Source organism: Eptesicus fuscus, chromosome 13 (genome assembly GCF_027574615.1).
Source record: "Eptesicus fuscus isolate TK198812 chromosome 13, DD_ASM_mEF_20220401, whole genome shotgun sequence".
Classification (NCBI taxonomy): Eukaryota; Metazoa; Chordata; class Mammalia; order Chiroptera; family Vespertilionidae; genus Eptesicus; species Eptesicus fuscus.
The window spans coordinates 82,405,531-82,473,139 of NC_072485.1; the positions used below are offsets into that span (position 1 = coordinate 82,405,531).

A 67,609-nucleotide genomic window follows, 5' to 3' on the forward strand; every position below is an offset into this window, starting at 1 on the left:
GCTCCACCGAGAGGCAGTCCGACGGCACGGCTCCGTCTGTCCTGGCCTGGCGGCCCGTTTCCGGGAACCGCACCGCTCAGCCGGGCCAGCCCCTCTCTTCTCAGGGCGCGTACCCTGATGCCCACACCCCGCGGCACTCCGGCAACAGGCACGTGCTGATCCGACATAAAAGAGAGGTGTGATTGTGACTCCTGCACAGCGACGGCTGTGGTGTTGGCTGTTGTTGTTTTGTAATCTGACCATCAGGAAAAGGGGTCCGTGCTCCCGAAATGATGGCGTTAGTCAGGTTCTGCGCTTTTTGGGGGGTTTGCACATTTGCACGTTCTTGTGGCGCCGGTTGAAAATCGCTGACACAGATAAAGGCTCAAGGAAGCAGTGGTTTAAAAGCATTCCTTGAGACATTCTTCAGGTCAAACAGCCCCACCCCCTCCACCTTTCAAACAAGCAAAGGCCATAAAAAAGGGGGGGGAGGCCGTTACTTATTATAAATCTTAAGAAACAGCAACCATTTCAACACATGTGTCCATTTTCTAGATCCTGATTTGAATGAATAAGCTGTTCAAAGGCATTTTGTGAGAGAGGCAGGAAGATTTCAGCAGGGGCTAGATCTTAGGTGAGATTGGAGTTGTTAATTTTGTTTGAGGTGAAAGAGCACTGTGGGCGTATACACAGGGCCCCCCAAAAATGTATGCACGCGTTACCAGCCGGTAGCTCCGTTGTGAAAATGAAATGCACTTTAATAAACACTGCCTTTATCGTTATTCAAAGCGTGAGCGTACATCTTGGGGGGCACCTGTGTATTCTGTGAAGTGATGCCCTCTGCTTATACTATGACAGCAAACACGAGTACAGGGGGAAGGCCTGTAAGTGAGGGTCTAGAGGAAACAGGTTTGCATCGCTGCTGGGCATCGAACGGTGTCCCCCCTCCGAGTCATAAGTTGGAGCCTCACTCCCCATAGGATGCCACATGGCCATGGGTCCTGGGAGGTGACTCCGTTGGGGTGAGGTCACGAGGGTGCCTGCCCCTGCCCCTGCCCCCCCGACCCCCCACGATGTGAGACACAGCTGACGCCCAGCTTGGCCTACAGCAGCAGGGATCCAGGCCTCCGGCCCCCCCAGCCTGGTGGAGAGAATGATTGTCCGTTTAATGCTAAATGACGAAACAAAGCCTCGTGATTCTGTTTGAAAGCTGTTATGTTTGAAGGGACAAGAGGCTTAAACACTGTCATTTGGAGCTTCTGTCTGTATCGATGCCCCGAGGGGCCCAAGCGGAGTGGCCGAGGCGGCCTCCAGGGCCAGTCCGCGAGCCTCACCTGCCCCTTTCCCGCTCCTCCTGAACCGCACCCGCCACCCCCAGGGCTGCGCCGAGGTCCAGCTGGAGAAGTGGGGAGCCACGTCAGGGCCTGGAGCTGGGAGGAATGAGGAAACGCTGAGGGAAGTCGCTGCCTCTGCTTTGCCGCAGGGGAAGGCACAGGCCTGGTAGCAGCCGCTGCAGTGAGCCGCGGGTACTTGGAAGGGAAGGGGGGTGCAGAGCCGAGTAACAGAGAAGGGGGAAGGCCAGGCCCCAGGCCGGGGTGGGGAAGAGGCCTGGGCAGGATGGGGCTCGGTGCCCCGGGCCACTGCGCCTCTGGCCCCCTGTGCTGGGGCCCCCTGTGCTGGGCATGGAGGGGGTGGGCAGGTCACTGAGCATTTAAAACCGTGCCTCATTGCTCTCGCCTTCCTGCAGGCCCGGGACTGGAGCCCTGGTGTTAGCATCCACGCCGTTAGCAGAGGCGATCCCTCAGCCCAGCTCAAGGTTCATGGTTTTGTTTTGTTTTTAATAAATGTTTTTATTGATTTGAGAGAGGAAGAGAGAGAGAGAGAGAGAGAGAGAGAGAGAGAGAGAGAGACATCAGTGATGAGAGAGTCATCAGCTGGCTGCTTCCTGCACGCCCCGGGCATGTGCCCTGACCAGGAATCGGACCGTGACCTCCTGGTCCGCAGGTCGACGCTGATCCACTGGCCACCACGCCGGGCCCAGCGCGGGTTTCTATTGGAGAGCCCCCTCCAGTTGGTAGCCCCTCCGGATGACGACCCTGTCGAGCCCACCGACTCACGTGGCAGCTGTCCACGGGGCAGGCCCAGGGCTCCCCCTCATGATGGCAGTTCCCCGGCACCTGTCTGCCACCCCATCCCGCTCCTGGGCGGCAGCGCCAGGCGGTCAGGGCCCAGCCACCGGGTGTGTGGCCGTCACTGACACTCAGTGTGGAACAAGTCCAGTCTGCTGACCTGGAGACAGGCTGAGCGCCGACCTATGAACCAGGAGTCACGGGTCAATCCCCGATCAGGGCACATGCAGGAGGCCGCCGATCAATGATTCTCTCTCATCATTGAGGTTTCTGTCTGTTTCTCCCTCTCTGAAATAAATGAATGAATGAATGAATGAATGAATGAATGAATGAATGATTTCATGGACAGAGAGAGCGAGCGGGCCGGGCACCATGGGGAAGGCTGGGCATCACCTGGGTCCCAGCTAACGGCAGGTTGAGGTCCGGCCTCTGGGTCAGGCGCTCCTGCTGATGCCCGTGGCCACCTGTTGGCAAGGAGAGAGGAACCAGGTTCTGCCCGGGAGCGGCCACTCCGGGTCCCAGGACCACACGGCAGAGGGCACAGCACCCTGGTCCTGGGGGGGCCGGGCTTTCGCCAGGAGCGGGGCAGGAGGCGGGTCATTAGTGAGCTGTCCCCTGTGCTCCGGGCGGTGGGGCTGCGCCTCCAGCTTCTCCGGCTCCGGGCCCAGGAGAAACTCCTCCTGTTAATAGCCCTGCTCTCCCCTCAGGCTGCACGCAGCTCGGAGGCTGCTCTTCTGCACTGCCCCTCCTCGGTGAGGTGTGCCCTGGCCACGCTGGTCCCCGGGCACAGACCTTCACTCATTTGAGGAGCCCCAGAGACACCGAATGCGTGTTCCCATGTGCTCTGCCTCGGAGCCCTATGGGGTGAGAATGTCCCCAATTTCCAGATGAGCAAACCGAGGCTGGGGGAGTTAAAGTCCCTTGAGGTCATGTGGCCAGTGAGTGCCTGGGGGGTGAACCCAGGTCTGCCCGACAGATTGCCTGGTCTGTCCACGCTGCTGCTTGGGGTGGAGGGCCCAGAGGTGATGCCCAGGAGAGAGCGGGAGCAGAGATGGGAGATGCCGGGGTCACCGATAAGGGGGTCTCGTCCATGAAAACTGTCCATCCTTTTAGGGACCACTTTTTGTTGTTGTTTAAATTGATTTCAGAGAGGAAGGGAGAGGGAGAGAGAGAAACACCAATGATGAGAGAGAATCACTGATGGGCTGCCTCCTGCACGGCCCCTCACCGGGGATCCAGCTGGCAACCCAGGCATGTGGCCTTGACCGGAATCGAACGTGGGACCCTGCAGTCCACAGGCGGACGCTCTACCCACTGAGCTGAAGCACCAGGGCTCGTGAACACTTGTTGAGGGTGCTCTCAGCCACGTCCCCAGGTGCTTCTCTAAGAGGGGAGCCTGGCGGCCTGAACAGCATGCAGACTGTGCCCGGAACACAGGTGTCAGGGAAGGGGAAGGTGCCCGAGTCTAGTCGGTGCCCATTGCTGAGCTCTGCCCCTAGCCTGCAGCCACCTGGAGGCGCAGATTTTCTGCCGGAAGGGGCGGAACTTCCGCCTGTAGGTAAGTGGGTGCCATGACTTGACTACTGAGCTCGCGGCTGTGAGCAGAGCGGGTGAGACCCCCTAGGACTGGCCCTGGCTCTGGCCTGGCCTTGGGAGGGGCACCCTTGCCACCTGCGGGGGACAGAGGACACTGGCATGTCCCCTGTGGTCAGGGGGCTGTGGCTATGAAGGGGACCCCATGGTTTCTGATCCCCAGGCCCCACTTTCTTTTGTCTGGAACTAAATAGCCCGAAGTCTCGGGGCGGGACGCACGCACTCTCTGGCCTACAGGAGGAGGCTTAGTGGAGACTGAACTTGAGTTAAAGAAATACAGGACCGTGACCTTGAGGGCGTACAGCACAGCACTTAGGAACCCGGAGCCTGGCCACTTACTAGCTGTGTGACCCTGGGCAGTGGCTTTCTCTCTCTGTGCCTCAGGTCCCGTCGTCAGATGGAGAGTGACAGGACCGGATGCGTTAGTGTGTGGAGGGTCCTTAGACGCGTGCGAAGTGCTGTGTGTGTCTTGCATAAAATCAGCCATGGCCCGGCCGGCATTGCTCAGTGGTTGAGTGTCAACCCGTGAACCAGGAGGTCATGGTTTGATTCCCGATCAGGGCACATGCCCAGGTTCTCGGCTCCATCCCCAGTGTGGGGCGTGCAGGAGGCAACCGGTCAATGATTCTCTCTCATCATTGATGTTTCTATCTCTCTCTCCCTTCCTCTCTGAAATCAATAAAAATATATTAAAAAATCAATCATGTATTTGGACTCGATTTTATACCTGTTATACCTGGGGAGCCTGTCTGGGATGTGGGGGTTACGAGGGAGCTGCCTCTTAATGTAATGACATATTTCGAGGGACCATCTGCTTGAGTCTCTGGCCTTGCAGATGGAAATCGAGACCCAGAGAGAAAGGACTTGGGGAAGGTCGCCCCAGACCAAGGTCATTTAGAGACAGAGCGGACCTGGGGCTCAGGGAGCTGTGTGAGCTTTGCCACGCGGCTGTCTGGCTGTGGGGTGAGCAGGCTGCTGGGGGGCTCCAGGCCTGCGCAGGAGAAGCAGCGGCTGCCTTCCCGCTGGCCTGGGCCACCTGGGGAGGGGGGGCTGTCCTCTTCTCCTGACATCCAGGGGCGCCAGCGGGGCGGAGATGGGTGTGACTTCCTGGGACCCTGTGGTCATCGAGGCTGGGCGCGTGAGGAAGGCTCCCAGTTCCTGGGAGGAGGGATGGGAGATGCCGGGGTAACCGATAAGGGGGTCTGAGCACCCCATCAGCAGTCACAGCGCTCCCCGCGTCTTGCTCTTAAAACACTTGCGTCTGTATGAGGAGGGGGTCAGGGGAGGTGGGGGGGGGGGATTTGGGTGCTGTGGGCGCCGCTGGGGCAGAATGCACTCCTGCTTCCCCTACATTTAGGGCGCCTGGGCCTCTCAGGCTCGAAGCAGCTTTCCCCGAAGCCTTTGTGGGGGGGGGGGGTTCCCTGACAGATGCCGGAGACAGCAGAGGGCTGCGGAGCACTGCGTGTTCTGTGGCCACCTTCTCCCGCTTCCGTGGGCTCTCGCTTCTCATGGCGCCTGGAGGACCTTTGCCGGATCTAATGCAATCGCACGGGGGACCCCAGCCAATGGCGGGGAGCGTGAGAGCCCAGCGCCCTGGCCTGGGGTCCGGCACTTCTGAGGTTCATTTCTAGCGCCCCAGAGTTCTTTGTGGGAGCAGGGGGGCTGCCCTCCACAGGGCTTGGATGAAACCACGCCCTGCTGGGCCTCCTCCCTCCTCCCTCCCGCTTCCCCTGCTCCCTCCCTCTTGTTTCTGGAGCCACTTGGAAATAAGTCACTGGCACGCGAGAATGCAGCTCTGGGGCGACTCCCGGGAAGCCTGGCCTAAGACGCCCCCGCTTCAGGCACCCGACCAGGTCAGGCTCCCCTCCCGGGGGCTCCCGGAGTGTCCCTGCCACGCGCTTTGTCCGGGCCTCATTGCCAAAGCCCCGTGGACACAGGCTCCGGAGGGCGGGCCTCCCCGGTCATAAGCCCGTGGAAGCAGAGAGCTCTCTGCCCACCCGTGAAGACAAGGGAGACACAGGGCGGGCGTTAGGTGACAGGCTCAGCGGCTAGAGCCAAAGCCTGAATGACGGAGGTGAAAGAAAACACAATTTCATTTCTCTCTCGTTCAAGCTCTGACGGCCGACCTCCAGATTTGTTTTAAGTGGGAGAAAAAAAGTCACGTTTTATCTTGTTTAAGTTATGATTCTTGAGGCTTTTTGTAACGTGCACCCAAACTTAAACCTCATATACCATGTACTTAATATAGTCCAGCTTTATTGTTATTTTGTTGAGTTTCGAACATACATTTCGAATTTCTTTCCTTTATCATTTAATTAAATGTATGCATAAACCACACGCACATGTACTCTTGTATAAATACAAAATTGTGATTATAAACATGCTTTCTTATAGTTTTTGTGGGGTGTTTTTTGCTTGATTTCCTCACTTATTAACAGCCTAGTGTACGTCTTTTCATATAATCTTACCCAGGGCTGTATCTAGGGGCCAAGAAAGGCTGACCGGCAGGGCGGGGAATAAATCCCAGGCATGAGAATAAATGGTGGCATTGTCAACACGTCCCCTCCCGCACCCTCCCCCACCAGGTTTGCCACGACTGTGGAGTTTGCTTTGGCACATGGCCTGTGGCAGAGGGGATGTGTGTCACTTCCAGGTGGGGGTCTTTTTTTTTAAATCTTCACCCAAGGATTTTTTCCCCTTGATTTTTTTAGGGCGAGTGGAAGGGAGGGATGGGGGGCGGGAGGAGAGAAACATAGATGTGAGGGAAAGGCATCCATCAGTTGCCCCTTCTGAACCTGAAACCTAGGTATGTGCCCTGACCGGATGGAGCCGCAACCCTTTGGTGTACAGGGCGACGCTCAACCACCGGAGCCGCCGGGCCGGCCGGTGGAAGGAAGCCTGAAGGACCAGAGTCCATCCCGCCCGCCCCTGCATCAGCTCCTCCCTCAGTGACAGGAGCAGGGCTGCTGCCAGCCTGGGCGGAGGTGAACGGGAAAGGAACCTTCGCGGTGGGAACACGGGCGTTCGGGGCTGTGCGTCTTCCTGCTGTGCGCAGCTCGGCGTGTGTTCACTGACCGGAGGGCCCGGCGGCGTGTGCCATGGCCTCCTCCTGCCCTCAGCGATCAAGCCGTCAGACCCACCCGCCCCCGGTGCGCGTCCCCGCCTCCCTGCCATCTCCGGGCCCTGTGGCCTCTTAAAGCCAGTGGGTACGGTGGGAGGATGACCGACGTCTCTCGCTGCCTTCCCGCTTCCCTTCTCCAGCTCGGCCAGCTGGGACGCAGGCGTGATGACCGGGGCGGCGCAGCCACAGTCGCCCGAGATGAAGGCGGAGCAACCACAAAGCGCTCGGCTCCCCCTCCCTGCGGAGCCTCCCGGACTGACAGGCACTGATGTTCCGCGGGGGACACTTAGTTCTGCCGTCGCTCCAGTCTAGAGGCCAAACGGTGTCACGGAAGCGGGCATTCGGTTAGCGGGGGAGCTCAGCCCACCTAGGGCGTCCCCCACATCCTGGGGGTCCATTCGCTTCCTCTCGGCCCCTCCAGGGCAGCTTTGGGGAGCCGCCCGCAGGCTGAGCGCAGTGAGGCGCCTGCCCCCTGGCCCGCCCGCCCTGCGCAGGCGCACTCGCCCCCGGCGGCCTGGTTCCCGCCTCCTGGGCGGTGTCCCTCCCGGGGCGGGGCCAGGAGCCCGTGGGGGCGGGGCCAGGAGCCCGCGGGGGCGGGGCCAGGAGCCCGTGGGGGCGGCCCCGCGTGGCCGTGAGTGTGTCTGGTGCGGGGGGTGGGCCGGTGCCGTGACTCAGAGGCACGCGGGACACCCTATGTGGTAGCGGGATGAGCGGCGTGGCTCCCGCTCCCAGACCCGGAAGTTGTGTGCTGTCACATCCGGCAGGAGGGGGCGGGCCTCCGGACCCGGAAGTGTGGGCGTGGGCTGTGGTTTCACCCGCGGCTGTGGCGGCGCGGCTGCGGCCCCGGCAGGTGAGCGGGGCCCGGGGAGGGGCGAGGACGGGGCTGGGGGTGGTGCTGCGGCGGCCGCCGGCGCGCCCCCTCTTTCCGCCTCACTCGGGTGGAGGCCGGTGATTGGGCGCGAGGGGCGCGTGACCGCCGCCGAGGTCGGCTCCCCGGCCCCTCGCCGCGGGAGGGAGGGCGGGCGGGCGTGCGGGGAGGGCGCGGGCGCCGGCGGCTACCTCCGCAGGTCCGGCCTCCAGCCCCGCCTCCCACCGCGTCCCACCACCCTCCACCCTCCACCCCACGTTTGAGAGTTTTGCTGGTCTCAGTTCTGGAGACGGTCGAGGCAGCTCGCCCATTGCACCGGCGGGGAAACAGGCCCAGGCGGAGTCCGACCTGCGGAGGGCAGCGGGGGGAGTGGCAGAGTGGGGTCGAGGGTCCCTGATCGCGTGCCCTTTCTCCAGGGCAGTGACTGGGTGGGCTTTATGCCTTGACTCTGTTCTTATCTTGTTTTTTCCTGGACCCAGACTAGGACCACCCGAATCACTGACCAATCCTTATTCCTGGACCTGCCGGGCAAATAGGGCGTTGGGGGGCGTGTGTGTGTGTGTGTGTGTGTGTGTGTGTGTGTGTGTATGGGTGGGTATCTACAGATAGAGTTACACGATAGCGATAGATAGATGCTCCCTGACCTACAACAGGCTTGCATCCTGATAAATCCATCGTAAACTGAAAATAACACAAAATGCCTTTACTACCCCTAACCTACAGCGTAGCCTCCCGCCTTCAGTGAGCTCAGAGCACTGACAGCGCCTGTGGTTGGGCACAGTCACCTAACACAAAGCCTATTCTGTAACGAACTGTAGACCAGCTCCTGGAGTTGATCTCGCCTGTCACTTCCGCGCCATCATAAGGTGGAACGCGGTCCGTCGGGCGCTCTGTACCTGCAGCGGGCGCCTGGTCCTCCTCCTGGCCCACCCCTGCCAGTGTGGCCTCATGCCCCACTCCGGGTGGGAAAGGCGTGGCCGGGGCTCTGCTGGGAGTTCCTGGCAGAGCTCACTCTGCACTCCAGGGCCTCGGCCCCTACGACAAGCCAGTGCCCTCTCAGCCTCGCAGCGTCGGGCTCCCCGCCCCCCCCCCCCCGGGTGACGCCCACCTTCGCTCTGGGAACGGGAGAGTCACTTCCCTTTGCCTCGGCAGCATCCCAGCGATCCCGGTGCTGCTCAGGCCTTCTCCACTCCCCACACTGCCCTTGGACCGGGAGAAGCAGGCACACAGACAGACACCCCCCACACCAATGCCCTTTTCACCCAGCAGGTCCAGGGAACCCCAGCCTCCTATCCCGGAGTCCATACCCCACTGGTTCACCCACGATGCTGCCGCCCGACTCCCAGGTCCGTGACTGTCAGCCCTAGCGCTGGAGGAGACGGTGATAGAGGGATTTGGGAAGGAAAGCCTTTTTGTGTGTGTGTGTGTGGCTGTTTTCCAGAGCTGCAGCCACGTACAGGCCTGCGCTCTGGTTCTGGATGGGAGCGAGGAACGTGGGGCGGAATACCGGACACTGAAGTGAGAGTCTTTGTTCTCGGGGTCACAGGGCCCAGAGAAGCTTTCCCCCACATTATCTTGGGAATCTGGTTGGGTGCCTCGGCGATTGCCATCCGGCGGGACATTTCCATTGCAGGGTTCTTCACCGGGCAGCTGCTGGTGGCGTCTTCAGGTAGCGGCCACTGACTCCGTGCGTGGCTGCACGTGCCCTTGGCACTGCTTGAAGGGCTGCGTGGTCCTAGTGAGCTCTGAGAACACTTCGGGGTACGTGCTGATCCCATTTTACAGGTGAAAGGAGAGTCAGAGGTGGCAGGTAATTGGCCAGGGTCCCATAGAGCCAGCCAGTGGCCAGTTGGGGTTTTTGACCTGCTGGTCTCATTTCAAAGCGAAGGTGCACTGCTGGACCTTAGGAATCACCTGTGATGCTTATTAAGAACCAGTCACCCTCTGGAGCAGGGGTCCTCAAACTTTTTAAACAGAGGGCCAGTTCACTGTCCCTCAGACCGTTGGAGGGCCGGACTATAGTTTAAAAAAAAGTATGAACAAATTCCTATGCACACTGCACATACCTTATTTTGAAGTAAAAAAACAAAATGGCAAAAACACCCGCATGTGGCCCGCGGGCCGTGGTTTGAGGACGCCTGGTCTGGAGAGTCTCGCTTAGGCTGTCAGTCAGCCTCAGGAACCTGTGTCGCTAACATGTGACAGAGTGGTTCTTACACGGCAAGTGTGGGAAGCACTACCTCCAGGACTTTGTAGGTTTGCTGAGCTAGGACGTGCGATTCCCCCCCAGGGCATCCTGTTTTCCTGTCTTATTGCTGTGAAATTGGCTGATCAGACCTAAGTCCGCCTTTGAAAAGGCATTGGGGCCCTAGCTCGTTAGATTTGATTCCGGTCAAGGGCACACACCTGGGTTGTGGGCTTGGTCCCCAGTAGGGGGCATACGGTAGGCAGCCAATCAATGTTTCTCTTTCATCATTGATGTTTCTCTCTCCCTTCCTCTCTGAAATCAATAAAAATATATTTTTTTAAAAGGGGGGGGTTGGGGTAACTAGCCGTATGAATCATCTTTGGACACTGCTGGCCAGGACCAGTAGGGTTTTTCCAGAATCACATCATCAGGTCATTGAAGACTTTGTTGTTTGGGAATTCTCTTAGTTTCTGCTTAGGGTCTGGAGTTTTCCGAAGGTTCCGGTTTGTTCCTGGGGCGTTGCCTCATCAGAGAGACCTCTGTAGCAGCTGTACGGTGAAGGCATGCTTGCTTAGCAGGCGCTCCTCCGCGGCATCTCTCCCCACTCCCCACTCCCCCTCCCACACGTTTATGTGAGAACATGAGCAAGTACCAAACAGGTTTGCTGGGGCTGATGGAGTGGCCCCGGGGCTTAGGATGGGCAGGAGAGGAGAGACACACCCCTGTGTGACTAAGGCGGCAGGTGCAGTGAAGCCGGAACGCCCTGGGGGGACCGCCCGGGGTGAAGTCCAGGCTCCGAGGCCTCCCTCTGACTGTGGCTCTTGTCTGTCAGAGGAGGACAACCAGGGACTCCCAGTGGCCAAGGCCCATTGTGAGGGCCGCGCCAGCTGAGGGAGCGAGTGCCCAGGACGGTGCTCGGTGCACAGTGGCTCTGGGCACTGCCACCTTTCTGTTTTAGAGGTGGGACCCCGAGGCTGGGAGAGGGGGGTTCCACCGCTGCCCTCACAGCGCCCTGCTCCGCCCTCCTCTGCTCCGCCTTCCCTTCCCGCTGCCTGGAACCCGCTTTCCTGCACCCCCATCCAGAAAGTGCCGGCTCCCTCGCTGTCATCTCCTCTGTGACGCTTTCCTTGCTCCTTCTCCCAAGACTTCATCCTGTGCCCCCCCCCCCCCCCCCCCGTGCTCTGTAGGCACCGGGGTGCTCGGCATCCCTGTGCAGAGCCCTCCCTCCGCCTTGGCCTTCGGAGAGACGCCTTGGCCTTCGGAGAGACGCGGCCTCTGAAAGGGCGCAGGGGGGGCTTGGGCGGGGCCAGGCAGGGAGGGCTGGGATGAGCAGAGGTGAGGGCTGGGAAACCACTTTCTGGGAAAGTGCCTGGGGGCCCCCTTGAGACTTGGGGCACCAGGGCTCTCCCTCTGCCTCTTTGCCCAGAGAGTGGCCGCTGGTGTGTTCTCTGCACCGAGCGCTTTGGGATAATGTTTGAAAAGAAGAAAGTTCTCCTTTGGAAAAGCAATTGCAAAGGTTTGGGGAAACAACAGGAGGGGTTCGCCGCCGGACAGGATGGGGAGGCGCGCCTGCCGCCTGTCCTGACGCTCCGCTGGCGGGGTGCTGGGAGACGGGAGGGCGCCGAGGTGACCAGCTTTCGGGAAGGTGCGAGGGGCTGTTAAAAAGAATGAGGCCCGATGGTTGGAAGGGAGAGACCCTGGAGGTGGGACGACCCATGTGGAGTTTGCAGAAGGACAGGGATGGAGGCACTCGATGACTAGATAAAACCCGGTGATTGGACGTCAGAGGTTCGGGGCCTGTGCTCCCAGATGGCCTGGAGGGTTGGAAGTGGGGGTGCTGATGGAGCAGAGGTGGAGGGCGGTTGGGAGGGGTTTGTAGTTTGGGGAGAACAGATAGGTGATGAGAGTGCCCCTCCGCCTTCGCATGGTAGCTGGGCTCATCAGTCCTGGGTCTTCCCCCTTGCGGGCCTGCCTCTGGGAAGAGGGGGGTCGGACGGAGTTACTCGGCGGGCCCAGGAGTGCTCTGTCGGCGCCCGTCTCCTTCGGAAGCCTGTCCTGAGAGGCTCGCCCCCCATGCACGCATGGGCACGCGTGTAGTCCAGGACCGTGGCTCCGATTCCGGGGAGCCTGCTTCAGAAAGTCACACCCTTTGCCCCCCGGTGGGGCCTGGCAGGGTTGTCAGGCGACGTTCACACGACGAGGCGTGAGTGTGTGAATCCGTGCACAGGTTCTCTGTTTAATTCCCATGGACCCTTACAGCAGCCCGATGGCGATGTCGGGGTGAGCCCCCCTTTCCCAGTGAGAAACAGTCATCTGCCCGAGGTCAAGTAGCTAGTAAAAGGTCACCCTGGGGTTTAAGCCCTGACCTCTTTCTACCACCTCCCACGCTGTCTTAACCCTTTAGCGTCGGGCGTCGGAGGGGCCTCCCTAGACGGAGCCTCCTTCTGGGGCTGCCAGGCCAACTGTCAGCGTCGCGGGCGAGTGCGTGGGGTGGCGTTGGGCCCGGGGAGGCTGGCGCCACGGTTGGATGTGTCGTTGCCTCCTGAGTGCAGCCAGGGACTCGGCAGCGTGAATCCTGGCTGCTCGGCTGGCGTCGATCTGGAAAAGGAAAAGCAGATGAGTCAGCCCGTATTTCCTCCTGAGGAGCAGGGCTGGGGCCTTTTCTCCAGGGGCCACAGGTGTTCTTGACCTGAGGGGTGGGATGGGCCAGACTCTATCACACCCTTGGATTGAACCCTGCAGGTTGCTATGGTAACGACTTCCCCTGCTCCTGGTGGATGTGGGTCATTTACAAGCAACCCAGGGCCTTTACAGCCCTCCTGGCCCTGTGAGCTCAGGCTCGGAAGTAGCGGGCAAAGAAGTGTTGACTGGAACGCCGAGGAGGGGCCCGGCGCTGGGGACAGCAGTCGCGGCCCAGTCACAGTGCGAGCGGTCCTTGTGCTTGACTCAGTATTGAGCTCAGCGGTGTCAGGAGCCGCCCCTAATGATCAGCTGACCCCCCAGAGGCAGAAAGATGAGTATCTGTTCGGTGCTCAGGAGCCTGCAGAGGCTGCTCACCTGGCACAGCCCCCGCGTGGCGCGGTCGGCAGCGGGCCCGCTGTCCCGAGGAGGAAGCTGCGGCTGGGGGCCTGGACCCAGGTCACACCGCTAAACAGCTGGGGGGCCACAGTGCGAAGCCAGGGCCTCTGTTTCCAAATCCTGTGCTTTCCTCGCTTTCTGGGGGAGAGCGGATCTGACTGTTCGGGGCGAGGGGTGCCCCTCACCATCTCTAGGGCTGCAGGCCTCACTCTGACCGAGCAGCTCGCGCATAGCAAGTGCTGCGTTTTGTTTTCTGTCCTCTCCCCCCCCCCCCCCCCCGCCCCGAGTTTATTCTCTAAAGGATCTGATATCAGTTGAAACTGTTTTTTGAGCTGAGCAGTCCTAGCAATGACCCTCATTGCGCAACATCCAGCAATACGTTGCTTTTTCTCTTTCCCCCATGAGGACAGGTGTGGCAGGCTGCCCCGAGTTTGGGCCCTTCCCAGCATCACCTCTGCACCTGGACATTCTGCAGCCCCGCCCCGCCCCTGGGCAAGAAAGGATACTGCCTCCGGCCTCGGGGCACAGGTGTATGCAGTCTCCTCGGGCCCCGTGTCTTCCGCTCAGTCATGTTCCCCGTGGTCCAGGCATGTGAGGTTGAGTCAGGCAAGACACACAGACACGGAAAGAAGCTGTGACCCAGAGAGGCAAGCGGCAAGGGCCGGGGGCCGAAACCTTGTCCTCCCTCGTCCCAGCATGCATTGCAAAGGCCCGGCAGCCCCTGTGCAGTGCAGGCCCCTGGCCCTCTGCCCTCCCCCTGGCCGGTGGAATCTGCCCTCCTGGCCCTGTCTCTCTCGGGGGGCATGTGGATTTCAGTTAACACCTCACCCTCTAATGTCTTTGACAACTTTGAATGGGCTGCTGACCTTTAAAGATGGGGCCAGCACGCGGGTTCAGATTCCTGGCTTCCCGGGACACCTGGCAGGTCTGGCAGAGGGGCCGCCCTCTGCCTGCAGGAGGGGCCCGGCTGGGCTGGAGGCCGAGCCCTCCAGGGGGACGCACTCCGGCCACAGGCTCAGCGGTGCACCTGCCTCGCCCTTGCAGGCGCAGGCTTGTGGCTAAGGAGATCCGGTGGAGGTGAGCTGCGGAGGAGGCCAAACAAACAAAGGAAAAGGCCCGGCCGGCGTGGCTCAAGGCCAGCGTGGCTCAGTGGTTGAGCCTCAACCCATGAACCAGGAGGCCACAGTTCAATTCCCCATCAAGGCACATGCTCTGGTTTGGGGCTCAATCCCCAGTGTGGGGTGTGCAGGAGGCAGCTGATAGATGATTCTCTCTTCTTATTGATTTCCCGCTCTCTCCCTTTCCCTTCCTCTCTGACATCAATAAAAATACATTTTAAAAAAGGAAAAAAGAAAGAGACAGAGAAGAAAGCCTTTTTCCTCCTGGGATCCTGTCGCGGGATCAGTGATGTTTTCTGGCCGCGCGGAGGGAACGCAGCTTAGCGCTCGCCTTCCTTGCCTTTCCGCCTCGTTCCCCGTTGGACATCCTTTGAGTTGGTGGTGTCGTCCCCCAAAGAGGTGTCCTCTCGCTGTGCCTGCCCCCGCCCCCGCCTTCCCCACCAGCCTTCTCCCTCTCCCGGCCATGCGGCCCTGTGTGGCCCCACAGCCTCTGCCCTGGGCCCTGGGCCTCCTCCCAGCACAAGCAGCCCCTTCAGGGGGCCTGGGGCTCCTCGGTGCTGTCCACGTCCCCTCCTCACGCCGCTGTCCCCGCCTCTGTCACGGCCCCTCTCACCAGGTCGTTGTGAACTGTTTTGCCTTTTAAAACCAAACTGAGTTCCGGAGAATTGCATCAGTTTTGATATTTTAAGGCCGAGTCTGGCGCAGAGTAAACATTATTTACAGCCCTCTGCCCCCTTCTCCTCCTCCTCTCTCTGGTTCTGTGCGGTATGGCAGGACGTGATGTCTGCAGTCAGAGCCTGAGGAAGGAGTGAGGAGGGGAAAGCGGGAGAGGTCGGGCTCACATCCCCTTGTCTCGGCGAGTCCCCACCGGAGGCGCTGGTTCCCTCTCTCCCCGCCTGTCTGTCTCCTGCAGATGCTGTTAGGGGTCCCCCTGGGCGCCGCCAGGAATAGCGGGGTGAACAGGCCAGCTTCCTGCCTGTGGTCTCTTCTCGCCTCCCTCTCCTTCCTGTTCCCCCCTTCCAGGCAGCAGACTCAGACACCGCACACTCCCCCCACCCAGCACCCGCCTGGGCACCTTGGTAGGTGGAGGGGGGTCCTGCTGGGGCCTGGGTGCCAAGGGGCGAGGTCATTGGGCTTGTCGGGCCCTCCAGACACAAAAGCCCTCCACCCCGCCCTCTGCACTGGGACGTCCCTGGTGGCTGCGGCCGCTGAGTCACGCTGGTTGGGACTTTGCTGCCAGGTGGGTGCCTGGGAGGCAGAGCTCCGCCAGCAGCAGGTGCCGGGCCTCAGGGCCCCTGCATGTAGGCCTCGGGGCAGGGTGTCCCCCGGCTCCTTTTCCCAGTTAATGACCAGAGAGGTGCTCACCGCCCTGGGCTCACTGGCGGCTCTGGCTCGGGAAGGGAGGGGCCGTGTTGCTCACAGACAGGCATTTGCCTTCGGGGTTTGAGATGTCAGAGGGCCGGGGCGGGGCCGGGCCGGGCTGTCAGACCTGCCGTCTCAGCATCTCAGGCTCCTCTCCTGACTCCGGGTGAGGCCATGGAGCAGGGAGCAAAGGCAGTACTTTCCCTTGTTCTTCCTGGTCTCGCTTTCACCCCTCAGTTAGGGCTCCTTAAGCCTCGTGTTCCCCTTACTCACTAGCTGATGATGTAACCAGTGACTTCTCAGCTGGCGTGCCGCAAGAACTTCTAAAACACACCGCCTGACTCTTGCGTCAGGGCCTGACTTCTCCCTGCGTTGGGACATAAAGGCAACAGCCAGCACAGTAGCCAGCCGGAGTGAGTGGATCAGAGTTACACCCGTTTTCTGTCAGGTCCGCCAAGTGTATGGATGCTTGGTGTGCCCCGCGGAAGGCCAGTGGTTAGTGTGTGCGCCGTGAGGGGAGAAGGGCTGACGTCGCTGATTGAAGTTAATGGGAGAGTTTGCAAAGGGCTTTGAGCTCAGAGGAAAGTGACCGTCGGGGCTGCTTACGCATTTTACAGGGGAGGAAATCGAGCCCCCAGGAAAGAGTGTGGGCGTCTGGGTGAGGGGTCCTGAGCACCCCCGTGCCAGGAGGGCCTTGAGGCAGTGAGAGGAGGCGGTGGGGCGGCGCCTGCGGCAGGAGCAGCGGGCCACGGGCAGGGTGCCAGGCCAGTGTCCCCTCCTTGGTCACACAGGCAGGTGACATGGCACTCTGCCGAATGTCACACGGACGTGGCAGGCTTGAGAGGGATGTCGGTGGAGAAAGCCGAGGTGGGATCAGAGGAAGTGCTACATCCAGTCCCACTGGGGCCGGCGACATCGCAACTGAGAACGCACAGTCCAGACACGGGCGCATGGACAGCTAAAACCAGATCATGACACCTCCGGGGGGTGGGGGGCGGGGGGGGGCGGTCCTAGGGAATTGGGGCTCTGCCCGGGCTCTCCGGGTGGGTGCATGGAGACCTCCCCAATGTGAGAGTGCACCTGGACCCCCGGGCCTGTGCCGGTAGCACCGCCCACCGTGCTGCTCGCGTGGGGTTGGCCAGCTGCCCCCGCCGAGCTTCCTCTCAGCCGCGTGTCCCGTGCTCAGCCTGACTGCGGAGCGAGCAGGCACCTGTTCCAGCAGGTCACCCCCCACCCCCACCCCCGGTGGAGCAGGGCCAGGCGCTGTGCCCGGAGACCCGGCAAGTGCTCACGGGCCGTCCTGGAGCCTGAGGGACGCCGAGGTCTGTGGTGGTGGAGTCTTCCGCCCATTTGTTCAGGGCAGGCCTCACCCTAAGCCAGCGCGCCGCCTACCTCATCTCACTGAGCCTGCACTGACCCATTTCCCAGATGAAGAACCCGAGGCCCTGCCGCTGGTGAGGGACAGGGCCCGGACTCGGCCTGCGTCTGTCTCCCCGAGCCCTTTCCCGACGTGTTTCGGGTCTTCGGAACGTTGCTCTGCGTGTCCCCCTCCGGGGGGGTCACTCGTGCAGCGGCATCTCACTCGCCCTCCGAGCTCAGCTCCTTGGGGGCCTTGCAGCCCGCTGTGCCCTGCCTGCCAGCTGTGAGGCCACGGGCTGGGGGGCAGCAGGGGGAGGGTGGCCGGGTGCGGGTGTGAATTTTCTCTGCCCCCTGCAGATGGGAAGGTGGCCACTGGCAGGGGTGGGGGGGACAGCGCATGTCAGACTCGGGCTGCAGCAGCGCCTCTCGGAGAGACCCGACGCCGGCCCGCCTGGCGCCCTGACAGGCACCCGCACTTCGGCGAGTGTCTCCGGGGCTCGGGTGCGCACCGAGGACGCACGTCCTCCCCGCAGGGCTGGGGCTCCGCCCGCCTCCGCAGGTAGCGGCCGCCATGTGACCCTGCCTGGGTGGCTCTATAAAACGGGGGGGGGGGGGGGGGGGGGGCCGGGGGGCGCTGTGCTCGGGCACCCTGCTCCGGTGCGTTTCAGAGGTGTGTGTTTTCCAGACGGAGGCAAGGCCCTCCCCGGCGGGCGGGAGGAGGAGTCCCACTCTTGCGACACTTGCTTTGTGCGGGGACCTGGCACCCGACCGCGTATCTCCGAGGTCCGCCTGGGACGTGTCCAAACGGGGCCTCGCTCACGGCTACGCGGGGACACGACGGGAAAGCAGGCCTTTCCTGGCCGTGGGGGTGTGGTCAGGCCTCGCCGCTTCTCTCTTCACCTGTTGTGACCCTAGGAGATGCCTCTCCCTTTCTGTGACAGATGGGGAAACTGAGGCGGCCCCTGTCCCGGCAGTGCGTTCTCAGTTGCGATGTCACCGGCCACAGAGGGACTGGATGTAGCACTTCCTCTGATCCCACCTCCTCGGCTTTCTCGTCGGCTTCCCTCTCAAGCCTGCCATGTCCACGTCGCAGGTGTGACATTAAGGCAGGGAGGCAGGGGACCTGCCTGCGTGACAGCGGAGGGGACGCCGGCCCAGGCGCCCTGCCCGAGCCCGCCGCTCCTGCCGCCAGGCGCCACCCACAGAAGGCTGCTGTGGCTGTCACCGTGGGCCTGGACTCCAGAGCGCCCGCTTGGCCGAGTGGGTGCGGACTCACCGGAGGCCGGCACTGGGGCGGGGGGTGGGGACTTCAGGTTCCCCCAGCGACAGAGCCTTCAGGACATGAGCCCTCCAGAGAGACAGACAGACAAGCACAGGGCCCCGAGAGCCTGCGGTGTGTTTCTCTGTGCTTCCTCCTCCCGCTCCCGGGGTCTGGCTGTGCGCCCTGTCATACAGACCCCTGTCATACAGACCCCCTGTCATACAGACCCCCTATCATACAGACCCCCTGTCATACAGACCCCCTGTCATACAGACCCCCTGTCATACAGACAATCTGTCATACAGACCCCCTGTCATACAGACCCCTGTCATACAGACAATCTGTCATACAGACCCCCTGTCATACAGACAATCTGTCATACAGACCCCCTGTCATACAGACCCCTGTCATACAGACCCCCTGTCATACAGCCACCCTGTCATACAGACCCCTGTCATACAGACCCCTGTCATACAGACCCCTGTCATACAGACCCCCTGTCATACAGACCCCCTGTCATACAGACCCCTGTCATACAGGCCCCCTGTCATACAGACCCCCTGTCATACAGACCCCTGTCATACAGACCCCCTGTCATACAGACCCCCTGTCATACAGACCCCTGTCATACAGCCACCCTGTCATACAGACCCCTGTCATACAGCCACCCTGTCATACAGACACCCTGTCATACAGACACCCGTCATACAGCCACCCTGTCATACAGACCCCCCGTCATACAGGCCCCCTGTCATACAGACCCCCTGTCATACAGACACCCCGTCATACAGACCCCCCGACATACAGACCCCTGTCATACAGACCCCCTGTCATACAGACAATCTGTCATACAGACCCCCTGTCATACAGACCCCTGTCATACAGACCCCCTGTCATACAGACCCCCCGACATACAGACCCCTGTCATACAGACCCCCTGTCATACAGACACCCCGTCATACAGACCCCCCGACATACAGACCCCTGTCATACAGACCCCCTGTCATACAGACCCCCCGTCATACAGACCCCCCGTCATACAGACACCCCGTCATACAGACACCCTGTCATACAGACCCCCTGTCATACAGACCCCTGTCATACAGACCCCCTGTCATACAGACCCCTGTCATACAGACCCCCCGTCATACAGACCCCCGTCATACAGACACCCCGTCATACAGACACCCTGTCATACAGACCCCCTGTCATACAGACAATCCGCGAGTGACCCCGGCAGAGGACAGCTCTGCGCCAGAGCATCCGTTCTGTGCAGGTCGCTCGGCTTCTCTTCCAGTTGCTGGGGAAGCCAGTCGGGGGAGGGAGGGGGTTCCCTGTCGTGATGAAGACGAGGTCGTGAACGTGACCGTCTGTCCGTTGTGGCATGTGGGAGGACGGCAGTTTCAGAGACCCCGAGGGGGCCCGAGGCTGCGGTGCCCTAAATATAACCAGCAGCGGCGTTGGAGGCGGTGCTGGTGCCGCCCGCCAGGCCCGGTGAGGGGGCGCGTATTCCTGGTTCCGATGGAGATAGGCACCTGCCAGAGTGGGTGCTGGCGTCGCCTGGGCCAGTTTCTCCTCCGTCCCTGGCCGCGGGCGCTCCCCGCCTGCCTCTCCCACCTGCTCCTCGGGGAGCTCCATCTGTGCTGCCTTCCGGCTGCCGAGGGCGTTGGCTCGTCCGCTGTCCATGGTTGGGGCGGAAGGAGCGGCTCCTTGGTGTCCTTGGGGAGAGGGCTGGGCAGGGCGGCAGGAACACAGGAAGGGGGACCCCTGCCCCCCCTGGAGCCGCCCTGGCGGGGAGCATCCTCGGGAAGCTCGTTCGTCTGCACGGGTAACACACGGCTCTCCCCCCAGCTTCTTCCCTCAGTCACACCGCGCTGTGTCCACAGGGAGCGATGGAGACGCTGAAAGACAAGACGCTGCAGGAGCTGGAGGAGATGCAGAACGACCCGGAGGCCATCGGCCGGCTGGCCCAGGAGGCCCCTGAGGTAGAGCAGGCTGGCGTGGGCCCGGGGAAGGCCCGCAGAGGGGTCCCGGGCGCTCGAGAGCGCTGGCTGGCTGGGAGTTGGGGTCAAGTTCATCTCCCTTTCTGTGGTCTTCCCCCTGGTGGGACCCAGCCAGAGACTCCCCTGAAATGTCAGCCCAGTTCCCGGGGCTCCTGGGAGTGCGGAGTCCAGGGCCCACGTGAACCCACACAGCCCAGAGTGCCACGCCGTGGGGCAGCCTGAACCGGGAGGCGGTTTCTGGAAGCTCCGATCGCAGCTGCCTGTCCCTAGGGGCCCCTGGCCTGCGTCTCCATGAGGAGCCCATCCCGGGCTGGATGTGGCTCATCTGACACCCATTTCCTGTCGTAACTGGCACCTAATCCAGCCCCTAATCTGTCCTCCTGGGGATAAAGAGCGCCCTCCGTCTGCTGCCCAGCTGGGACGTCACCCGTTACAAAGGGCTTCCCCCGTCATGAAGGGCCTGCCCGCCCTCCCTGGCTCTGACCCTGTGGCTCCCCTGCCAGGCAGGAGAGGGCCGTGGCCACGGAGCTCACAGGTGCAGTTGCCCTGGGTGTTGGTGCCACCGGGGGCCGGAGGGGTGTTGTCCCCCGTCTCAGGGTGGGGGGTCTGACTCTTCGCCTTCTTGGTGAAGACGGTTCCCCGGCAGACGGGCAGGGCTTCCGGTCACAGCAGGTCCGCATGGGTTCCTGTGGCTGCCACCTCGGGCTGGTGGCGAGGACTGGGCTGAGGGCGAAGCGCTGCTCGGCTTGGGGCAGTGCCTTCCCGGGGCACGTCCGGGGGCAGAGGTTGGCATTCGGTCGCCTGTTGGTGGGGGGGTCCTCTGGCTGTGGGGGCTCCCCTGTCGTTCTTGGGGGCCCCTCTGTCAGCTCATGTGCACAGTTCTCTGCAGGACACGTGGCCCAGGAGGCACGGGCGTCTCCTGAGTCAGTGCCGCGCTCTGTCCCTGGCTCGCTCACCCTTTGGGGCCTGTGGTCTGGCCTGGGCCACCTTGGTCCACCTCAGAATCCTGTGGAAAAGTGGTTGGGGCTCTTGGTCCCTTCCCTCCTGCAAAGCTTGTGGCTTTTCCTATAAATTGGTCCTCCCCCCACCCCCTGCTCTGCTCAGTCCATGGTGCGCCATCCTGGCCTTGGGCCAGCTGTGGCCTGCGCCAGTGTCCCCGTGTCCCCACCACCCGGCCGATGGACTAGGATTCGGGAGGTGGGAGGCTGACTCAGGCGTGAGCCCAGGTCCTTCGGCTCTCGCCCCGGGCTGAGGACTGCGGTTCCCCCGAGCCCTGGGCCAGCCTGCCGCCTGCTGAGTGGGGTGGTTCTCAGCCAGGTGTCCCCTCCCTCAGGTCCAGGACCTGCAGCTGGAGCGGGAGATGGCGCTGGCCACCAACCGCAGCCTGGCCGAGCGGAACCTGGAGTTCCAAGGGCCCCTGGAGATCAGCCGCTCGAACCTCTCGGACAAGTACCAGGAGCTGCGGAAGCTCGTGGAGCGGTGCCAGGAGCAGAAGGCCAAGCTGGGTAGGCTGGCTGACGGAGCGGTCCCGGTCAGGGTGGGCCTGGCGAGCTGCTGGGAAGCCTGGGAGAGTGGAGCCCGCTCGCCCCCAGGGCGGGGGCCCAGTGACTGCGGCCCCAGTCCCAGCCGTGCACTCCTCTCCGTCGCCCTGGAGGGTGGTCCCGCTGTCACTCGTTTCGTAGGTGGGACCGGGAGGCTATTGGATGTCGGCGGGGCCAGCTCCGCTTCTGCGCTCCCCAGAGCCCGTGCGGCTCTCTTGTCCGGGGACCCCCGTCCGGGAGGGTGGGAGGCGTGTCCTGGCCTTGACAGTGAGGCTCGGTGCTCGGACGGTACAGTGACTCCCCCGAGAGGCAGGGTGGGGGCTGGGCCCGCTGATCTCCTCAGCTGCCCCGGGGCCTGGCCGGGCACACACAGGGCGCGTGGCCGAAACCTGCCTCCAGGGCTGAAGCGGAGGCACTGTGGAGATGCCGACCCCCGCGCCCTCTGTTGCAGAAAAATTCTCAGGGGCGCTGCAGCCGGGCGCCTTGTTAGACCTGCTGCAGATCGAAGGCATGAAGATAGAAGAGGAGTCTGAGGTGAGGTGGTCCGACCCCCCCCACCTTGAGCCCTTGTCATGAGTGCCGGTGTCGCAGGGGGCCAGGGCGTATGAGTAGGTGGCAAAGATGAGTCACACCCTTTGTCCCAGCGGAGGCCCTTTGGGACGCAGAGAGCAGGACCCCAGGCTCCCTGGCTGAAGCAGAAATGGGTGAGCGACGGCAAGGTCACGGGCAGCTGGCCGACCAGGGCGGACGGAGGGCAGAGCAGCAGGAGCCCCCGAGGACTGGGGCGCCCCCCCCCCCCCCACCTGGGCCTGGCCAGCCTCTCTCCTGCTCCCCTCTGAGCATTCTCAGTCTCCGTGCGCTGGGAGGAAGCTGCCAGGCCCTGCCAGTAGCCGGTGTCCACCCCTCACTCAGCACGTCCGTGCAGCAGCCACTGGGCCCCGCACAGAGCCAGGGCCGGGCCGCGGGGCCTTGACCGGCAGCCCCTGCCCGGAGCTGACGTTCAGTGGGAGACAAGAGCACATGAGGCCGTGTCAGCAGGGATGCGCCGGGGGAGGTGGGGAACGCGGGCGGCGGGGGGGGGGGGGGGGGGGGGGGAGGGGAGGGGGCGGCGAGGGGGGAGGGCCGAAGCTCATCTTTGCCGGGGGGTGGGGGGGACAGGGGCGCCTTTGGTCCCAGCAGCCCCGGTTGTCACCCACCCTGTGCCCCAGGCCATGGCGGAGAAGTTCCTGGAGGGCGAGGTGCCCTTGGAGACGTTCCTGGAGGACTTCTCGGCCATGAGGAGGCTGTCGCACCTGCGCCGGGTTCGCGTGGAGAAGCTCCAGGACGTGATGAGGAAGCCCAGGGCTTCCCAGGAGCCCGCGGGCGCCGGCACCCCTCCTCTCCGCCCGCCTCCCCCATCCCGCCCGGCCCCCCAGGCGACCCCCCCTGCGGCCGAGGAGCAGCCACCCCCGGCCCCGCAGGCGGCAGGGGTGCCTCCCTACCCTCTGCCCTACAGCCCGTCTCCCGGCTTGGCCATGGGCCCCACCGCCCAGGGCGCGCTGCCGCCGGCGCCCTTCCCCGTGATGTCCCAGCCCTCCTTCTCCTACAGCGGGCCTCTGGGCCCCCCTTTCCCGTCAGCCCAGCCGGGGCCCCGGGCTGCTGGGGGCTACTCTTGGTCCCCACAGCGGAGCACACCGCCCCGGCCTGGCTATCCTGCTGGCGCCTCTGGCCCCGGCTACCCCATGGCGGGGGGCCGGGCGCGCAGTCCTGGCTATCCTCAACAGCCCTCCTACCCCGTGGCCGGAGGAAAGCCTCCTTACCCGACGCAGCCCCAGTTCCCCAGCTTCCCGGGCCAGCCCCAGCCCACAGGCCCCCCTCAGCCTCCCTACCCCCAAGGGCCGGCCCCTCCCTACGGGTTCCCGCCACCTCAGGGTCCTGCCTGGCCTGGGTATTAGGACCCTGGCCTCGCCCTCCCCTCCTTCCGCCTGAACCACACTTTGGCCCCCGCTCTGCTGAGATTCGAGGTTAGACTGAAGTGGGGTTGGCTCTCCCCCTGGACTTGGGGGCCTGCAGACCCCGGAAAGGCAGAGCGGTCACAGCGCTGCCTGGCTTCTGTCCGGTGCTGCCAGGAGGGGGGTCCAGCGCCTCCCCGTGGCGTCTGCAGGAGCCGCTGTGCCCCCGTGACTGCTGTGCCTGCCTCCGCTCTCCCAACAGTGCGGACGGCTCCGGGGCGGCTGGTCTCGGCCCCTGCTCACCCCGCCCCGGGTTTGGCATCTTCCGTGTGGTGCCCACCCCAAGGGGTGTAGCTCTTTGTCTCTGGTCCATTCGAGGATGGCCCCCCCACACACCATGGTCAGGGTTGGTCCCGGGGAGAACGTTAGGAAAAACCCTTCCGATTTTTAAGTCAAAAAGCCATAACTGATGGGCTGGTGTCGGAGAAACTCGTGCTGTGTGCTGAGTGACAGCAGCCGAGCCAGGCGGACCGTGAAGGCGGCCCAGACCTTGCCTGCACTGGCCGGGAAGTCCGGGGGGTGGGGGGGGGGGCCTTGGGCCCTCTGGCTGGACGGGAGGGAGGAGCTCCTGGCCCCCTGGGGGCTCATTTAGGAGTGGGGCCAGGTCGCCTCCCCAGCCACCCTCTCCCGGTTGACCTTCCCCAAGGCCCACCCAGCTGTCCGCCCGTCAGTGCCTTGAGTCCGAGTCTCGGTTGGAAGCAGCCCCGCCCTCATCCCCGCCCTCGCTCCCTGGATGGAATCCCCGCCACACCCCCCTCCCGAGACCGACGCCCTGACAGTGCCTCCCAGTGGTGCGAGGACACCGGTGCCATGTCGGAGTCGGGTCTGCATGTCTCTCGTCCTCAGAACATAGAGCCACACGCAGCCCCCAGCACAGCACATGGGGCAGCACGCTCGGTCATGAAACGACCACAGACGGCGGGGTGAGCACAGCGCAGGCGTGGTGGGCCGGAGTGAGCCAGGCCTGCGGCAGACCCGGAGCTGCTGGGGGGGGGGGGGTCCTATGTGCCTTGAAATGTCCACTGCCCGCACCCGGCGGCGGGGGCCTCGGGGAAACGACCTCCTGGCGCCGGCGCTCGCAGCCCGCGGGCAGCGGTGGGGGCGGCAGGAGCCGCTGCTCCACGTGGCCCTCGCCAGGCGCGCCCGCGTCTCTAAGTTATTTGTGAAGAGGAATCGCTAATGGACTCTGCCGGTCCGGCGCGTGGACCTGGACGACGGCCGCGTGTGTGTTGTCTGAATGATTGCCAATAAACTGAGGAGCTCGTGCAGCCTGTGGCTCTGGGGGTGACGTGCAGAGGGCTGGGGGGCGGGGGCACGATTTCTCCGCCGCCTGAGGGCCTCGCGACTCCGGTCCACAGCCCACTGTTCTGGCTTAGCTCCGCGCTGCCCTCCGCTCCGGGCCTGGCTCTGAGCTTTGCTCTCCCTCATGTGACTTCCCTCCGGCATGGCCACGCCCGAGCCTGCAGCCGCCTCGTCCTCGTCCTGGAGGACCGCTGGGCTGTGCGAGGCGAGGCCTGCGCCTGCGGGGTGGCCACACCTGCCGTCGGCCTGTCCGGGAACAGCCTGGGGGGACGGAGGGGCAGCGGGCCGCTAAGCTGGCTGAGGAGGCGGGTGGTCCCTGCCATGGGCCCCCTGTCCCCCCCCCCCCCCCCCCCCCCGCCCAGCACCCCTGCGCTCAGCGGGTTATTGCGAGGCCTTCCGGGGGAAGGGCGGCTTCCGGGAGCCCGGAGACCAGTTTCTGCTGGGCCTCCCGCTCTGCCCTGCAAGGTGACGAGGGCGGGCGGGGCCGGATGCGCGGTCACCCCTGTTGAAAGCCGGGCGTGTGGGTGTGTGAAGTCTCAGGGTGCCTGTCTGGTTGGGTCCTCTCAGCAGCCCTATGCCCGCCCCCCGCCCCCCATTTTAAACGGGGCGGAGGTTCAGTGATGGGGGCGCACAGCCTAAGGGTGGGGGCGGGACTGGCACCCAGCTCTGGCCTTGGGGGCCCCTCCATGCCTTGTGGTACCACAGCCCCGGGGGTCAGAGCCCACGCTGGAGACCCCGGGCCCCGCAGACGTCCCGCCTTTGCCTCCTGGACTCGGCCTGGCCTTGCAAATGCCCGGGGCTGGGCACCAGGACCCCGGGAGCCAGGACAGCCCGCCTAGTGGGAGAGCTGGACACCTCGTCTCGGGGCACCCTCAGGGCACTCGCTCTGGGGGGGCAGGGGGTGCGGAGGGGAAGTGCCGCTTTCTGAGAAAGGACTTGGCTGGGAGCTGCTTCCCCGGGTCACTCAGCGCCTGGCGCCCCTCCGGCCCTCGCTCTCCCTCTGCAGGCCTCGGAAACCACGGAGTCCTCCGCCAGACCGCAGCGGGCCTCCTGCCGCAGAGCCGGCTGCCGGGAGGGACCCCGAGGTCAAGTTTAGAGCCTCGGAGGGGCTCCCAGCTGAGTGAGCAAGGACGCGGCAGAGCGAGCTGGCGCGAGGCCACCCGGTGCCCTTGGCTGCGGGGTCCCTCCCAGCCGCACGCCCAGGTCCCGGGCCTGACCGCGTGAAGCCAGACGTGCTGGGCAGTCAGGGCTTTCCTTCCGGTGCTTAGTTTCCCTGACTTCACAGGAGGAGAAGGTGCTGGAATCAGGTGGAAGCGCGGTTTAGGGGAGCCGGACACGGAGCTGCCTCTGGCTGAGGGCGCCCTGCTCTGCGCGGGCAGTGGCTGTGAGGCAGGAGTGGGCGGGGGGCGCCGGGTCACTGTGGAGGCCGCCAGCTTCCTTTAGGGCCGAGGAGCCGCCTGGGAGCGCCCCCTGGCGATTGGCATCATCCTGACCGGGGCTGGGGGCTGGGGGCTGGGGGCTGGGCCACCCGCCAAGGCTGGAACCGAGGGGGCTCCCGGCGGGGCCTTAGGCAGACCCTTTTGGGATGCACCCCCGGCCGCCCGCCCTCGGAGAACGGTTTCTAAAGAGGCATCTGCCCGGCAGCTCTGGGACAGGGGTTCAGGCCGGGGCTGCGGAGGCCAAGCAGGAGACGAAGGAGCTTCCGGCGAAGAGGCTGTGCTGGGGCACCTGCTGCGCACCCTCTGCCGCCCTGAGTGGCCCCCCTCCCTTTTGAGGACCCCCCCCCCACCGCCCAGCACTGGGGGAGGGTGTTGTGGGGCAGAGCGCTCACCAGGCCCTCTGGCCTGGGACTGAGGGCGCCCCCTCCCCAGCATCCGAACAGTCACCCTGCTCCTGCTGCTCCCCAGAGTGGCTGCACGGCTGGGCCCTGGGTGTCGGCCCAGACCCACGGCGTCCTCAGGCTCTGCCCGTGCCCAGGGGCTCTGACGCCCGCGGGCCAGTGCGGCCCGCCCGCCCTCCTCTCTCCTTAAGGAAACCCAGGACTCGCTGGGAGCCGGCCCCCGGCTGACAGACTTCCTGGGAGGAGCTCTCTGACCCCAGGAAAGCGCAGCCCCGGCTCTCACAGCAGCAGGAGGGTGACCGTGGCCCCTGCAGCCTGGGACTTCCCTGCGGTGCAAAGCCACACCCCACGTCGGCTCGGGTTTACCAGGTCCCCCCTGTGCAGGGGCTGTCGGGGAGCCACGGATGGGGGGGGGGGGGCATGCTGGGGCGCTGGGTGAGGTGGCCACGTGGAGTCCGGGCGCCCACACCACGCCCTGCTGCCCGCCGCCTCGGCCTGCGAGGCTGTCCGGGTCGGGCAGCTCGCCCCCGGCGGGGACGGAGGTGACTGGACCGAGGAGCCGGGCGCTCAGCTCTCAGGAAGCAGGAGAGCCGTTATTTACAAAGAACATGTTAAATACACGAGACCTCGGCTCCCACGCCGGCCCGTGTGCGTGTCCGTCAGTCCTCGCTGGGCCCCGTGTGAGGAGAGAGCTTCCCGCAGACGAGGTGGGGTTCCCAGGGCCCCCCCCACCCCGCTCCCCGTCTCTACTTGGAGGGGCTGCTTGTTGGCCGGCTCTGCCCTCAGCTGCCACGCGGCCAGCGGTCCTGCGGGCTCCCGGGGCGGCTCTGCAGGGAGGGGCGGGCAGGGCTGGGTGTGGGGGGCCCGCCCTCGTCCACGGCCCGCGGGGCAGGAGTCGGACGTGTTCCAAGCGGCAGGCGCAGTGCAAGGCGTTCTGGGACCCGGGCTGGCTCCCGGTGTCGCCCCGTTCCTGGGTCTGTGGGTGAGTGGGTGAGAAGGACGCGGGTCAGAGGCGGGACCTCACCCCCGAGATGGGGTCAGGGTCAGGGCGGCCCCTCTGTCAGGCAGCCCTGGAGGGCCAAGTCCATCAGGCAGCCCCCCAGGGCTCTTCTGGGGGGGGGGGGGCTCCCGGACAGAGGGAGGGAGGTGGTGTCGAGGTCGCGAGTCCCCCGCTCTGCCTGCCAGATCAGCTCTCTCACCCACACCCTCGATGCTCGCTCTTTCCCTGACGTGAGCCAAGGCCGTGCAGCCCCGTCATGGGCGGGCGGGCGGCAGGAGGCAGGAGCCAGCGCTGCTGCTTATCCCGGCGGCGGGGCGGGGGAGGGAGGGGGAGGCTCCTGGTGCGGCTCCCGGTGCGGCCCGCTCACCTCTCACAGCCGCTGAGCCCCGTGCAGGTCGTAGTCGCTGTCGGAGGAGTTATCGGGCTGGGCGGACACGCGATGCAGGGCGCCCTCCAGAGCTGCGGGCAGAAAGGCCACCGCGGGGCTGACCCACCAGCTACACTGACGGAGCCCCCCCCCCGAGCCCAGAGCCCCCCTGAGCCCAGAGCCCAGAGACCCCCTGAGCCCAGATCCCAGAGCACCCCGGAGCCCAGAGCCCAGAGACCCCCTGAGCCCAGATCCCAGAGCACCCCGGAGCCGAGAGCCCCCGGAGCCCCCTGAACCCAGAGCCCCCTGAGCCCAGAGCCCCTCAGAGCCCAGAGCCCCCCTGATCCCAGATCCCAGAACCCCCCTGAGCCCCCGGAGCCCAGGCCCCGGGTGTGGAAGATCAGAGGGCCTGGGTCTGTTTTGATGGAATCAGCCGAACGTTGACTAATGACGCTGAAGTCGGGGCTCCCTGGGCTTTGGGGTCAGGGAGGTCAGGGAGCTTGCAGCACGGGGCTCCCGCGGCCACGGCGGCTCTGTTCTGCCTGGTGACCGTCCGCTGTGAGGCCCGCAGAGAACGGGCTGTGGGCACAGCCTGGGCCATGGCCTTCTCTCCGGCTCAGTGGCCTGTGGGCCGGATCCCTCCACCCCCTGCCGTGAGCGCTGGGCAGGCCGGCTCCCCTCTCCCCAGACGCCTTCCCTTTGGGCGACCGTGACCTCTGCCCGGCCCGGCGGGAGGCCCCTGGCGCTCACCTGGGTACGCGGAGAGCTGGGAGCCCCTGGGAGGCTGGCTGTACTCGTTCTCCAGGCGCGAGGCGGCGGGGTTCTCCACCTGCGACCGGCGGACAGTGGTCCCGGGATCGCGATGGAAAGACACTGAGCAGACGAGGCAGAGACAGCGCCATTACACCTGCTCCTCCTCCCCAGCGGGCCCAGAGCTTGAACCTCCTGCTCCCACAGCTCCCCTCGCACGCCCCTCTTCCTAGCTTCTTGGACGCGCTCAGACTAGCCGGGCTCAGACCTAGAGCAGCTTTGGGTTGGCCAGCAAGCTGATGGGCGGGTTGGGCCTTCCGTGGTCTGTCAGTCAGTCATCAAACGGGTTAAACGGGGAATTGGATGTACCCCCCGCCTCCCAGAGCTGAGGGCCTTTGTTGATAAAAAAAAGACTTGGCAACACAGAGCCTTCTCGAAGGATCTGGCTCTTGACAAAGAGGGAGCCTGTGGCGGGGAGGGAGGGGGGCTGTGGTTCCCCCATGAGGGCCCAGATGTGGCTACAAGGAGAGAAGACGAGGCCAGTGGGAATTGGGCTGCTTCATCCGACGTTTCACCACTGGCCTCGGAAGTCCCATGAGAGACGGTGCGGGTAACGCGAGCTTGAACAGCCCTCTTCATGTGCCCCCCGCTTTGGAGATGAACAAAGCAAAGTGCCGTAAAGGTTCTGATAAGTCCTGAGGTAAAGGACTGCGTCTGGCCGGGCCGGCGTGGCTCAGTGGCTGAGCGTTGACCTATGAACCTGGAGGTCAGGGTTCAATTCCCGGAGCACATGCCCGGGTTGTGGGCTCATCCCCAGTGTGGAGTGTGCAGGAGGCAGCTGAGCAGTGATTCCCTCTCATCATTGATGTCTCTATCTCTCTCCCTCTCCCTTCCTCTCTGAAATCAATAAAAAATATATATTAAAAAAAAAAAGAACCGGTGTCATATATAAAAATAAAAGAACTGCCTGGGTTTGCTCAGCTCCTGGATCCCCACATCGATGTGATCATGGAGCCCTCCTCTGAGTACCCTGTCGGCGCAGTCCCTCCCTGACGAGTGCCGTGGGGATCAGCCACCGGCTGCACCTGAGCCCCATCCCCGCCTCCCGTTCCTGCGGCCCTGGACCCGGGGGACGGCGGCCCGGCTGAGGGAGACCCTGCCTCCCGGACACTCACTGCTCTGGTTCAGCCCCGTCGGGCCGATCCACTGGCGCTGCTTCTTCTGTCGGACTGGAGGCAGACGGGAAAGGCACGTCAGGTGAGGGCAGAGGTGCAGGGGGAGGGGGGGAGGGGCAGGGGCGGCGGGGGCACTGCTGGACTCGACCCCCTGGAATCTTTGGGGGCCTCCGATGTCTGACTCGCTGGGCAGGAAACTGCACTCATCTCACACTAGAGGCGCTGGCTGTCCGCACAACCGGTCAGCACCGGAAAGAAGACCTGGGAGGGCGGGAGGGACCCGCCAGCCTGCGCCTGGGCCTGCCCTCGCAGCCCCCTGACCTCACGTCCTGTCTGAGTTTCTCCTGCGTTCTGCAAGGGGACGACGGCCGCTGTATACATTCCTCCCGAGGGGAGCAGCCACCGTTGGGTAGCTGAGGAAAGGGAGGCTCAGAGGAGGTGGCTGCGTCACCATCGTGCACTCTGGTGGGGCGGCTCGGCCCAGGGCACGTGTCTCCTGAGGTCAGCGGCCGCGCAGACGACCCTCAGGGCCTGTCACCGGCTAAAGAATGGCCCACCCTCCCTTGGGGCGGGAGTGGGTCTCAGCTGGGCCCACGTGGGTGAATCAGCAACTACAGCGTTCCTGACGTCCTGTTTGTTACTTTGGGCAGAAAAAGGCCCGTGGGGAAGGGGAGGAGTGGGCGAGGGGGGAAGGGAGGCAGGGGGGGAGCGGCGGGGGCGAAGCAGAGGTGGGACCCCTCCTCGTCCCCCCACACAGAGAGGGGCTCGGGGGGCACCTGCACCTACATTTCTTCACCAGCTTCTTGTAGGCGAGAGGCCCGCACGTGACCAGCAGCACCGCCAGCAGCACCAGGGCCAGGACGATGCTCATCACCGTGCCGGTGCCCAGGCCCGCCGGGTTGGGGTCCTGGCCTGGGGGGGGCGGGGCAGAGGGGTCAGGACGGCCCATCCCTCGCTATCGAACCCGTCCGTCCACTCGGGGGGCGGCTGCTGGCTGGCTTCTCCCAGGGAGTCGGCGGCTCGTGCGGACGGACGGCAGGGGTCTGTCTGGCCGCCTCCGCTGCCTCGGGGATTCTGGCAACATATGCCCCCGTCGACCTTCTATCACCTAACAGCTGTCACGTGTCACTCTTGTAACCAACTTGAGCTTTCTACCGCTCGCCATCGCACGTGGCCCCGTACACGGTCCTATACCGACAGCCGCTTGCTAACGTTCACCCAGGTACTGCTCCTGCAGAGACGCGCGCCCTCTGTCCCCTGCTTGGCTCTGCCCTCCTGGGGGAGTGCAGGACAGGAAGGCGCTGTCATGCATCGGCTGCCCGATGGAGGCTGGTCCCTCTTCACGGCTCACTGCATCTGAGCACTCCTGCCCCCGCCGCCCCCGTTTGCCATCTCCTTTTTGGGGGCCCTGAGAGTCTCTGGCCAGCTCCGGGGCCTGTTCTTCGGAAACGTGCTCCTGACTGGGCCCTAAAGGGGGACCCAGGACCGCCCCCCGCCCGCCGGGGCTGTGGCCCACTCACACGTGACGAACACCCGCTTGCAGTGGGCTCTCCGCTCCTGGAGCTGGTGGCACTGGGACAGCTTCTCCCCGGGGCAGACGAGCCCCCGCGAGGCCTTCTCGCCGGCCTCCAGCACCCGGTAGGAGCTGACGGGCCCGCACTGCTGCTCCCGGCACACCTCCGCCCACCGCGCCGCGCCCTTGGCCGAGGGGCTGTGGCACAGGGCTTCCCACTGCCGGCCCTGGCCCTGGCGCACCTCCACGGCGCCCTCGCACACGCCGCTGCCCCCCACCAGGCGGCTCTGCACCTGGGGCTGGAAATCTGGGGGAGGAAGCAACGGAGGAGAGGTGGCAGCTTTGCAGGGAAGCCCCTGGCCCGAGCCTGCAGGCCGGCCGCTGGGGGCCACCTCGCAGGGGGTTGGGCCTGCTGTGGGATGACCTCTGTCCTTCCCTGCGCCGGGCATCCTCTCTGGCAGCTGCCAGCAGCTGGCCCTGCCCACGTGGCGCTGAGGGGAGAGCAGGGGGAGGTGGACATGTCTTCTCACTCTCCTCTGCGCCTTGGGAGGCGGCAGGGCTTTTTAGAAAGGGAAACTGAGGCCCAAGTCCTGGCCGATGGCAGGTGGGACAGCAGCCAGGAATGCCCTGCGCGGAGGAGGGGCAAGCGGACCTTCCTGCTCACTCGTCAGGGTGGGGCCCCGCTGCTCCGTTTGGAGGAGCGGTGATCACCAGCTTTGGCCAGTCTCCATGGCAACATCTGCCTTCAAAGCCCTAGTGCATCTCCTACAGAACAACTGTCAAAGGCCAGGCCCCTGGGTGTGGTTGGCAGGTTGCCGCCTGCAGGGGGCTGGGGGCGGGGGGCGCTGAGACCCTCGGGGCTGCTTCCGCCCGGAGGGCAGCGTTGGCTCATTCTCACCAGGTGCCCAATGGGCGGGGCGCCGTGTGTGCGGGGGAGCCCCGGGTCCAGGGCCATGCTTTCCAGCTCTGTGCCCTCGAACCCCGGGCCCTGCCGAGATGCGGACCCTGAGGCAGCAGGCGGGCGGCCCGGGAGTCTGCCGTTCTAACCAGCCCCCCATGACGTCCACACTTGGAGGAGCCGAGGCTTAGACCGCAGGCTCTGGAGTGACCCTGCTTGAGTGGCGATCGCAGCCAGGCGCTGACGTTGGGCAAGAACTGGAACCTCTCTGAGCCCCAGCCTCCCCGGTGGAAAAGTGGGGGCACAGTACCACCCGCCTCCCAAAGCTGTGGTGAGAAGAAAGCGCCTGGCCCCGCCCCCGCCCATCCCCGGCCCCGCCCTTGGCCCCTGGCCCCGCCCCCGCCCATCCCCGGCCCCGCCCTTGGCCCCTGGCCCCGCCCCATCCCTGGCCCCGCCCCTGGCCGGCTCGGACTCCGCCCCCCTCCCTCCGACAGCAGCCCCGCCCTCCCCGGCAGGCCAGGACCTTCCTTCCCTGTTTGGAGCTGAATCTCCTTCCCCTCCACCCCAACACCCCTCCACTCCTCCACCCCTCCACCCCTCCACCCCAACATCCCTCCACCTCTCCACCCCAACACCCCTCCACCCCTCCAACACACACACTCAGAGGCCCACAGCGCCCTCTACCGCCCTCCTGTTCACAGTGCGCCTCGCCTGCCCTGTGCTGCACGCAGGGGGTTGGAGATGCCGTGGGTCCTGCCCGTCTCACTCACCAGAGCAGACGAGGGCGAGGGCTCGGCCGGCCTCCCAGGGCTGGGCCCGTCGGAAGCACTGCTCCAGGGAGGCACAGCTGGCGTTCAGGGCCTTCCATCGGATGGGCAAGGGCCTGCGCCCCCCTGGGGCCGGGGTCCCGGCTGCCTCGGCCTCCGGCAGGTGCTTCAGGAAGGAGCCACACTGGAGGGCCTCGCAGATGAGGTCCCCCAGGGCCTCGGTGCTGTCCTGGTCCTCGTAGGCCACGGTGCCGCCCAGGCGGCCGCTGTAGAATTCCACCACGCCGGCGCACCGCAGGCCCCCGGGCCCTGGCACCAGCCGCAGCCGGGGAGGAGCTGGGGAGGGGAGAGGGGTGCGTCTGAGCGCCCAGGGCCTCCGCAGTGGGACCCCCTTGCTCCTGGACCCCTGGCTCCAACACAGGGACAAATGAATGAGTGGCCGGTGGCCCTGGGAAGTGTGGGGCCGAATATTCCACTAGAACGTTTCATGTCTGCCAGAGGTTCGCGCCTAACTGGGCACCCCCTGTGTTTAATCGCTAAATCCGACACCTTTCCCTCCTTCCGCCCCCCGCCCCCCCACCCCCCCCCCCCCCGGCCCGGGGCCTCAGAACCTCTTACCTGTGGGCTCTGGAGTGGTTGTGGGCAGAGGCCTTGTGGGAGGAGGGGCCGTCTTCAGTGGTTCTGCAATGAGACACCAGTGAGGGAGGGGCAAGGGGCCGGGAGGGAGAAGGTGTGGGAGGAGGGAAGAAGGGGGATGTGGGGGGGCTGCGGGCAGCAGGACCTGGAACTCATGCTGTAAATACCGCCTGCCCCACACTTTGTCTCTAAGCCTCCCTTGAGTGGGCGGTACCGGCCCATTTTACAGTTGGGAAAACGGAGGTTAGGAGGAGACAATGAAGTGAGCAGGTCCTCAGCCTTTTCCATCCTATCGAACAGGAGCCAGAATCCCTCGCCTTCCCCTTCCAGTTCCCCGCCAGACCCCCTTCCATCCGCCTGTTGGGGCCCCAGGTCACAGGCCCAGGCCCAGGGAACCCACCTAAGCAGATCAGGCTCAGGGGCGCCCTCTGGCGGGCCTCGCTGGCGTTGCAGTGGGAGAAGGAGCCCAGGCTTCCGTGGCAGGTGAGGTGGTTCAGGGGGCGGCTGAAGTAAGGGACGGTGCCGAGGAGCAAGGCCTCCCTGCAGCTCAGCTTCCGGCAGAGCTGGGAGGCCTCGCTGGGGTGCCACGGGCGGCCCTGGCTCCGGCCCCAGCTCCGGCTGTCCACCGTGTGCCACAGGCCGTCCAAGAAGACCTCCACGCGGCCCTGGCACGGCGAGTCGGAGCCGTTTAGTTTCACGAGGGGCCCTAGGGGTCAAGGGGGGGCGGGTCAGGCTGGGAAGGGCCCCTCACTTCCCCCCTGCCCTGTTCTCCGCCTGGGCTCCCCCACCCAGCCAGGCTCCTGCCCCCGGGCTGCCCTTTGGGGCACTGCAGGGACTCCCCACAACTCAGGCCGGGGCTGCTCCTGGCCCAGGCGACCCCCGAAGCCGGGTCCGGGAGGGTTGGGGTGCAGACCTCTGAGCCAAGGGTGACTTGGTCCAGTGGGCAGGGCCCTGGGCGGCCAGGCCAGCGGGATCGCCCGCTCCACGGACCTGAGAGAGGCCGGGTGCCCGCTTCTCTCTCTCTCTCTCCCTCTCCCTCTCTCTTGCTTTTGAGTCAATTTTACTGGGGTGCGATTTACAGACGGTGAAATGCACTCATTGGAGAGGGCACGTGCTCGGTGCATCAGACAAATGTGTGCGTGCCCCCTCGCCACCCGTCTAGAAATAGAATATTTCCATCGCCCCGACCCAGCCCCGGGCAACCACCGATCTGCTTCCTGTCACTACACATCAGCCTGGCCGGCTCCAGAATGTCGGAAGCGGGGTCATGTGGCACATGGGTGTGTCTGGCTTTTCCCGCCTGGCTTCCTCACGCGGCGTCTCAGGTGTGGCTGCGTGTGGCTGCGTGTGGCTGCGTGTGGCTGCGTGTGGCTGCGTGTGGCTGGCTCATCCTTGGCACTGTGCACCGTGTGGCGAGGCCACAGCTCGTGTACCCCTCCGCCATTTGGGGTGCTTCCCGGTGTGGGCGATTGTGAGCATCCTGTGCCCCTCCTGTCTCTCTGTGGGCACAGGCTCCCCTTCCTCCCGGGGACCAGCTGCACGTGGAGCTGCCGGGTCATAGGTAGGGACACGCCTGTGTGATTCCCTGAGGCTCCGTGAAGGAAACAGTAGGGACACATGCTTGCATTTGCATACGATTCAGGAAAGCTTTGCAGGAAGGAATGCGCGTGGGGCCTGCTCGGGGTGAAGGTGGGGAGAGCCGGGGTCAGAGGTGGAGAGCAGGCTGTCCCTCGTGGATCTTCCCTGCGTGTGAGGGTGTGAGCCACGCAGCTGCATCACCTGTTCCAGAAACGTTTTCTTAAATGCGAAGAGGTCGCCGGTGGCAGTGAGGTGGAGCCCTCCCTGGTCTGGAATTGCTGGTGCGGCTGCCTTGTTCTGCCCACAGGTGAGGGCACCCGGCCCCGGAGCACGGGGCGGGGGCTGGCCCGGGCCACGGGGCTCGTTAGAGGCAAAGGGGCTCGTCCCACAGCCCCGCACAGCGCGGACCACCGACGCCGAACCGGGGAGGGTTTCTCCCGTTTTACAGGTGGGGACACGGGCTCAGAGGGCCAAGCGGCTCGCTGGAGCTTGGAGCTGGGGTGCCACTGCGTGCTTCCAGGGCCAGGTCCCGGGCCCCCCAAGGCTCCCGCGGCCCCTCTGTTCCCGAGGTGGCTTCAGGAGCCCCGTGGCCACCTTGCTGCCCAAGTGCATTCAGCATGACGCCCTCAGGAAACGTGCAGAGAGAGGTCTGAGGGACACGAGTCTGGCGACTGGTGACTTAGACAAAAAGTTTAACAGGGTTCTTTGCTGCAGGCCTTCTCAGAGCCTTTACCAGGCCGGTACAGGTCGTCTCCAGCACGTGGTTCCCGTGCGGGAAACACCGGCCTCTGGAACTAAAGGCAGGACCGGGCGGGAGACAGGACTTCGCAAGGTGCGTGTGTGGGTGTGACTTCTGCCCGTGGGAGTGAGTCTAACAATTATCATGAGAACGAGCATGTGCGTGGTGCCTTACAGCCATGGAGGGCGTCCGTGTGCGGGCGGGCATGTTCAGTGTGTGTGTGTGTGTAGGGGACCCTCTCTCTCTCTCTCTCTCTCTCTCTCTCATTCTCGGGGGGTCACCCTGGCGGAGGTGCTGATTTCTTAACTGGCACAGCCCTGCTCCCTCCCCCGCCGCCCAGGCCCCTGCGGCTCTTCCTTACCTGGCTCCTCCCAGAGGGACGCTCCGAGGCCAAGGCCGGCGGTGACTGCAGGAGGGAGAGAGCGAGGTGAGGGAGGGGCGCTCCCTCCGCCCCCCCGGCGCAGGCTTTTCCTGCGGCCTGGGGACCCTCGGGGCCAGGAAACCAGCCTCACCGTCTCCCTCGTCCTAAAACTTTGTGTTTTAAATGGACGAGCCCTGAGATCGACTTTCCCTCAGTGCACAAGCCCGTGAATGCCGACCCCTGCAGGTCACTGGGCACAGCACTGTCATCGCCCCAACGTCCCCGCTCCCCCCCCCCCGCCCCCGCTCTCCCCGGGCAGCGATGAGCAGTATCGCAAACATCGATTTTTTAAAATGAGATGGACCGGAATGGGGGCCGTGAGAACGCACTGCGCGCTGTGAGGGTAGGGACGCTTTTGGGGCCTTAGGTTGTAACGCAAACATGTCCCGTATGCTGCTTTCAATCGAAACGGTTTCACTTCCATGACCCATGACCCCAGGGAACCGGGAATGAGCCGTTCCCGGTGCCCCCGGGCAGACACGAGGGCGCACTTTCTCTCGCGGCTCCTGGCTCCAGGGGGCACAGCGCTCAGACTCAGAGGGACAGGGACTTGCCCGAGTTGGGGCAGCTGCTGGCGAGGGCGCCGGGCCTGCGGGAACGGCCTTCCGGCGGCGCAGCTCCGGCCTGGGCGGGCGAGCGTTCACCCGGAAACCCTGGCGGCCTCGTGCCGTGGGGCCGGCATCGCTGTTTCCCAGACAAGGCCACTGGCCGCCTGGTGTCGTGTGGACGGAAGTCAGATGGTCCATTTCCCATCCACAGTGATTCCCTCGCCCTGGCTGGTGTGGCTCAGTGGCTAGAGCGTCAGCCTGCGGACCAAAGGGTCCCGGGTTCCATACCAGTCAAGGGCACATGCCCGGGTTGCGGGCTCCATCCCCAGTGTGGGCCATGCAGGAGGCAGCCGATCAGTGATTCTCTCTCATCATTGATGTCTTTGTCTCTCTCTCCCTCTCTCTCCCTCTCTGAAATCAATAAAAAATATAAACAACAACAACAAAAACACACAATGATCCCCCTCCTTGTCCACGACCCTCTCGATTTCCAGCGAACCCCATCTGTCTGGCAGCCTGTGGGGCGTCCTGGGTCTGCTTTCTCTCGCCCTCTGAGGAGCGGCGCCTGGCAGGTCAGGAACCCCTCTTTCCTGGCGGACCCCAGGCAGGGAGCCACGTCCAACCTCGTCTGTGCCAGCGTTTTGGGGAACACAGGTCCCGGGCCCCGGTCCTGTCTCCGGCCGAGCCCAGATGAAGGGATCGGTGTGTGACCAGGAGCTTTTTTATGTGCGGAACACGCAGAGACCGCGGAGGGAGCAGCCGCGTCGGGCCTCTCTCCCCGCTCCCCGGGGCCTGTGCCCGCGGCCGGGGAGCGAGCCGATGGGGGCAGAGCGGCCTCCACCATCTGGCCCCTGGCTCTCTCCGCGGGGCCGGGGGGCTAACTGAATTTGCATGAATTTCATGCCACACGTGTGTCCCCACTGTCCCCCTTTCTGTTCAGACCTTCACGTATCCTGAGGCTCGGTCACACGGGGGCTCATTCTTCCCACCACGTTCCTGTGCAGAAGGGACCAGGCTCACCCCCATTTTAAGATCAGGAAACCAAGGTTCAGAGAGGCTGAGTGACTTGCCTGAGGTCACACAGCTCATGGTAGAGTCAAGACAGGAAAAGCCATCACCATCACTTGACAGGGCCCCATGGGCATCTACCACGGGGAGACCCCAGAGCCTGCTCGCCCTCTGGGACAGGAAGGGGAAACTGAGGCTGAGAAGGGGGAGGACTGCCGCCACATCTCGCCTAGCTGTGCCCCCAGAGAGAACGGGGTGCTGGGTGCCTGTGGGAGGCCTGGGAGGCCAGGCGAGAGGGTTCATGGTGACGATGGTTACAGAGGAAGCGGCCACAGCCCGCAGCTGCCGTTCAAAACGCAGACCCAATCCTCCCAACGCATTGGGCTGCGGGTCTGAGGCCTCCAGCTCCCTGTGGCTCTCTGACTGTGTCTCTAACGGGGCTCCTCTGTCAGACCTGGCTGGCGGGGATCCCCCTGCGTTTACCTTCTACCACCTGCAAAACCCTGAACCCCCGAGCAGTTGGCGGGGTTCAGCCAAGGCTTGTGTCCCGGAGAGGCGAGCGCTCAGCACCCTCTCCTGCCGCCCAGCTCCACGGGGAGAACGCCCGTCCTCCTGGAGGCCCCTCGGCCAGGGGTCCCCCCAGGCTGGCCCGCACCCCACACGCTCGCCCTCCCTGCCAGATTTCCTCAACCATCTCCTCGTGAGGTCCCGGCACCCTCCCAGGCACAGCACGGCCCCCAGCACTCCCAGCCCCCGACCCACGCCGCTCAGGACTCCGAGCCCCCCGCCCCCCCCCCCCCCCGCAGTCACTGGCCACTTGGTCTCGAGTCTGTCCCCCATCACACCGACTGCAATGCCGGATCCACAGGCGGGGGTCCTCGTCCCCGGCACTGGGAACGGGGCCTGGCGCACAGTGGGCGCTCAGTCCACACCTGTCTGAGTGGCTGCGGGACGATTGGGTGTGACGGCGCTGAGCCTTCCCAGGCCGGCCGGGGTGCCCCACTGTTAGACGAGCGCCCGAGCCCGGTGTTCCTGCCAGCTGTGCGTGGCCACGCAGGAATCAGACCCAGATCCGAGCTGCTCCAAGCCCCACAGCCTCAGCGTGTGCACACCTCACACCTGCACACACAGCCCACAGCACACACGCACGCCGCATGTGCACATGCCCCCACATGTATGCGTGCGCGCGCACACACACACACACACACACACACACACACACAGTAGGTCTTCAATCAGTGTTGCCAGGCGGAGTTGAATCCCTCCCAGGTCCCTCCGCCCCTCGCTGGGCCCGATCCCTTGTGCCAGTGCCAACAGGGCCGCGCTCTGCAGCCGGACAGCGCCGGGCGGCCTGCGGGCAGCGGGAGCCCGCGCCCTCCTCGCCTGGGATGCCCTGCCCGTGGCCGGGGCTGCCCCTGTGGACTCGCCGCTCTCCCGCCGACGCGTTTCCTCGGCTGCACTCGCCATGACAGTTGTGAGCTCCCTTACTGTGTCGCTAACGGGGCTCCAGCCTGTGCGGGGCACCAGCCCACGAGGGGAGGCATCCGCCCCGTCTGCTTTGCACAGAGCTGGGCACACAGTAGGTGCTCAGGAAACACGTGCAGGTGAGAGCACGCAGGAGCGGCCTGCTCAGGCGCTGGGCTGGGGGAGCATGGCCGGCCCTCCCCCTGAGCCCACCTCCCTCGCTTCTCGCTGGCGGACAGGGATGGCGGCGGTCACTGCGACTGGAGCACTTCCTCTCCTTCGTGCCGACGAGCCTCCTAACCCGCGGCGGGCACCGCTTCGCTAGCCCCGGCGCCCGCACGAGGCGGGGCCGCTGCTGACGGACAGGCCGAGGCCCCGCTGGGCCCGGTTCGCCCTGGGAGGCCAGGCCCTGCCCGCCCGTGCCGGCTGCCGGAGGCCTGGGGCTGGGCCTGCCCGCCGTGAGGGTCAGGGCCGCCCCCACCCATCCCAGCGGGTGAGCCCAGGCAGGCGAGGGCTCAGGGCAGTGGCCGAGGGGAGCAGCCACGGGAAGCCATGTCGCTGTCACCCCAACCAGGCCACGGGCATCTGCCTGCCCCAAGGTCCCTAAGTCACGGGCACGGCCCAGCCGGCCCCTCCTCTCGGCGCGGCTCCCGGGCCTGTGCTGCTGCCCCGGCCCCGGCCCTGGACCTGGGCGCCCCAGACCGCGGTGACTGCAAACCGCCGGTGGCGGCGGTGTCCGCAGCCATTCTCCTCCTCCGGGAGCCGCCCTGTGGCCCCGGCTCTCAGCTAAGGGTCCAGAGGGGCCTCCCCGGAGCAGCCGCGATGGGCCGGGCCGGCTGGCCGGCTGGCCGACTCTGCTGCTCACTAGCTGCTTCGCCCTGGGCTGGCCCCCTGACTTTTCTGGGCCTCAGTCTTCTCCCCTGTGAAATGGGGGCAGCGGGCTGGCCTGCTTCAGAGTCTACGGAGAGCTCACAGCGGGAAACGGCTTTAAAGGTGTTTTCTAAGCTGTGACCCACTGAGCAACGGGAATGTTTATTATCCACCAGCGCGCACGCACACACACACACACACACACACTCACACACACACACACACACACTCACACACACACACACACACACACTCACACACACCCCGGGACCACATGCTCCGGGGTCCCAGCTGTTCCCGTTGTCCTCGGGGTGAGGGCGTTGCCTCCAGTCTTTTGAACTGTGGGCGCCTTCGGGCCGTGGCCCTGGCGGTCCTGCCAGGACCCCCCACAACGGGATCAGGTGGGAGGGAGGCCATGAAGCAGGACCCCCCACCCCGTCCCCCTGCTCGGCAGGGTCAGAGGCCACAGGTGAAGGGCAGGTGGGGGTTAAGGGCCTGGTCCTAGGACTCCCCGGGGCCAAGGAGGCCGCAGCCGCTCCTCAGAGGGTCCCGGGCGGCAGAAGGCGCCCCAGACCTCCGCCAGGGGACTGAGGCATCTGTGTCTCTGCGGTTCCATGGAGAACAGCCTGGCAATGTGCGTGCACACGTGCCTCGTCCTGCCCGGGAACGGTGAGACGCCGTTTGGAGGCACGTCTGGCCATGAAAACACACACACACACACACCCCTACTTACACACATCCACACACCTGCTCACACCTGCTCACCAGCTTCTCAGCAGCACTGTCTCCCGAGACGTCCCTCCCTCAGAAGCTGCCGGCTCCCTCCGCTCCCACCCCCTCTCTCCCCGCTCCTTCCAAACCCTGAGAAGCGCGCAGACCTCAGCCGGCTCGCCCCTGCCCTGAACAGACGGGAGGTGGCGGCGGGAGAGCCTCGGGCCCATCCCGGGTGCACGAGCTCAGACGGAGAAGCCGTGCCGGCCCAGCAGCAGGGCGATGGTCGGAGCCAACGATCCGCTCCCAGGACCCCCTCCCCCACAATCAGGAGGTCCGGCTGTTCCCACAGTGGCCTTCGGGGCGCGGGGCCAGGGCTGGGTTCTGAAGAGCTCACCGCCTGGCCGGTGGGCCTGGCTGGGCCCCCGGACTGACCCCAAGGGACCGGGACTGAGGGGGCCTCTTCGCACCTGCTCAGCGCGCTCAGGGCGGTCCCGCTGGCCGCAGCCCAGCCCGCACCATCCGGCCGATGTCCCGCCCCCGGCCGGACCCGGGCCGCGTGCACCGGGCAGGGAGGCTGCGAGGGAAGCCGCGCGGGGAGGGAGGGCCTAAGACTTGGTTCCGTGCCGAGGGCCCATTTAGCACGGGGCCCCCCGGAGGCTCCCGCTCGGCAGGAGAGGGCCGAGCCGGGCCCCGGGGGCGGCGCAGTGGGGGCTGGGGGCTCAGACGGGGATCCTGGGGACCCCACCCTGCGTGATTCTCCAGAGAGGTGCATGCGGGCCGTGGAGTCAGACCCAGGGGCGCACTGGCATCTCCTCCCTGCACCCCGAGCCCGGGGACCCTGGCGGACGCCCCCGGGGTACTCACCCAGCACCCCCAACAGGCAGAGGGCGGCCAGCGGCGGCTGGGACTCCATGGGCACGGCCTCCTCCTGCCTCCGCCCGAGCTCAGTGGGTGAGGCCGCCTGGCGTGGCTCCCCTCGGAGGAGGCGGGCGGCCGCGTGGGCAGGGAGGCACCGAGCAGCAGCGGCCCCGCCGCCCGCGTTTGAAGTTGAACTGTCAACTTCCTCCTGGTGAAACCACCTGTCCCAGTTCGCACGGCGGCCTGGCTCTGCCAGCTTCCTGCCGAGGTGCCAGGGCTGGGCGGCCTGGGGTGCCGGGCACCTGACTCCGGTCCTCGGGGGAGAACTGAGGCCTGGGCTCAGGGAGTGAGGACCCTCCTAATGGGTGTGATTGGGGGGCACATGCACCACCTCGCAGGGTTTGGAGGTGACACTCCCGAGGCCTGGAGCCAGCACCCCCCCCCCCCCCCGCCGCCCCACCCTCACGGCCGTCCTTCCGGCCTGGAGCCAGCCCCCCAACGCCCACCCCCCCCCCACGCCGGCCCCGCCCTCACGGCCGTCCTTCCATCCCGGGACCCTGGAAATCCCAGAATTTTCATTCATTTGTTCGTTCATTCATTCAGCGCATCTTTGTCCCAGGCCAAGCGCCAGGCACACAGCGATGAGCGTTTCCTCCCCGCCCCCCCCCGACACACCCCCCCTCTGCGTCCTCCTCCTGGAGACGGGGGGGGGGGGGGGTGGAGGGGGCGGGAAGTGATCACTGGCCCCGCCAGCTGCGCCCACAGCTGATGCCATGGCGGCTCCCACCGCTGCCGTCGGAAGGGAGAAGAGCTGGTGCTGAGCCCTGGGAGAGCCTGGGGTGGCCTCCACCGTCTTCCCAGCCTCCCTGAGAAGGGGGTGGGGTTTTCCGTGTCACAAAAGAGGAAACTGAGGCTCAGCAGGGACCCCCCTTGGCCTGCAGAGTCAGCACGAAGGTCTGAACCCACGTCTCTCCATCCGCAGCCCGGGCCCCGCCCCCCTCCCGCCACTTACAAACGCAGACTCTGCCTCCCGTGGGCCACAGGGTCTCCCGCGCCAGAGGCCACGGCTTCTCGGCTTTTCACTCGTTTGTTCCCGGAGAGAGAGCTGAAGGCAGCGGCCTGGGCTGCTGTCCCGCCTCGGCCTCGGGCTGGTCCCTGCCCCCCTGCCCCATGGGGCGCTGGCCCTCCCAAGCCTCCTCTCCAGCCCCCCCCAGACTCCCTCCTCTGCCTCCTTGAGCCCCCCCCTCCCTGCAGCCCACACCCCATCAGTTACCCTCTCTCCCCCTCCAGGCCTCAGGCCCCCGTCCCCACGCAGACCCCAGACCCCTGGCGGGAGTTTCCTGCCCTCATCACCCTCACTTTCCATGACACAAGAGGAAGTCAGCTGCGCCGGGCTGGGTTTTCCATGCGCCCGGCCGGGGTGGAGGCCGCAGGCGGGGGGGGGGGGGGGGGGCCCCAGCAGCCCCAGGGCCCGGGCCAGTACCGCCTGGGCCTCCGCTGGAGCGGCGGCTCCTGCTGCCCTGGCCGCACCAGGTAACCGCGGAGCGTGTGTGCGTCTGTCCGCGGGACAGCCCGCGGCGGCCTCGCTTCCTCGGTTCCTCTGCCAGCACCCCATCTTCGCCAGGGCAAAGGGGCCACAGGGTTAAGTGGGGAAGGGGGGGAGCTGACGGAGGGAGGGAGGGGTGGCAGGAGGAGAGGAGACCCTGGCATGTGACTGGTGCGTAGTAGGACCTCAGTGATTGTTGAATGAATGAATGGATGATGAATGAATGACTGAGTGAATGGGTGTGTGGGATGGCCCCCGGAGATTGGGTGCCTGGCGGCCCCAGGAGGTGCCCTGCGCGGAGACGGGCGGGAAGAGGCGCGAGCGTTTGTTGACTGACTCAGTGACCTGAAGCCTTGAGCGCCCGCACTTGGCGGCCAGGCCCGGGGTGGGCCTGGGGAGCAGCCTTGCAGCACCCCCTCCCCCAGCTGTGCTGCTGCTCAGTCAGGTCGTGGGGGGTGGGCAGGGGGAGGGGGCGTAGAACCGGGTGTGGACCTGGATGGGCAGGGAGGCCCGGCCCGGCGGGCACCTGCGTGGAGCCCACTCGGCCCCACATAGCCTGTGGCTCTCAGGCCTCCCCGCTTGTCTGTCACGGGGGCCGGTGACCCCAAGCCAGCGCTCCTGTTCCAGGACCCACCCCCCCCACACTGTGGCACGGAGGGGGTGGGGTTCGCATGGGAGGGGGTGGGGTTCACATGGGAGGGGGTGGGGGTTCGCATGGGAGGGGGTGGGGGTTCGCATGGGAGGGGGTGGGGGTTCGCATGGGAGGGGGTGGGGGTTCACATGGGCGGGGGTGGGGGTTCACATGGGAGGGGGTGGGGGTTCGCATGGGAGGGGGTGGGGGTTCGCATGGGAGGGGGTGGGGGGTCACATGGGAGGGGGTGGGGGGTCACATGGGAGGGGGTGGGGGTTCGCATGGGAGGGGGTGGGGGGTCACATGGGAGGGGGTGGGGGTTCTCATGGAAGGGGGTGGGGGTTCACATGGGAGGGGGTGGGGGTTCTCATGGAAGGGGGTGGGGTTCGCATGGGAGGGGGTGGGGTTCGCATGGGAGGGGGTGGGGGTTCGCATGGGAGGGGGTGGGGGTTCACATGGGAGGGGGTGGGGGTTCGCATGGGAGGGGGTGGGGTTCGCATGGGAGGGGGTGGGGGTTCGCATGGGAGGGGGTGGGGGGTCACATGGGAGGGAGTGGGAGTTCTCTGCTCCGGAATCTGGGGGTCTCTGAATGCGATGGTGTCAGTGCCAGGGCTCTGGGGGGCGCCGGCAGGCAGAGCGTTGGGGGGCGCTGGGCAGGCAGAGCGTTGGGGGGGGCCCTGGCCCCCCCGTGCTCAGTGTGTCCACTTCCCCGCGTCCCAGGCGGGTGGGGCCTCCTCGGGGGGCCTCCTCCCCTCTGTCCTGGCCCCCAGAGCCCGGCCTCACTCCCTGCGCCGCGATCCTGAGTGAAGGACTCGCGGCCCCTGAGCCCCTCGCTGTTGGGCGCTGCCGCGGTGACGTCAGCAGGTGCGGAGAGCGGAGCACAGCCTGGCTGAGAGGAGGGCTCCAGGCACCAGTTATAACCGCGACCGTGACCGTGACCGTGACCGTGACCGTGACCGTGACCGTGACCACTCCCGTGTGTGACGGACATGTCCGGTGGGCGGTCAGGTGAAGGGCCGGAAGCGGCTCTCCGTTCTGACGAGGTGGGTGACCTTGGGCAAGTCATTTCCCCTTCCGGGGCCTGAGCCTCCCCTATGAGATGGGGGTGTGCATGGCAGGGCTTCTGGAAGTTTCCCCTAAAGCAGCGCTCGGCAAACTCATCAGTCACAGAGCCAAACATCAACAGGACAACGACTGAAGTTTCTTCTGAGAGCCACATTTTTAAACTCCTTCTAACGCCACTTCTTCAACATAGACTCGCCCAGGCCGTGCTGTTTTGTGGAAGAGCCACACTCAAGGGGCCAAAGAGCCGCATGTGGCTCGCGAGCCGCCGTTTGCCGACCTCGGCACTGAAGCGTCACGAAGGGCTTGTGAACCTCAGTGTCCCCCCCCGGAGTGTGAGGGCTGGTCAGCTCCGGCCGCCCCTCCCCCAGGCCTCCTCCCTGGGCCTGGAGCCGGCAGCTGCCCTTGAACGAGCCCCCGCCCTCCCCCTCCCCCACCGGGCCTGCTGCAGGCCTCCCGGCGCCGGAAGCTGGTGTTCGGGAAACACGCAGCCCACGGCCCATGGCCCCACGCGTGTGTGAATCATGGTTTCTCTTCTGTTGCTTCTGTACCTGAGACTGGACCTGCTCGGCCCCGAGCCTGCGCGCTGGCTGAGAAGAGGGGGCGTAGGCCCAGGGCTACCCGGGCCCATTTCGCAGACGCGGGAACTGAGGGTCAGGGCGGTTAGGTGGATTCCCCGAGCACGTGCTCCCCGGCCCTGCGGTTTGGACTGAACCCCCAGGCCTCCCGGTCTCCGGGCCCCCCTTTCTCAGCACGGCCTCTCTCCCCGTGGGCTGTGCCGCCCCGGCCTCCGGGGGCCTGGGAGGCGCGCAGACCCGGCTGGGTCCTGGGCCCGCGGCCCGCGCTCGGGAGCCTCTGCTCCCCTCTGTAAACGGCGGGGGGGCCTGTCGGGAGGGGCCGGCGCCTCTAACGCCCTGGGCCGTTGGAATCTCCCGCTCTGGCTTCTCTTTCCTCACCCAACCCAAGCCTCCGCTCTCCACACAGCACCCAGCACCCAGCACCCGCTCCAAAGCTCCTTCTAGAACAAATGAATGAATGAACGGCAGGGAGCTTTCGGCACGAGCACGTGGACAGACAGACAGACAGACGCTGTCTCCCCGCCTCTCCAGCGCTGAGGTCCCAGCCCCGCGGAGACCCCCGGCAGGCAGCTGGGACCGCAGCGGGGACGCTGCACGCGGGGGGCCGGGCCCGAGGGAGCCCAGGAGGCGGTGCGTCTAACCCATCTTCTGGGAGAGCCAGGAGGGGTTCCTGGAGGCGGTGGCATCAGACTGAGACTCGAAGGGTGAGTGGGCGTTAGCCAGTTTGGCAGTGGGATGGCTTTTCCGGGCCGAGGCCACAGGCTTCTGGGTTGTATTATTGCGATAACCGTGTGGCTCGGGGCGAGAAGGGTCTAGAAGCTGGGGAGCCTGGGCGTCGGTCCCGACTCTGTGCCTCGGCTGCGTGCCTCTCCCCGGCCTCAGTTTATCTGGGAAGGAAAGGGGCTGTCCTGTTGGTTCCCGAGGTTCCCCGACCTGGGCGTGGAGGTGAGATCTTAACAAAATGCCGCTCCCCAGAAGCGGGGACGTCAGCACAGCCTCTTCGGAAGGACATGGCCAAAGCCCCGTCTGCTTTAGAAGCTCATCCGCAGTGGCTTTTAGGGAGTTCTCTTCCCCGCCCCGCCCCGCCCCCCCCCCCAAGGCCATGTACCGGGGCCTCGAGGCACCGAGGGACGATGAGAAGGTGGGGAGACCGGGCAAAAGGCAGATCATGCCCGCCCGCTCCCCTCGGAGCCGGACCCGGAGGAGGAGGGCGGAGGGATGGCGCGCTGACGGGAGACGGGCCGTTCTGCTCAGAAACACGGGCTGTGAGGACCCGCTGTGTCCAGCAGCCTCGGTGCCGTTCAATAAAACACGAGTGAATGGAAACGTCAGCTGAAGCGTTTTCTCCGTCCACAGACTCGGCCTCCAAGTCACGGCCACCGAGGGTTGCGGGGGGCGGGCCGAGGAGGCCGTGGGGCTGGGGCTCTGGCTGTGCGGGCGGCACTCCGCGGACGGACGGCTTCTCAAAGCGCCGCCGAGGCTCGTGCGGAAACAGCCTGTGGCGGGGCCGCCGGAGCCTCTGAGAATGAAAGGCCGGGCGGCTGGCGCGACGACGGAGGCCCCTTTATCGGCGGGTTTCCTGGGCAACGAGGAGCAGGCTGTTGGGCAAGAGCAGAGAGCGGACCGAAAAGGCCCCCCGCCCCAATCTTTCTCTTAATTTAAATCCTTTCTTGTTGAGAGCATTTCACACCACCCACAACCCCACGGTTCGACACGGCCATTGCGAACCCCTTAGGGAATTGGTTTTCATTCTTCTTCTAGTTACAAGTACAACCGTGCTTCGTGTGAAAATTAGTATCACACCCAGGACATACATCTTCCTTTACAAAAGGTGCGTGTCCCCTTTACAGCGAAGGTACAGAGAGGCACCCAGGCCGGGGCAGAGGGGTACGGTTGTTTGTGTGGGAAATGAGAGAATAATAAGTAATGACACAGGGATAGGCTCTGTCCTGCGAACTCACAATTGTAACCCTCCTTTGGCCCGGCTGTGTGTGTGTGTGTGTGTGTGTGTGTGTGTGTGTGGCCTGCTTTTCCTCCTAAAGTACATCCTGCGTGTCTGCCCGTGTCTTAGACTCGCTCAGATCACATGTTTGGAGCGTGGCTGCACAACGGCCGATGCGTGAAGCCCCATGCGCCCTGCTCCCCGGTCCTTCCTGCCGGGCATTCGGTGGCTCCCTCTGTCTTGCTGGGAAGCATCACTCCGTCTGTAAGGGTTTTTGCACAAACGTCCTTTTCTCAGCCTTCATTTCCTTTCGGCAGCATTGTCTGAATCGCTCCAACCTCGCGCTAGGCACCCTGAGCCTGATTGGGTTTGTTTAAAGGGCGGCAGACCGAATGGGGTACCGTCACTTCAGGGCCAAGGGTTTTTCATTCTGTGAGAGGCCCCTCCGCTGCCCCCTGACAGCCAGGGAGGGAGGGGCCGGGCGCCCCGGGAGAGCGAGTTGGAGACATGAAGGCACATTTTGATGGTTTGCTGAGTGTCCAGGGCTCCCCGACACGACGGCGGTTTGGGGACCTGGACCCCGCGGTGGGAGACTCTAAAGAGCCGAGGTCACTGGCTCCTGTGAGAGACGGGGAGGCCGTGGTCCTGAGAGGTGACGGGTGGGCCCGCGTGGCCGGCCTTGGCCTGGAGAAGAAGCAGGCCCATCGGGCGCCGGGGAAACCGGCTCTGGTCCGGGGGGAGGGTGGGCGTGGGGCCCAGAGCCTCCCTCCTCCGGGGAGCCCTCCCTGGATGGGACCCAGGAGGCCCCAAAGCTGCAGAAATGGGTCCCCTGTCCTGACTTCCTGAAGCCCCACTGAGGGCGGGGCCAGGGCGGTTGACCCCGGAGCTGGTCTAGAAGCAAATGCTGGTTGGCTGTGAGTGTGGGCTCACGGCAACGGTGCTGGTGAGGAGGGCGGTGAAGGCGGTGGTGCTGACGATGGCGGTGACGGTGACGGCAACGGTGACGGTGACGGTGACGGTGTTGATGCTGAGGGCGGTGATGGTGGGGATGGTCACCCCTTACTCGGGGCCTCCGCTGTGCCGGGGCCTCCGGGCAACGCATCCTCTTGTTTTCCCCGACGTGCACCCACCCTCCCGGACCGATGGGAGGAGGCTGGCTCATGGTGAACTTCACCGCGGTAGTCACGTGTCGGTTCCAATGCGCGTTAACTGAACACACGCGTGTGGAGAGGGGCAGCTTCCCGCCGTCCTCTCCGTCCCTGTGGCTGGTCCGATAATACGTCGACAGGAGAGGCGTCAGCAGGAGAAAATGACCCACGTTAAGTACGTGCACACGTAGGGGAACCACGCGTGGGAGAGAGGCAGAGGCCCCACGCACAGGAGCGGGTCCGAGGCCGAGGGCAAAGAGGAGGCACTCGTGGGAACCGGCTAAGGGTCAGGTAGGGCCCTTGAACTTGAGAGGGAGGAAGGTCGCTGAAGGAGAAGGAGAGCATGTTCAGCAATGAGAAGCTCGCCTTGACCTATAGACGGTCATAAAAGTCACTTCTGGCGACACCTCTTACGACGGGCCAGGCCCCCTACGTGCTCTCAGGGGGGGTGAGTGTGTCTCGGGCGCAGTGCACGCGTGGCCCACGGGGGCTGTGCTGCGGTCCTCGCCTCTGCGCCTCGGAGGGCGGCGGCCGCGGAGACGCCGTGTCAGGCGGTGTCACGCGGTGGCGGCGTTTGTGTCGGGCGTTTTTCCGCTCAGCATTCCGCTCCGGAGATCCGTCCCCGTGTCGCGCCCAGCGAGAGCGTGTCTTCCCTCACCGCCGGGTAGCAGCCCACTGTGCGACGGTCACAGGGTGCCCATTCCACCGCCGGACGCGGGGCCATACAGTCCGCGTTTTCTAAAAACTCTGGGTTTTTTATTGGTTTCAGAGAGGAAGGGAGAGAGAGAAACATCCACGATGAGAGAGAATCATGGACCGGCTGCCTCCTGCTCGCCCCACACCGGGGATCAAGCCCACCACCCGGGCCTGTGACCTTGACCGAAGCCGAACCGGGACCTCCTGGTTCCTAGGTCGACGCTCAGCCCCTGAGCCGCGCCGGCCGGGCCAAAGTCCTCGTTTTTTCACCTTGAAGCTCTGCTCCACCCACAGTGCCCGCACCACAGAGCCCCCCAGGACTGAGGGGCGTGGGCCCCAAACCCGCAGGGACGGGCAGTGCCTCTGCGTGCGGCGGGGAAGGTTTGGGCGATCTTAATGCTTCTCTGTGGCCTTGCAGGGGGGGGGGGGGGTGGGGGGGGGCTGGGGGCCAGGGGGCTCGTCCCCATGCTATCAGATATCAAAGGAGGAACCTGAGGCGGAAGGAAGCGACTCCCACGCCACCTGGCGAAAATGAAACCGAGCCAGGACCTGCAGGGTCTCCTGGTCTAAGCCCTTGGCTGGGCCCCTCCTGCAGCAGCCTGGGAAGCTGGGGGCGGGGGGTGCCAGGCTGGAGACCCTGAGGAGCGTTTACACCAAACCGAGCCCCTGGTTGAAGCAGAGGCGGCCTTCCTTTGAGCCTCACCCACCTCATTTCATTTGCCAAACGGGGGTGCGTGCCCCTCCAGGGGGGCGGGCGGCGGTCTCCCCAGGTCAGCGACCCTGGCTGTTGCCCTGGCTGCGCGTTTCATAAGCCCCGGCGGGAGGTGGCGCAGCTAACGTTGACCCGCTTTTCAGAGGTGAGGTGACCCCAGACCCAGGGCGAGTGAGGGACCCACAGAGACCCAGGGCTCCCCACCCAAGAGGCACCTCCCTCCCGCGACCCTGGGCCTTGTGCCCGGAAGGCCGCCTCCGGGACCTGGCCCACAGGGGCCCTGGGGCCGGAACGCGGGCCCCCCCAGGGCACAGCCTGAGGGCCCGGCCGGTGGGGCCAGGGCTCCTCGTCCCACCGCGGGCAGACGGGCGGGGGCAGGCTGGAGGCTGTGGCACATGGAACCCCACGCAGCCTGTTCCAGGGCAGCCTCGCCGGTGGGCACGGGGCCAGGCCAGGGCCCGCTCAGGTGCTCCCAACGCAGACACCCCTCTGGGCTGTGTGAGTGAGGGTTCTAGGAAGCGGAGGACAGAGCTCTGAGCCGGGCACAGACCCCCCCGCTCTGTGGAGGGGAGGGCAGCAGCAGGCACAGACCCCCCAGCTCTGTGGAGGGGAGGGCAGTGGGCACAGACCCCCCCAGCTCTGTGGAGGAGGGGGCAGCGGGCACAGACCCCCCCCCCGCTCTGCAGAGGGGAGGGCAGCGGGCACAGACCCCCCCAGCTCTGTGGAGGGGGGGGCAGCGGGCACAGACCCCCCCCCGCTCTGTGGAGGGGAGGGCAGCGGGCACAGACCCCCCCAGCTCTGTGGAGGGGAGGGCAGTGGGCACAGACCCCCCCCAGTTCTGTGGAGGAGGGGGGAGGGCAGCAGCAGGCACAGACCCCCCAGCTCTGTGGAGGGGGGCAGCAGCGGGCACAGACCCCCCCGCTCTGCGGAGGGGGGGGCAGCAGCGGGCGGGCCTGTGGCGCTGGGACGGGTGAGCCAGCACGCACGTCCCAGGCTCCAGAAGGAAGGCATGACTGCGAGGAGCACCATCCGCTGTCAGGGCGGACGGGACCGCACTTCACCGTGACCCACAGGCTGCGGGGGACAGTGTGCCCCCCCCCCCAGCGCAGGAGCCACACCGCCTGTGGGAGGAAGGCCGGGCTAGAGCGGGGGCAGTGCAGGGGGGAGTGCGGGGGGGAGGGCACCCTGGGGAGGGCTGGGTGGGGCGTGGGAAGGCGTGTGGGGCGGAAGGAAGCTGGAGCTGCTCCTGCCCCCGTTCTCACCCTCAGCCGGGCCCTGGCCCAGGCTTCCTCCCCCAGGAAGCCCTCCTGGTTCCCACTCTGCCCCGTCTCCCTCGTCTCCGTGACTCCCCTGAGCTCCCTCCTGCCCCCATCTCGGACAGAGGGCTGGGTGGGAACGCTGAACGTCTAAAGTTCTGTAACCCCGAGGGCCCCTTCTCCAGCCTCTGCTAAAGGCGTCGTCCACGTGGCCACGGGTGTCGCCGACTCCGGGTCCAGTCCAGACGCTGGGGTTGGGGGTGGGATAGTGCGATGCTGACTGTCCCGGGCCGCCGGAGGGCAGCCGCCCGCATGGCCACCAGGAGGAGGCCGGCCGCAGCCCCGTGTCTGCCCGGCCGAGCTCGCCCGGCGCCAGGCCCGGGGGGCAGGCCCACCTCCAGCCGGAGTGCACTCAGTGCCGCGCCGCCTGTCCGACGCCCTGCGTGTGCCTTTGGGCGTTTTTCTGGGGAGAAGACCCCGCCTCAGCCCGCCGCCGGGGCTCCCTGCACCGGAAGGCCCCGGAGCTGCAGGGGGAGCTGTGGGGGGCGGGGGCGGGCCAGGACGCGGATGTGCGGGCTCTGGGCGGGCTGCACCGTCTCCCCCGCAGCCGCCGCCGCCCAGCCAGGCTCTGTGCTCTGGTCGGTGGTGCTGGGCGCCGTGTGCGCTGCTGGCATTTCTGCCTCCCGGGCCCCACGATCAGGAGCCTCTGGGGGCGCGGGGCCTGGCTGCGGGGCCCCGAGGTGAAATGAGCCCCAAGGGGCCGCCACAGGCCCGCACGGCCAGTCCGGGATGGCGCCTGGCTCCCGGGTCTCCTCCTCCCGTGCTGCTCCAGCGCCCAGCCTGGCCTGTTGCCGCGGCAACGGGAAGGGGCTGGGAAGCCAGTGGCGGTGGACTGGCCCTCTCCCCGCGGGCGGTCTGTCCACGGCTCCCACGCCCTGCACGCCGGGTCTTGTCCCCGGGAATGGCCATGGCCCCGCGTCGCGGAGACCAGAACCCCGTGTCCCACAAAACGGTGTCCCCGGGACCCCAGGACCTCCTTCTGCCCAGCGGGGCCTCTCCCGCCCGCACAGCCGCTCGGCCCCAGCAGCGCTCCGGCCTCCGCGCCTCGGGTCAAATGTCAGAAATAAACACGTGATTCCGCGCGTGGGATTCCGCGCGGCCTTCGTGCGGCCCGGTGATTCCTGGATGGCGAATCGCCGTTTGTCACGTGTTTACTTCTGACATTTGACCCCTCTGTGTCCATCTGTCGTCCCCATGTTTTTGTAGTTGAACGATTCAGCTTTGGATTATTCTCTTAAAATCAAAATCAATCTCAGGTTCCAGGTATCTCCCGAGCCAGCGGCCCCTCACGGAAACACGTGATTTTTGTTGGTGGTTTATCCGTCCGTCGAGGAGGGCCCGCAGGGAGCGCGATCGCTTCCCGAGGGCGGGGTTCCAGGCGGGACTCGCTCTGGATTTACAAGTAACGCGGGGATCCGTGACTTTTTGTGTTGTCTGCCTCTGCATGTCTATTTCTTTGGGACGTGTTTCCAGAAACGGGATTGCGGGTCTCACAGCTCCCAGTCCCCGGGCCGAACTCTTTCACAGACGGTGGGGGGCTCCTCGGTGTCCGGCTGGCAGCGCCCGCTGCCTCCCTAACTGGATGGCTCCCCGGTGAAACAGCACCTTGGTGTCACTTGCATTCCTTTCATTCCCACGAAGCTGAGGATGGTGACGTGCCCGTTCGTCATCTGCGCGTCTTCTTTGTGAGTTGCCTGCGCACTCCCCAGACTCCGAGATGGCGGGCGGGGATGGCCTCCGTGACGCCGTCTAAGAGCACCGACAGCGGCCGCGTGTGGCTGTGACACCTGACGGGCGGCTAGCGGGACTGAGAAGCTGATTTTTAAATGTTATTTAAGTGCGGATTTAACTTAGCTTACGGTTTTCGTGAAAATCTAAATTAATTTAAATACAAAGGCAGGCAGCCCGTGGCGCGTGGCTACCAACGGGCTAGCCCAGGCCGCAGTCTCCCCCGATGATGGCGGCCTCGCGGCGGCGGCTTTGTATTGGTTTGTGGGGGCTCTTTACGTGTGACGGCTCCCATCTCGGGCCGTAGGTGTGACAGACGGCCCCCCGCTGGCAGTCTGACCTTTACCTCTGCTCGCTGTTTACCCATCGCGTGATCTCTGCCTTTGTGGTTTCTCCCATCGCCGCGGGCCCCGGGAGTCCTCCCCCTCACGGAGTCTGATACGTACGCTCACCAACTCGAGGCGAGTCTTCCTGTGATGTTTTTTCCTCTTTAGCCCTTTCATCCACCCAGAATTAACCTTGCTGTCTGGTAGGAGGCACGGCATGGCTTAGTCATCTCTCTGCCTGGCATAAAAGTATGTGCTCAAGCCCTCGCTGGTTTGGCTCAGTGGATAGACTCCCAAAAGGTCCCGGGTTCGATTCCGGTCAAGGGCACGCACCTCGGTTGCAGGCTCCTCCTCGGCCCAGGCCCTGGTCGGGGCGCGTGCAGGAGGCAACCGATCGATGTGTCCCCCTCACATCGATCTTTCTCTCTGTCTCTCCCTCTCTCCCCCTCTCCCTAAAAATCAATGGAAACGGATCCTCGGGTGAGGATGAACAGAAATACAATGTACTCAATCATCTTATCCCAGAGGGGACACGTGGTGCCTGCAGGTTAGGTGTGTGGGGGATGGTTGACGGGGCGACATTACATAGCAGACACCCCCACTTAAAACACCTGTTTTTCAATCTTGATGCTTACGACGATTTTAGGGGCATCAGAGAGCGACTCTGATTCCATGTTATTTTCAAGGAGAAACACGAAACCAGACTTGCACGGTCGCATCAACTACTTAAAAACGCAGCCAGTGCTGGGAACACACCCCACACTATTAACCGTGTGTGGGGGGGTCCTCCGTGACCCTCCTCCGCGTTCCCAGCGGGACCAGGGATAAATGATAACCCGGCGCCACACCAGGCTCGCAGGAGGCAGCCGTGTAACGTGTGCGCACGGGAGAATCACAGGATGAAGCTCGGACACACAGTGGAGCTCAGAGAAGCGACGGAGCCCCCACCTCCCTGTGCTTTTCACACAAAGAAACGCTGCGCTCCGGGGAGCTGGCGGGACAGAGCGCGGAAGGGATCCGGGGCTCAGGGCCGGGGCTCAGGGCCGGGGATGTACGCGAAGCGTCCATTGGCGGCGGCGGGGGGTGCGGTGAGGCAGGCTTGGGGCTCCGAGTTAGCTTTGGCGGCAGCAGGTTCCCGTAACGGTAATTCACAGTAACCAAGAGGCCACCGTGGACTTGGGGGGGGGGGGCCTGCTGGGGCCCCGACTGTAGGCATCGTCCCCCTGCCTCTAGCGTCTCCGTACGTCACAGCGACTGCGGGATTGACGGTCGGAGGTGTCAGCCCGGGACTAGGCCGCCTCCAGCCCCGCAGCGTCACTGCCAAGAGGGCGGTTCGCAGGCCGAGCTCTGGGCAGGGCCGGGGCGGGGGGGGGGAGGCCAGCTGGGGGCCGGGACTCAGTTCCCCTCGGCGCTCACAGCACGCGGGGTCTGGGCCGGTGCTGGGACCGGCACCGTCTCTCGTCTCTAGAATGAAAGGATGACGACGTTGGGTGAGGACACACTGTGAGGACACACCGTTTTGTTGTTCATTACACACGCATACAACATACACACGGTATCTAATGTGCAAATTACACGTATCATAGAAACATACTGAAGGAACACCCGCATAACTTTTTATTTTTTTTAAATATATTTTTATTGATTTCAGAGAGGAAGGGAGAGGGAGAGAGAGAGAGAGAAACATCCATGATGAGAGAGAATCATGGATCAGCCTCCTGCACGGCCCCCACTGGGGATCCAGCCCACAGCCCGGGCCTGTGCCCCGACCGGGAATCGAACCGGGACCTCCTGGCTCACATGTGATGCTCAGCCCTGAGCCACGCCGGCCGGCCCCGCACACATGTTTAGAAGCGACAGTCCCTCACCTCTGTCCTTCACCGCCAGGCCCCTCCCCAGAAGGAGCCACGACGGAGCATTGGGCCTGAATCTTCGTGTCTCACGTGCTCACTCACGTGTGTCACGTGATCCTCGCTCTCTGTCACACACCTGCTTTCCTCCTCGCCGCTGCCCAGTAAATCAGGACTCTCCATGGCGGGACCCTGGGGTTCCCGCCAGTCACCCAGACATCACGGCCGTGACTTAGTTCACCCTTTTCCTCCTCAGTGTGCGCCTGCTCCTGTTGTGAGGCAGCGTGGCCGGCGGGTCTGCGGGCGCGTGCGGTTAGCATCTCTGAGGATGGATTTCCGGGCCGGTGTGCTGCTGTGGGTGTAGGAGGGCCTAGCCTTTGGAAGGATGATGCTGAAGTGGGTCTTTTAAGAAAGCTGAGCCTGGCCGGCGTGGCTCAGGGGTTGAGTGTCAACCTGTGAGCCAGGAGGTCACGGTTCGATTCCGGTCAAGGGCACTGGCCCCGGATTGCAGGCTCGATGCCCAGTGTGGGGCGTGCAGGAGGCAGCTGACCCATGATTCTCTCTCATCATGGATGTTTCTCTCTCTCCCTCTCCCTTACTCTCTGAAATATATATATATAAAAGAAGAAAGAAAGAAAGAAAGAAAGAAAGAAAGAAAGAAAGAAAGAAAAGAAAAAGAGAAAGAAAGAAGGAAGGAAGGAAGGAAGGAAGGAAGGAAGGAAGGAAGGAAGGAAGGAAGTTGGACCAGTGGACGTGATTCCTGCCAGGGTAGGCGCCCCCTGACACCCCCTCGTCCGCAGCCTGGCGTCGCTGGGAGCTCTCGCTTTCATCTGTGCGATGGGCTTGGGTCTCTAGTTGTCTGCTGCGTCTTTATTTCTTTAGTCGCCAGGAAAGCCAGGCGTGTACTTAGCGTGTTTCTCGTGTGACGTGTGTTTCTCGCTGGCTCGTCACCTGTCCGGAGTGACCCCGCCTCTCGCTCACGGCTGCGGGGGTCCGCGATGTTTTTGTGCCGTCTTTCCCTTTGTAAGTCAAAAGGTTTTATGTCGTCCAACTTCTTCTTTCTCTTTATGGCTCCTGGTTCTTTTAGAAATGTGTTTTCAGTGGAGAGAGAGAGAGAGAGAGAGAGAGAGAGAGAGAGAGAGAGAGAGAGACTCGATCGGGCTGAGACCCGGGCATGTGCAGACTGAGAGTCTGACCTGTGAGCTAGTGCGTGGGCAGTGCTCACCCCGCTGAGCCACACTGGCCAGGGCGTGGCCGCTGGTGTTCATGTCATGCTTAGAAACGCCCTTTCCACGGTGAAATTATAAAAATTTTCCCTTGTTTTCTCCTAGTAATTTTGTTCTTTTATTTTATTACACAAACATCTTAATTCCACCTGTATTTTTTTTTTTTTAGTATGGTGTTTTTTATGACTTATTTCAATTTCTTGACATTATCTTTAGCCCTGGCCGGTTTGACTCAGTGGACAGAGTGTCCGCCCGCGGACTGAAGGGTCCCGGGTTCGATTCCAGTCAAGGGCACGTACCTCGGACGCAGGCCCCATCCCCGGCCCTGGTCGTGGCCAGGGTTGTGCAGGAGGCAACCAGTCGATGTCTCTCTCACATCGATGTTTCTCTTTCGTCTCTCCTCTCCCTTCCACTCTAACAACCGATAGAAAAACATCCTCGGACGAGGATGAACAAAGCAAAAATAAAAGCATCTTTAAAGTTTCCATTTATAATTTTTTTTCCCTCCAGAAGGAGACCCATTACTTCAACACCATTTGAAAATTCTACACTTCCCCTCACTGGTCAGGACACGATCACATTATTGCATTTCCTCATACATCTGGGTCTTTTTCTCGATTTTTCTCTTCTTTTCAATTAATTCGTTTATTCCTCAAATGGCACGCCCAGCTTTGATCTCGGTAAATCTGTCGATTGAACTGTACTCTCGACATATGGAAGGACGTTATTTCTTCCTTCTCAAACAGTCCTTAGCTCTTCTCACTCATTTCCGAGTAATCTGTCAGGCCTCCCACCCAGGAAACCCCGTGAGGTCAGAGTTCAGTGAGCGTACGGGTTGCTGTGAGGAGGCACCAGCGTGATCATAACGTTGGGCCTTCCCATGGGTCCGGTATTAGGTTCACTACAAGGTCTGCTCTAGGCCGTGGTCGGCAAACTGCGGCTCGCGAGCCACACGCGGCTCTTTGGCCCCTGGAGTGTGGCTCTTCCACAAAACACCACGGCCTGGGCGAGTCTATGTTGAGGAAATGGCGTTAGAAGAAGTTTAAGTTTAAAAAATTTGGCTCTCGCCGAAACCAGTTTGGCTCAGGGGATAGAGCGTCGGCCTGCGGACTCAAGGGTCCCAGGTTCGATTCCGGTCAAGGGCATGTACCTTGGTTGCGGGCACATCCCCAGTCGGGGGTGTGCAAGAGGCAGCTGATCGATGTTTCTCTCTCATCGATGTTTCTAACTCTCTATCCCTCTCTCTTCCTCTCTGTAAAAAATCAATAAAATATATATTAAAAAAAAAATTTGGCTCTCAGAAGAAATGTCAATCGTTGTACCGTTGATATTTGGCTCTGATGACCAATGAGTTTGCCGACCACTGGGCTAGGCCTCCGTTCCCCATTTGCACCGAGAGGAAGTGGGATGGAGGTGAGGTGCCCCAGGCTCTGTGATGGCAAACACCGATAGCCGTCGGTATAGGGCCCACGGCACCGCGCTGGGCGCCAGACACGGGGGACAGCTTCCTGAGCCTCGGGAGCTCACTGAGGGGAGACGCAGGGCAAGAGCCCGTGGCCAGGACCCCGTGACCATGCTCTGCCCACGGACAGAGGCAGAGAAGAGGGGAAATCAATCGCGGGACGGAGGCGCTGCGAGCCTCTCCGGGGACGCCTGACAGCCGCACACGTGTTCGCCAGCCGCAGGGAGAGTCCAGGACACACGGACAGCCGTGCGCTGCCCACACTCCCAGGCCCGCCCCCGAACGTGTCCCGGCTCGGACGCCGCTGCCCCGGGGCCCACTCCGTGTGCTGCGGACCCAGAAGGCTGCCCGGAGAGGGAGCAGGCGGCCCGAGGCCCACGGCCTTGGGGCCGGGGTGCAGGAGGCTCCGCGGGCGCCTGCAACTCATCCTTCCCCGGGGCCCGGGGGCTTGAGCGACCCTCTACCCCGCTCCAGGCCGGGGTGCAGGGGTCTGGGGCGGAGAGAGTGAGCAGCGGGGTGGAGATGGGGACTGCCCCAGGGGCGAGCGGGGACCCCCTCCTGCTGGCCCAGGCCGCCTGGGGAGCCCCGGCTTCTATCTGGAAAACGCCCCAAGGCGCCCGCACGGGGCCGGGGCCTGGCTCTGAGCCCCATCCCGTCCGACCCGAGAGCCTCCCGCCCTCGGGCTGCAGAGGAGCTGCGGTCACATGGTCTCTGCTCCCCGGCGGGCATCGGGCCACCGGCATGGCTGCTCTGTGCTCCTGGCATCTCGCTGGTGTGACCTCAGTCGGGAGGGGGCGCTGGGGGTGACGGCGGCGGAGCATCAGGGAGGAGTGGGCGCCACGGCCGGCTCACGCCACGCTCTCCGGGACCAGCCTCATTCACACGCTCTCGGGATCCGCCTCTCCGATTCCCCCACGAGGGAGGGCGAGGCCCCGTGCTGGTCCGCGTCCCCTCTGGCCCAGGCGAAGGCTCCCTGAGAGCCGGACACCCCGTGTCGCTCAGTCCGGGCAGAGGAGCCCCCCCACCCCCCTACCCCCCCATAGTGTCTTCACTGGGTGGGCCGCCCACTGAGAGTGAGGCTTGGCCCTAATTACCCCGAACGAAGGCAGGAAACTGAGGCCCTGCACCCCACCCCCACCCCCGGGGCTGCCCCAGGTGAGGCCACTCCTCCCCAGAAGCCGGTTCCCGCTCACCCTGCAAGGTGGGGGTGGGGTTGGGGATCCAGGAAGGGGCTCCCCCTCCCCCCAGCCTCAGCTCCTGGACTGAGATGTCTATTTCAGAACAGTGACGTGGGTCGCTCTGTGCGTGGCATGCTCAGCGTTCGTTCCCGCATCCATCGGTTCACGCCTGGAATAAGGATGCAGGCTCACCGGCCTGCCCCTGGGATGCAGGGTGGGGTTCGACCACCCCCCAGGCTGCTTCTGGGAGAGGCCGGTCCGTCTGGGGCTCTAACATGGGGTGCGCTGGAGGGGAGCGGGGACGCCACTGCCTGAGGCCTTGTGCCCGCTCTTGCTTCAGACCGTATTCCCTACAGCAGGGCGGGCGCGGCGACCGCTGGGCCTCGGGGGTCACGGGCACGTGTCATCGAGGACGTGGTTGGCCGCACCGAGGGCCAGTGGTGGCCCCAGAGCTGTGTTTGCTGAGCCAGCCTCTGCTCTCACCCCGGTGGGGGGGGGGGGGGTGGGGGGAGGGGGCAACTCCCTTCCCCCAGGGCAGGAAGTGGTTCTCGGCTGCGACGCTCAGCGGCTCAGCACCGGCCTGGGGAGAAGCAGGCCCCCCCCCCCCGCCGCCCCCCCGCTCACACCGCTGGACGGGGTGCCAACCTCGCCTGCACACAGCGGGAGGCCGGGAGGACAGATGTGCTTTCCTCCGCAGGCTCCCTCCGTGCGGCTCGGGGAGCGGGGTCTGTGCTGGTCGCAGTCCCCGTGGGCGCAGGAAGGACTAGAAAAGCGGGCGAACGTGCGCACCTTTTAACAAAGAAAACGCTCGCAGCGCAGGGTCTGTGCTTGTGCCGCCCGGGGGAGCCGGACTCGGGCGGGGGCCGGGGTTCCTCCTCTGCCGCCTGCCGTGGGGCCTCAGCCTGGCCTCCCGGCCGGTGCGTCGAGGGCGCTGAGGGGTGCTGGGGTTCGCACCGGTTCAGACAGTGACGCCGAGGCTCCTGGCAAACTGGGAAAGGCAGGACGGGTGTGGGGGTGAGAGGGCGAGAGGCGCCAACAGGTGAGGGCGAGGAGAGGGGACCCACTGCCCCCCCGGACCCGCTCAGACGGGGCACCGAGGGGACGGGGGACCCACTGCCCCCCCGGACCCGCTCGGACAGGGCACCCAGGGGACGGGGACCCACTGCCCCCCCGGACCCGCTCGGACGGGGCACCGAGGGAACGGGGGACCCACTGCCCCCCCGGACCCGCTCGGACGGGGCACCCAGGGGACGGGGACCCACTGCCCCCCCGGACCCGCTCGGACGGGGCACCGAGGGAACGGGGGACCCACTGCCCCCCCGGACCCGCTCGGACGGGGCACCGAGGGAACGGGGGACCCACTGCCCCCCCCGGACCCGCGCGGACGGGGCACCGAGGGGACGGGGGACCCTCTGCCCACCCGGACCCGCTCGGACGGGGCACCGAGGGGACAAGGACCCACTGCCCCCCCGGACCCGCTCGGACGGGGCACCGAGGGAACGGGGGACCCACTGCCCCCCCGGACCCGCTCGGACGGGGCACCCAGGGGACAGGGACCCACTGCCCCCCCGGACCCGCTCGGACGGGGCACCGAGGGAACGGGGGACCCACTGCCCCCCCGGACCCGCTCGGACGGGGCACCGAGGGGACGGGGACCCACTGCTCCCCCGGGACCCGCTCGGACGGGGCACCGAGGGGACGGGGACCCACTGCCCACCTGTGTGTGGGCTGCAGAGGGGCTGCTATTCTGAGCTCCCTCCCCCCACTGAGCTGAGGAAGGAGCAGGGGAGCCATCTGCACAGCCCCGCCCCCAGAGAAACGAGGTCCCTGAGCGTGGGCTCCAGGGCCCAGCTCCGGATGGGAAACGGCCGATTCTTTGCGGCGCCAGGCGTGGGCCGGGGCCGGGGCCTGTGTCCCCTGCGTGCCCGCCGCGGCCTCGTTTCCCAGCCGCCGGGGAGCCAGGGGGTTTGCAGCCGCGTCTCGCCGGCGGGTTCAGACTCACGCGGAACCGTCCCTGACCCAGACGCTCATCTTCCGGTCCCGCAGGGCACTCTGAAACACACACCGCGAGAGATTTTTAAAGAACGACGTTTATTTAGCTTCTATGTGTAAACACACGCCAGGACCACGGCCCACTGAGATCTAGAACATTCCCACCCACATTCCGGGCCTCTTCCCAGCCACAGCCTGCCCTGCGCGGAGCCCAGCGACGCGGCGACAGATTGGCTCCGCTCGCGGCACCTTCCCGTGTATCCAGTTCTTTCGCTCACGGTCACGGCCGTGAAATTCACACACGTGTTCGCGTACAGCGTGGTGTGTGCGTGTCTGTCGCTGCCCCGTGTCCCATTGTGGACCTCTGACTTGCTTAACGTTAATGATTCTGGCCCCGCGTCTGTCCAATGAACGAATGGACTGTTGTTCACCCTCCAGGGGCCATTGGCCAGGCCGGACCCCCCACAGTGCGTGGTCACCCCGTTTGTGGGCCGCCTCTCGGCCATGCTGGGATGACCTCTGGGGAGGAGGACCCGGCGTCCGACCCTGTCCCTCCTCCTGCTCCGTGGGGAGCGTGTCCCCCCTCCACCGGGCACGGCGGCCCCCCAGCCCCTTGTCTCAATCCTGGGCCGGGGGGGGGGGCACCCCACACGACGTGGCGGAGGCAGGATGCAGACTGGATGCTGGAGCCTTGCTGTGTGACCGCGGCCACACCACTGCCCTCTCTGGGCCTGGCTGCCCCCTCTGCACGAGCATCTGGCTTCGTCCCATTTCAGGGTCTCCCAGGGCCTCTGCCTACGGGGCTGCCACGGTTGGCTGTGGGCGCACGCCGGCGGGCCCGTGGGGGGCGTGTGCGGAGGCCCCTCCTCGGGCGCTGCCGTCCCAGAGCCCTTCTCCAGCAGCGAGCCGCGCTCAGCCAGGCAGGTGGCTGCCGCGGGCCCGGCCCTGCCGGCCGGTCTTTGATGGTGAGATGTGAGATCAGGAAGCGGCTGGCTCGTGAGTGAAGTTGTATCGAAATGAATCCTTCAAGGCAGACGGGATCTTGGTTTTCTTTTCTGCTGCGAGGCCGCTGCTTCCTGCGTGGAACGTGAGCGATGACGGGGTGCTTTCGGTCGAGAGCCGGGGCCCGGGGGACGGAGCGGGCGTTGGTGGGAATGTGAGACCCGGATCTGTGCGCGGCCCGGACCGCCTGCTTCATACACCGGGGCCGGCCCGCGCAGTGTCATCCGGGGGGTCCAGAGGGGAAGAGGCTGAATGGGCCGTCTGCACGGGCAGCAAATGTGCGACACACATGGACCACCGCCCCTCGGGGCCCAGAGCAGACATCACTAGTCGATCACAGCACGCTCTCCCGCCACAAGTGCGGGTTCCAACGGAGATCGTTTGCTAACTGGTCTAGGCTGCCAGCCGTCGGTGCCTGCTGCCTGTCTGCAGACTGGGCCCCAGAACTGCGCATTTCGGGGCTCGGGCAGGCGAAGTGGAGACGTGTCTGTCTTTCTCACGGGCGGTGTGGGGGGGCTCGGCCCCATCGCCTCTCCGGTGGGGGCTGGCCTTCTCCCTGCGTCCACCCAGCCTTTCCCGCGCCCCTGGTTCCCTGCTGCCTCCGGCTGAAATCAGAGCCGGCGGCGGGGTTCGGGGCCGACCGTGAAGCGCAGCTGGGACCCTGAGCACCCCGCGGCCCGGCCCGCCACGGGCCCCCTTCCCCCTGCGGTGGAGTCCGAACTCGGGGCTGCGGGGCCTTCGCCGAGACTCCCAGGCGCTCCCCCCTCGCGGCCCCTCGGCTCCTCTGGGCTGTGGGAGGTCTCTGGGGCCTCTGTCTCCATAGGAGAGTCAGCTGCTCCCCAGAGGCGTGTCCCGACCCCGGGGGACGCACAGAAGGCCCTGCTCCCCAGCGCCGTCCTGTGGGCGGTGCGGGTCTCCCAGCAGGGCCGCCTCCCGCTGTGCCCTGGCCAGCCTTCCTTCCAGGAGCCGCCGGGGAGAGGGGGGGGCGTCCAACAGGAATCCGCCAATCGCCACTGCCCTCCCCGCGCTGCACACCCCTCTTCCCAGCTCTCCAGCCCCTCGCGTCCTAGACACCGAGTACCAGGGAGCGAGCTGGACCAGCCAGGGGAGACCTCAGGGAGTGGGGGGCCTGCGGTGAGCTGGGGCGGGAGGGCGGCTGCACCCCATCCACGGGGAGGCACCCCAGCCTGACAGCTGCCACAGGAGGACAGAGGCCCCGTGTCCCCAGATCCCGGTGTTCAACACGACCCGGAAGCTGGGTCTGTGAAGTCTCCCCCTTTTCCAGCGCTGACGCCTCTTCCTTACAAAGCGCCGCAGGGGCCGCCGCCACGCCTCTGTGCGGGCCACGCACCACGCCTCTGTGCGGGCCGCCGCCACGCCTCTGTGTGGGCCACGCACCACGCCTCTGTGCGGGCCACGCACCACGCCTCTGTGCGGGCCACGCACCACGCCTCTGTGCGGGCCACGCACCACGCCTCTGTGCGGGCCGCCGCCACGTGCCGCGAGCTCTGCTGTGCCGCGTGCTTGCGAGATGCGGGCAGGTCCCGTGCATGCCACGTTCTTTCGCCTCCGCGGCTCCCCACGGCCTGGTCCCCACGCCACCCTGGCAGGTCAGCGTGTCCTCCTCACCCTGCCCGCTCAGGGTCGTTGAGCCAGGTGAGGGCACATCCTGGGGACTCCGGTCCCTCCTCCATCAGGTGGAACTCCCAGGGCACCTGCTCTTCAGAGGGCGGAAAGGTCACGTGAGTCAGTGACCTGTGGACGTTCACACCTGCCTGGCTGGTGTCGGCGCTGAGCAGGGGGAGCTAACCTTCTGCTCTCGGTGGCCACCTCCTCCGAGAAGCCCTCCCAGACTCTCTGAGGACAGACCCCCCCTCCCCTGGCCCTGCAGCACCTGTGCCCCACCCCCAGCACCCGTCTCCCTGTAGGAATTGCTGGCTTCTCCGTCACCCCTGACGGGGCGCACCCGGAGAGAGGGAGCTGTGTCTTCCGTCCCGCTCAGCCAGGGCGGCCTCTGCAGAGGCTGATGAGGCGGGTGGGCCGTGAGTGAACGGGGCCAGGCCAGGGGTGAGGCGTGTGGGACCCCGCACGGCGCCCCATCCCTCTCGCCCAGCAGCAGCCCTGGCCATGGAAGCAAAGAAACAGGAAGTGAAATTGACAGACGCGGACCAGCCCCCTTCCCCTCCATGTGTGAGCGAAAGGGCCCGAGCCCCTGGGGGTGGGCGGGGGCGGGCGTGAGTCACGGTGTGTCACGGAGGTGTCTCTGGATGCTTCTTTCCGTTTCAAAAGCGTGAAGCCCTCCCTCCCCGGCTTGAGAACCTGGAGCGCCCGATGGCTGTCCGTGGGCCGCGCCCGTCCCGCCGGGTAAAGCACCTGGGAGTTTTCTTGGCTCCCGGCCAGGCTGGCGGCGGCGGCGGGCCTCACAGCGGTGTGACGGTTCCACGCAGGCGTGTTCCCGCGCCTCTGAGCCCTGACTAATTCTTCTCCCCTTTGAGCTGATGTTCAAAAAAGAGGAAAAAAACCCTCTGTGGTCCACCAAGATGTGCTGATAGCTTTTGAGCCCGAGAGTCGCGCCCAGCCCACTCCGGCACGTTTCGGGGATGCTGCGAAACTCCATCGGGCTGCCTGTCGGCGGGAGGGGGGCGAGTGAGTGGGGGGGAGACAGTCAGATCAGCACGAGCCCCGTTTCTCGCTGCTGTGCTCACGGCGCTTGCCGGAAGCGGCCCCGTGGGAAGGAGGGGGCTCTGCGAGGGCCGTGGCGCGTCTCTGCTGGGAATGATGGAGGTTTTTTCCGTGTTCTCGCTTTCCATCACTCGAATACAGTCATGACCCGGGACTTTCTGTGTGTGGGGTCTGGGCTGCGTGTTTGTGATTTTCAGGAGTTCTGGTAGGAGGCAGACGGGGCGTGCACGGAGCGAACCTGAAACTTACCCCACATCTGTGTCCCATGCAGCAATGCCAACGCCCCTCCCTCAGCACGTGGGTCACATGTTCGAGAGCCGCCTGGTGTGGCTGAGAGGATGTGGGATCCAGAGTCCACGGGGCTGGGTCCCGCCCGGGCGACGTGGGTGGGTCAGTTCCTCCACCGCTCCGAGCCCCAGGTCCTCGTCTTAAGGCGTCTGGTGTAGGAGTCAGGGGGCCGTGTGCAGATGGTCCTGGGACGGAGTGGGCGAGACGTGGTTGGTCCATCGGCTGCCCCCCTCCCCCTCCCCCCACGCCAGGCAGGTTGACCTTGGAGCCGGGGAAGGTCAGCCTCAGAGGCATTCGCTTACATGGAGCCTTTCACGGCCTCGGTCACGTCTTACGTGTTCACTCTGGATCCCACGTTACTGAGCCTCAGCCTGCTACCGCCCGGTCTATCCCGGCCCCGAGCCGCGGTGACGCACCGGCTCTGACGGCTGGAGTCGGGCTTCCTCCGGGAGGGCCCAGCTGGGACATGTGTGCCTCTTGTCTGCAGGGGCTGTGACGTGTTCACTGAACACGCGTGGGAATCACACCGGGGGCGCCGGCCACCTGAGGAGACGGTGGCCGGTGGTCCCTGCTGCACGTGACGTGCTTGAACCGGCTTCGGTGGCGGGGAGCGCGGCGTGAAGGGCTCGGTCCGAGCTGGGGTTTCTCAGCCGCGGGGGCCGGCATCCCTGAGGCCGCCGAGCCACCGGCAGGGCTGATGGGCCACGCCGGCGGGGGTGCAGGGCGGGCACTCCTGTCCCCGTGGGAGAGTTCTGTCTTCGGCAGGTCCCTCGGGCTGGCTGCTCTGTCATTTAGGTGCGGTTTCGATTCAGTCCTGGGAGGAGCTGTTACCTCCGCTCACGCCGCCGCCATCTCGGACCCCTCCCTCCTGGGGCCTCTCAGCCGGTGCACGGACAGACCCCGAGGGGCCGAGCAGGTGCTCTTCCCACTGCCGCCACATTGCTCCCCCTAGAGGCCACCAAAGACCCGGTGGGTGTGCCCGCAGGCCTCTGCTCTGGACAGAGTGGCCTCACGCGAGCTCTACCCGCCACGGGGGGGGGGGGGGGGGGGATGCCAGAGCTAACAGGACCCGGAGGGCCCAGCCAGGCCTGCTACTCTCCGGGTCCATGGGAGAGGCTTTAGCCCTTCCCCTCCCGCTCCCCTTGGCGCCAGGTTCAAGGTGAACCTGAGGAGGATGGCAGGGGTCCCACTGGTGGAGGTGGAGCCGTGACGCTGTGGCCCGGAGCACAGGCCCTGGGTCTGTCTGACCCGGCTCCATCCAGGTTCGAACTTAACCTCTGTGAGCCTCAGTTTTCCTGTCTGTGGAAGGGGCGTAATGTGGTACCATAGCCTAGGCCCGGGGGCTAGCCCAGGGAATGCACGGAACCACGCAGCACACAGCCTCTACCAACATCGTTATAGGCCCTGGCCGGTGTGGCTCAGTGGATAGAGTGTCGGCCTTCAGACTGAAGGGTCCTGGGTTCGATTCCAGTCAAGGGCACATGCCCGGGTTGCGGGCTCGATCCCCAGTGGGAGTGTGCATGAGGCAGCCAATCCATGATTCTCTCTCATCACGGATGTTCCTCTCCCTCCCCCTCTCCCTTCCTCTCTGAGATCCATAGAAATATATAAAGAAGAAACATCCAACCCCATGGGCTGGTGCTGAGTGCTCAGAATTGGTTAGCGGGGGCCGATGGGGAGCAGGTTAGTCTAAGGCAGGTGACCAGGGTGATGGGCAGTGGTGGGACCTGCTCTGGGGCATAGAGCCCGGTGCTGGCCCACGTGCTCAGGAGCGCGGTGTCGCAGGCCTGGGCCACGTGGGCGCCGGGCGGGGCGGGCCGGGTGGGGTGGGTGGGCCCCTGAGGCCCTCTGCGATCTCCTGACTCGGCACTGGTCGCAGGAGGGGGTGGGTTCCGAGTTGAGTGGCGAGAGTGGGAGGTGCGGGCTGGGTGCACTTTGAGATCCAGCTCAGACGTGTTTTCCCAAGAACCGCTCTGCTGTCGGGGTGCAGATGGGACGAGGCAAGGAAGGCTCAGAGCAGGTGAGCGTGCCCGGCCGGGGCCCACGGGGCATGCGGCCGAGGGCGCTCTGCAGGCCGTCCGGGGAAGCTCCAGATCGTGGCTGAGCTGAGGAGCCTGAGACCCAGCCTGGACCCTGTTCGGCCCAGCGGCTCCCTGCCTTGGTCAGAATTCCCGGGGGCTTAGAAACCCCTCTGTCCAGGCTGCA

The 67,609-nt window shown here is 65.0% G+C and overlaps 2 protein-coding genes across 8 annotated transcripts; one reads left to right on the forward strand and one right to left on the reverse strand.

The window, feature by feature from the left end:
• The first annotated feature begins 7,154 nt into the window (after positions 1 to 7,154).
• VPS37C (VPS37C subunit of ESCRT-I) lies at positions 7,155 to 24,872 on the forward strand. 7 transcript variants are annotated; one of them, XM_054725373.1, is made up of 6 exons: positions 7,605 to 7,672; positions 8,960 to 9,036; positions 19,943 to 20,041; positions 21,393 to 21,564; positions 22,052 to 22,134; positions 22,809 to 24,872. In XM_054725373.1, exons 2-6 carry the CDS (start codon positions 9,016 to 9,018, stop codon positions 23,532 to 23,534), a joined length of 1,101 nt encoding a protein of 366 aa, XP_054581348.1. In that variant the 5' UTR covers positions 7,605 to 7,672; positions 8,960 to 9,015; the 3' UTR covers positions 23,535 to 24,872. The 7 variants fall into 7 exon arrangements, with proteins under 7 accessions (XP_054581351.1, XP_054581353.1, XP_054581348.1 ...); XM_054725372.1 differs by having other exon boundaries at positions 7,624 to 7,672; positions 8,957 to 9,036; XM_054725376.1 differs by lacking the exons at positions 7,605 to 7,672; positions 8,960 to 9,036 and adding an exon at positions 7,155 to 7,166.
• A 2,464-nt stretch (positions 24,873 to 27,336) lies between these two features.
• CD5 (CD5 molecule) lies at positions 27,337 to 42,129 on the reverse strand. Its single transcript, XM_054725723.1, has 10 exons — positions 42,046 to 42,129; positions 34,240 to 34,545; positions 33,822 to 33,884; positions 33,207 to 33,539; positions 31,546 to 31,845; positions 30,812 to 30,937; positions 30,026 to 30,079; positions 28,851 to 28,973; positions 28,101 to 28,192; positions 27,337 to 27,709 (listed from the first exon to the last, which is right to left on the reverse strand). Exons 1-9 carry the CDS (start codon positions 42,092 to 42,094, stop codon positions 28,104 to 28,106), a joined length of 1,443 nt encoding a protein of 480 aa, XP_054581698.1. The 5' UTR covers positions 42,095 to 42,129; the 3' UTR covers positions 27,337 to 27,709; positions 28,101 to 28,103.
• Between the last annotated feature and the right edge of the window lie 25,480 nt (positions 42,130 to 67,609).

Bases quoted from the DNA above. Each gene is read 5' to 3' on its own strand.
- VPS37C (XM_054725373.1), top strand. From the start codon at position 9,016: ATGCTGCCGCCCGACTCCCAG. The intron at 9,037-19,942 runs GTCCGTGACTGT...CTGTGTCCACAG, and splicing joins TGCTGCCGCCCGACTCCCAG to GGAGCGATGGAGACGCTGAA. The intron at 20,042-21,392 runs GTAGAGCAGGCT...CCCCTCCCTCAG, and splicing joins TGGCCCAGGAGGCCCCTGAG to GTCCAGGACCTGCAGCTGGA.
- CD5 (XM_054725723.1), bottom strand. From the start codon at position 42,094: ATGGAGTCCCAGCCGCCGCTGGCCGCCCTCTGCCTGTTGGGGGTGCTG. The intron at 34,546-42,045 runs GTGAGTACCCCG...CTTGACCCCTAG, and splicing joins CTGCCTGTTGGGGGTGCTGG to GGCCCCTCGTGAAACTAAAC. The intron at 28,193-28,850 runs GTGAGCGCCAGG...TTCTGCCCGCAG, and splicing joins CCAGCTCTCCGCGTACCCAG to CTCTGGAGGGCGCCCTGCAT.